General features: G+C 42.0%; 1 protein-coding gene across 1 annotated transcript; it reads right to left on the reverse strand.

The window, feature by feature from the left end:
* Window positions 1-29,485: 29,485 nt before the first annotated feature.
* Window positions 29,486-60,739, reverse strand: LOC117186645 (diphosphomevalonate decarboxylase-like). The gene is made up of 4 exons (XM_033387681.1): window positions 60,584-60,739; window positions 60,454-60,524; window positions 30,582-30,699; window positions 29,486-30,526 (listed from the first exon to the last, which is right to left on the reverse strand). Exons 1-4 carry the CDS (start codon window positions 60,633-60,635, stop codon window positions 29,547-29,549), a joined length of 1,221 nt encoding a protein of 406 aa, XP_033243572.1. The 5' UTR covers window positions 60,636-60,739; the 3' UTR covers window positions 29,486-29,546.
* Window positions 60,740-60,948: the final 209 nt, after the last annotated feature.

Raw genomic sequence — 60,948 nt, forward strand, 5'->3', positions numbered from 1 at the left:
CGACTGGAGCGAGGTGCCCAGCAGACCGAGGGCCAGAATTTGTGTGCCGGCTTCCTTCAAGGAGCCATAGAGCATCCTTAAGATGTTGCAGAGGTGCAATCCAAACCTGCCGACCTCTGACTGGAAGGTAGCCAGAGTAGAAGCGACGCAAGGGCCGAAAAACCAGGCAGTGCTCGTTCTAAACAAGGAGTCGCTGGAACCGATAGAGGCAGCTAAAAGTGAGCTGAATTTTGGCTTCAGCTCGGTCATCAAGGTGTACAAGTCGGATACGGCGGCCGCGGCGCGCCGTGTCGACAACCCAGTCAAGCAGGACGTCGCTGCGGAGATCGAAGCGCCTGACGACGAGCTGGAGCCAGACAAAGAAGTCTTCCCTTCGGAGACGGAGCTGGTGCCCGACTTCGAGTTTATGTGCCGAGAGAGGGTCTCAGACGACTCGGACGCAGATATAACAGTGGTGGAGAACCTTGAAGATGGTCCTAAGGATCCTTGAAAAAAAACCACTGAAAAGCAGCATCAGCTGCCCTCATACTCCGCTTGGACGCGAGCGGAGCCGACGTGTCCTAATCCAGGAGCCTTGGGTGGTAGGAAACAAGGTTTGTGGATTAGGGACGAAGGAATACAAGATCATTGCATTCCAAAATGAAGGTGAAACCCGGACCTGCATACTTGCGAGAAAGTACCTAAATATCTTTCTGCTCCATAATTATAGCGATGGTGACAACACGGTGGCAAGCCTACAGATAAAAGGGACTCATATCAGGCTGGTGTCGTCCTATATGGCCCATGAGGAAAATTATCCTCCAAACAACCTTGTTCGCAAACTAGCCAGCGACAGCCAAAGGTCGGATAGAGACCTGCTAATAGGTTGCGATGCTAGCGCTCGCAACACCCAATGGGGGAGCACGGACACAAACGTAAGGGTTAAATCACTTTTCAGCTTCATCCTAGACTAGAACTGATTCACTTGTAATCGGGGCGACACCACTTTTATAATTTAAAATCGGCAGGAGGTTATCGACCTCACGCTAGTGTCAAACAAACTGCTAGACACAGTCAAGAGTTGGAAAATCCTAGAGGACCATTCCTTCTCGGACCACAGGTACATCGAGACGATATTATCCCTCGAGATCCCTAAACCCACTGATTATATCAACCACAGAAAAGCCAACTGGGAAAAATATAGCACAACCCTGGAGAAACTACTCCCTCCTAACGCTCCTAAATGCACGAACACGAAAAACCTCCTAAACCGTCTTGTGAAAGGGATCATGGAAGCATGCAATAAAGCCTTCAAGGCAGCATGTCCTCCTAACAGACCAAGGGGGAAGAAGAAGCCCCCTTGGTGGTCAAAACAATTAGTGAGGATTCCCTACACATTCTACTCGACACGCATTTTCCCGGATGTGCAACCACCACACCGACACAGACCTCAGGGGAGGGACCGGTAAAATCGATGGGCCACATTCTAACAAAACGGAACATAAGCTGGGCAGTAAATAGCTTCAACACGTTTAAAGCACCAGGCCCGGACCAGGTAATCCCGGCCCAACCTCAGAAGGCCGGGGACACGGCCATCAACTGGCTAAAAAGTATCTTCAGGAAGATACTGGCGGTATGTACAATACCACAAGCTTGGCTTAAGGCTAGGATAGTTTTCAGCTGTTTTCAGGATAGCTGCTAAAGCAGCTAAAACCTCACACTCAACCCCGAAAGACTTAAGACCAATCAGTTTATCGTCTTTCCTACTCAAAACCTTTGAGAGAGTAGTGGCATACGCGGACGACGTTGCAATTATCTTCGCGGGAAAATACCACCAAACGACTTAATGACGACTTAATGACTTAATGACCAAACGACTTAATGACTTAATGCGACTTAATGACCGCAAAGCTTGCTCGATTGCGAGTAAATCCCTCGAAAACGGAACTTTTGTTATTCACAAACAAATACAAGGTCTCGGCCTTCAACCCCCCAATACTAAATGGATACAGGCTCTTCTTCAGCGATAGTGCCAGTTACTTAGGGTTGGTAATTGACAAAAAGCTTAATTGGAACCTGAATGTCAAGGATAAAGTGAAGAAGGCAACGACAGCACTCTTCACTTCCAAGCATAGTCCAATGGATGTATATAGTCAGAAATATACTACTCTACGGAGTTACCGTGTGGTGGCCTGCCCTATCAAAAAAGACAATCACCAATCTGCTGAGCAAAGTTCAGCGAACTGCCGCCGTTTGCATCAGTGGAGCTCTTTGAACCACTCCAAATGATGCGCTAAATGCCATGTTATGCCTCCAGATCCTTGACCTTGCAGGAAAAGAGCGGGCAGAAATGGTCACTCATCCAAACTAAACAACAGCAATATTTTCCCTGCTAAAACGGACTATCGAGTTCCAGGGGAGTACACAGAGACTCCCTTCAACACAATCATCCCCCACAGAGACGAATGGCTCGAGGGACTCCCAGGCCCAAATTGGGCGATAAGCATCTTCACAGATGGCTCGAAGCTGGACGGTGAGGTCGGAGGAGGAATCTACTCTGAACAGCTAAACATAAGGCACTCTTTCAGGCTTCCAGATCACTGTAACGTCTTCCAAGCGGAAGTTACAGCAATCAGGGAGGCTCTGTACTGCCTTCAAACGGTCACAGCCACGGCAACCCAGCTAAACATCTATAGCGACAGCCAAGCTGCGATCAAATCAGTTAATGCGATTTCGTAGAGCTCGGCTACCGTGGCAAACTGCCGCAAATCTCTTCACGAGATGGCTCAGCAATTTGCTATCAACCTTATATGAGTTTCGGGCCACCGGGACATTGAGGGAAACTGTATAGCGGATGAGCTGGCCAGAACTGGTATTACAGCCCCCCTTTCACAAGATAAGGAGGATATTTGTGTGCCTATGGCAACCTGTAACCTTATCATAAAGGAGCAATACAAGCGAATGGCAGACGTTAAGTGGCGAATGGGGCCACGCTGTCGCACAGCTCGGTTAACATGGCCGACCATAAATAAGAAGCAATAGGCATCCACGCCAACAGGCTGGGTGCCCCACCGATAATATCTGGACTGTCAGTAATCGTTTTTATACTTCCTACTTCCTTCTCTTTGCCTCATCGAAACTCTACCAAAGTGCTCTCAGAAACAGACGCCAACGTGACCTCCAAGAGCTAATTGACGGCTTCAAGAAATCCGAGGACGTCGTCCACATAAGTAAAGGAGGAGTTAACACAATCGATCGGCAAGATGGATTTCTAGTTATCTTTGTTCCAGGTCTCAAAGAGTCCTCTTCAGAAACTCCTTCTCTTTACCAGTAAAGGTTTCTTCGGGAGTACCACAGGGCAGCCATCTAGGCCCCTTACTCTTCACACCCTGTATTAATGACTTGCCTTCGGTATTAACATACTCTCGAGTACTTATGTATGCGGATGATGTTAAACTCTGTGTCCAGTATAAGGACATTTCATTCTCGCTTGCAATCCGATCTCAATAGCAAACTGTTGCGCAAACTTGTTCTAGCCCCTCTTTGGCTCCCTATACCCTATTTGGTGGTTCTCTTGAGAGAATTACCCTGATGGATGATCTTGGTGTTATGTTGGACCCCAAGTTAAAGTTTTCCGAACACATTTCTACCATGGTAAATAAGGCCATGGGCTTGCTTGGGTTTATAAAGAGGTGGTCAAAGGAATTTGACGTCCCCTATATACGTAGCAAAGACTCTCTATACCTCGCTTGTTCTTCAGATCTTAGAATACGGCTCTTGCGTATGGTGCCCTCAGTACAAAGTACACCAGGACCGTATAGAATCAGTACAGAAAAACTTTTTACTCTTTGCTCTGCGGGGCCTCAACTGGGATGCAGGTGTGAGACTCCCATCTTACTCTAGTAGACTGCTATTAGTGAACCTCCCATCTTTAGTTAACCGTAGAAAAATTTTTGGTGTGATTTTTATGCACAACTTGATCAGGGGTGACATAGACAGCGCTGATCTGTTGGGCCGCATAAGCTTCACGATTCCTATTAGACTCACTAGAAATTTTATACCGTTGTTTCTTCCACTTTGTAGGTCGAATTATTCCTAGCATGAACCGTTTAGGGTCTTATGCTCGGATTATAATTCCCTCTACCATATTATATCCACCACTAATTCTCTTCCTCTTAATTAATTACTAATCCTTACACACCTCTCTAGTAATTAGTAATTGTAGTGGTATTTGTATTTTGAATGCATGCCTAGCTCTCTTAGTAGTACTAATTTTCCTCGAATATTAGTCTAACAGCTATCTTTCCTGCATGCTCGCGTAAATGTCTCTGCTGGTTTCAGACGGGCCACTTGACGGTGCAGTAATTGCATCACCTTTTGCAACATGCAGTCATTGAATGTCAATGTCCAATAAAATTGAAGCAGCCGAGTGGATAGGGCATCGCAATGAAATAACTAACGCAAGATCAGCTGTTATGCAGCGGATATTGCCCAGCGACACCGGAGGCTTAGGTGCGCAACAATGTTGCAGAATGTGTAGCGTCAGTGTCTGGAGTGCTTAGGGCTAGCTTACTTGTAAGAATAAAATGTCTAGAAGCAATTCTTTTCGAGAAGTCAACCGCGTCGGCCGTCGCCACGCCACTCTTAATAACTCAGTGCGAAACACTGTGCTCTTAAATATCTAATTATAGACACACAAATACCTAAGCTCATAGCGCTCTCTCTCTCTTTCTCTCATTTTCGTGCTAGTTGTTGCCTCGCTCAATACGAGTGTACCCGCTTCCAGGGCAAGCAGTGCAAGAACAACTGTAAAGGCCACAAACGACCAAAGATTGATAAATATATAGAGAGCAATTGAGGGATTGCAAAGAGCGCAAAAGTAATATAGAATCGAATGAAAGACGTAAAAATATAATTTACATACATATGTAGGCAACATAAATTTCCAAATTGACCGCGTCGTGTATGTAAAAGAACACTACAAAAAATAAAAACTACAAATCACCGCGTCTGTCGTGCCATACCCTGTCTTCAGCTACATATACCGCCAAGGGAGAGCCAATTAGTGGGAGAATCCAGCGCCAGAAGCGGAGAGTTGAACACCTGGAATTCCGATCTAATAAAGAAGTATTTGTGCAACAAATTAAAGCTCCAAAGAAAACGAAAATATTAAAAAACTCGCAATTATTGACTTGCGCTGAAACAATTGCACCTAGCTTTCAATTCTTGGCACATACGTATGACATAGTAGAGCTAGATTGCATGCTGTAGTTAGAGTTGAGCATATATGTATATATTAATACATATATACATATGTACATCTAACCCTCTTGGACGCAATAACTACACATATAACTCATTTTAACTGCAATCGCTGTCACCCCTTTCCCCTTTCTCGTTTTCGTTGTGTCAAATATATGTATAGTTGGGTCGTTGGCCAAGCACGCATACAAATACGCAGCTGCAGCGGTGAATTTTTTCGTCTCGCTTTCGCTCTTCACCGTTGCTTATCGTTGTTATTTTGTTGGGCGCGCTTGATCCAAACCAAACACCAAGTGACGCGCTACCCTGTTTTCGTCGGGTATATTCGTTTGGTGTCAGTAGGATCCAACTATCAATTAAGACAAAGTCGTGCCTCGCAAATCAATTTAGCGTCGATCGTTGTCGGTGCATACGTACATATACACAACATCCATTCTTCAGAACTGCAGCGGTGAAATTTTTCGTTTTCGCTTGTCACCAGTGCAGTTCGTTGCTATTCTTGTGTGGTTTTCGTGTACGCGCCAGCCAAGCGACGCTCTACCCTAAATTTGTCGGGTATATTGGTTTTTCACCTCGTTTGGGTACAATTACCCATTATTATTAGCCAACAATATTGCCCTTGAAGAGCTGAAGAAAAAGCGCAGTTGCCGTGTCAAAGGCATTCGTTTATTAGCGGACCGTTTAGAAGCGGGGGATATTCCGCTGGTATTGACGGAGCTCGAGTGCAGACTCGAAACGCTGATGCGTAGCATTGACACGGCACGCGAACTTCAAGAGAAGATTGAAGATATAGACATTGACGATGAATTTGGAGTCGAGTTGGAAGAACTCTCAATTGTCACAAAGGCAAAATTAATGTATCTCATTTGCGCATTAAAGACAGCTGATGAGACAATACCGGCAGTACCAGCTTATGGTGGCCCAACTCGTGCTCGCCTTCCGAAGTTAGCTCTGCCGCAGTTCAGCGGCAACTTTTCGAACTTTAAAAACTTCATAGGTTTATTTGAGACTCTAGTTCACAATGACCAAAGCATTCCAATTATCGAAAAGTTCAACCATTTGCTTTCGTGTCTCTCCGGTGAAGCGTTGGGAACAGTTAGGGCTTTCCAAGTAACCGAGACCAACTACGAGAAAGCAATGGCTAGCTTAAAACGGGTCTACGATAATGATTGTCTGATCTTTAAAAATCACATTGATGCCCTATTTAGTCTTCCCAAAATGACCCAGCAATCAGCATCGTCCTTAAGAAACCTTATCGATACCGCCTCATCCATATATGGTTCGTTGTTGTCGATAGGCGATGATAAAAAGATCTCGAATGCGATGATTATTCATCTCGTCTTGAGCAGAGTCGATCCGGTGACCAAAGAGAAATGGGAAGAACAGCTCGATTATGACAAACTGCCACTTTGGACGGACTGTGAAAAGTTGCTTAATCGCAGACATCAGCATCTTTCGGCCGAAAATTCGGACAAACCAAAGCAGGAGCAGAAAGCTGTGCCAAGCAAGCCGCATAATCGGAGCTCATTCGCGTGTTCCACCGCGAATACCAAAAACCAACAATGCAGCTACTGCAATGCAAAAGGCAATTTGTTGACAGATTGCAGTCCATTTGGTCGGTTGGCAGTAATGCAAAGGTTCGAATTCGCAAAAACTGCATCCTTGTGCATGAATTGTCTGCAGCCAGGCCACTCTGTAGTACGATGCAAAGCTAAGAAGTGTCGAGTGTGTGGCTGCTCACACCATACCTTATTGCATACATACACAGTGGCGAATAAAAGTCTAGCGTTACCATCACCCCCAGAGAATTCTTCTCCTCCTCCCAATCAGAATCAACCTTCCACTTCGCATGCTCTCTATGCGACAGCTATGGATAGAGTTATTCTGGCTACGTCGATCGTAAGCGTCCGAACAAATAATGGTGAACATGTTTTGGCCCGAGCTCTGCTTGACTCGGGGTCTCAAACCAATTTTATAACTGAGGACTTAGCACAGCGCTTACAGATCCGTAGGGAGGAGTCGTGTATCAACTTGCTTGGTATTGGTGAATCCGATTCACAATACAAGAAAAGGATACACACGGTGGTGAAGTCGCGAATTACTGGTAGTGAGTTTTCGGTTGATTTTTGGATTCTAAAGTCCATTTCGGGGTATCACCCTGATCAGACACTTAACGTGAGTGACTGGAAAATCCCGCAGAACTTACCACTTGCAGACCCATATTTCTTCAAGCCACAGAAGATAGATATGTTGATAGGTGCAGAAACATTTTTCGAACTTTTATCTGTTGGTCAGATTCGACAAGATCCTGACTATCCAACTCTGCAGAAAACGCTTCTCGGCTGGATTGTGTCGGGCAGATACACTCCAAAGGTGACTGCCACCCAAGAAGCTAGGAATTGTTTGAGTTGTCGAGAAGAGTCAGTGACCCACATCGACAATACATTACAAAAGTTTTGGTCACTGGAAGAATTGCCGTCTTCTAAAAAGTCTTTATCTCCTGAACACAAGTTATGTGAAAAGCATTATAGAAGGACTACTCAGGTCGTGCCTTCAGGTCGGTTTGAAGTAAGACTGCCGTTCAAATCAGATCCCAGTATCTTAGGCAACTCCTTTGAAGTGGCTAAACGGCGGTTTTTATCGCTTGAAAAAAGATTGTCTCGTGACCCCGAGTTGAAGAAAATGTACTTGGAGTTCATGGAAGAGTACCTCTCCTTGGGTCACATGTCTACCACAGACAACACAATCCCCAAAACTCCACATTATTTCATTCCACATCAGTGTGTGTTGAGGCCTCAAAGCACGTCGACCAAGCTCCGCGTCGTTTTCGATGCGTCTTGTAAAACGTCCTCTCAGGTGGCCTTGAACGACATATTGATGGTCGGTCCTACGATACAGGATGAGCTGTATTCGACATTGCTCCGATTCAGACTACACAGGTACACCTTGACAGCCGATGTCAAAAAGATGTATCGCCAAGTCTGGGTCGCTGATGCGGATAGACAATTCCAGCTCATAGTGTGGAGAAGAGACCCGTCTGAGTCCTTGAGAATATACCAGCTCAACACCGTAACATATGGGACTGGACCAGCCCCATTTTTGGCTATTCGGTATTTGAAGAGGTTGAGTGAGTGTGCAAAACTCTCATTCCCTAAAGCTGCTGAAGTTATTGACTCCGACTTCTATGTCGATGACATGTTGACTGGTGCTGGTTGCGTAGAGGAGCTAAAGACAATTAAGTCTGATGTGGCTCAGGTTTTTCAAACTGCTGGGTTTGAATTGAATAAATGGTTTTCGAACTCACCTGAGGTCACTGCATCCGAGAGCACAGTTAAACCGATAACGATCTCTTACTCAGAGTCAACTAAGGCGTTAGGAATATCGCGACTGCCACACGAAGACGTCTTTAAGTTCCGAATTGACACGTCAGTTATGGGTCTCCGAGCGACAAAACGGAACATATTATCGGTGACATCCAAGCTGTTTGGCCCCCTTGGCTTGTTAAGTCCTTTAGTAATTAAGGGAAAGATCCTACTGCAGGAGCTTTGGCTTAACAAGCTAGATTGGGATGAGTCAATTCCAATGAACTTGGAAACACCATGGAACTTATTAAAAGAATCCTTGGGTCAGTTGGAGAAGATTACCATACCTCGATTTTTGCATACTGATCCCATGTCACCGATTCAAGTACATGCCTTTGCCGACGCATCCATGAGAGCTTATGGAGCCTGCGTCTATATCCGTAGAAAGACTGCAGAAGGTTTCAAGGTCTCCTTGTTGACTGCAAAGTCGAAAGTAGCGCCACTCAAGACGAAAACGCTTCCAAGGCTTGAGTTATGTGCCGCTCACCTTCTAGCAGACCTTTGTCACCGAATCAAATCACTGCTCAAGGTTCCAATTGATAAAATGATATTCTGGTCAGATTCAGAAGTTACTCTTCATTGGATCAGATCCCACCCTTCGTCGTTGTCAACATTCGTTGCGAACCGAGTAGCGGAGATTCAAGAGTGGTCAAGTGAAGCTACGTGGCGGCATGTGCCAACAAAACAGAACCCAGCAGACATAGTTTCGAGAGGTTGTGACGTAGAGGAAATCGTGCAGTCGATCTGGTGGACCAGAGTTCTTAAAGTTTGAAGAAGAGAGCTGGCCCAGAAATCCACACTTCGAGCTTTCCGAAGAAGAGATACAGATGGAAAGTCGGAAGAAATCGGTCGGACTGACCGTCGCGGCCAAGCCAAATTACTTAGTGGATGTAATCGAGGGATACTCGTCACACCTCAAACTGCTAAGAGTGTTCGTTTTCGTGTTCCGCTTCATCCGAAAATGCAAAGACAAAAGTCTCAACTTTGGAAAAATTCCGTCATCCGTAGAATACGACGAGGCGTTTCTAAAAATAGTCGAAATAACACAGAAAAATGAGTCTCAAGAAGATAATGAAAGGGTTCGTAAAGGCACCAAGTTAGGCCCCAGTCTTCAGCGCTTGAATCCCTTCATCCATGAAGAGGCTGGGACATGGTGCTCTTTTTCGTTGTTGCGAGTTGGGGGGCGACTAGTCAACGCTCCTATGTCATATAATTCCAAGTTTCCCTTGTTATTGACAAAACGCTCGCAGTTTGTGCAGACATACGTTCGCTATCTGCATCAAACGAATTTTCATGCCGGCCCACGAGCACTCGTGAGTATCCTTAGACAGCGCATTTGGATAGTGAATGCTCAGGCGGTCTGCAGGGCGACAGTTAGGTCGTGTATTCGTTGCTTTAAATGCAAGCCGCTACTCCAGACCCAAATGATGGGCAACTTACCCGCAGACCGGCTCCGTGCTCTCCGCCCATTTTCAGTATGTGGCGTTGATTTTTGTGGCCCAGTCTATACGACTCTGAAAATTCGTGGAAGGCCCCCTTATAAGTCCTACATAGCGTTATTTGTCTTTTTTGCGTCCAAGGCGGTTCATTTAGAAATTTTCTCCGATTTGACGACTAATTCCTTCTTGTTGGCATTCCAAAGGTTCGTCGGTCGTCGACGATGTCCGCAACGCGTGAACTGCGACAACGCGACAAATTTCGTCGGAGCAAGTCGCCACTTCAGCGAACTGCGGAGGAAGATAGAGGCGGAAGCGGACGCGATACGCGAATTTGCGTCAAGAAGCGGGTGCGAGTTTGCCTTCATACCGCCTCGAGCACCGCACATGGGCGGACTTTGGGAGGCCGGTGTGAGGTCTGCCAAGGGCCTACTCCTACGGGCAGTCGGAAGCGCTCTCCTCACCGCAGAGGAGCTGGAGACCGTGCTGGTCGGGATCGAGGCGGTACTCGAGCCCGCTAGGACCCCTAAGCCCAGACCCAAGCGACGGAGACGCGCTGACTCCCGGGCACCTGCTGACATGCGGGCCGCTCATCGCACCCCCAGCACCCAGGACACCGGACCAGGAGGGTCTGAGCTGCTTAAAGCGATGGCGGCTTGTCTCGTCAGCCAGGCAAATGTTCTGGCAGCGATGGTCCCGGGAGTATGTGCTGGGATTGCAAATAAGATGCAAGTGGCACCAGGAGGAGCCAAACATAAAGGAAGGCGACCTCGTAATCGTCGCCGAGGACAACCTGCCCCCTCAACAGTGGCTCCTCGGAAGGGTGGTCGAAACAACCGCCGGGCAGGACGGAAGGGTCAGAGTGGTCGACCTAAGGACGAGCAGCGGAGCCACGTTCAGGAGGCCAATCCACAAATTGGCGCTTCTGCCAATAGTTTGAAGCCTTCCAGGCCCTCAACGGGGCCGGTGTAGCGCCATTTGGATAATAATAATTGTTATTAGGATAGTATTTCATGAAGTCTAGTGTAAGTTAGGCTAGGGCAAAGCGGGAGCGCAATAAAAGCTCGCTCTCTCGCTCTTGGCGAATTCGCCCCGCTTTGCCACCGTAGGTAAGGTAGGCACAGAAGAAATTTTTTTAATATATGAAAAAAGTCGAGAAAAATCCATGAAATCGAACGCACGCACTCCTTTTTTTTCGTCGTATTAAAATACAAAATTGCAGTCACCCAAGTTGTTTCGGTATCGTTATTTAGAAAAACTATTCTAAAATTTCATGGCGCCCCCGGGTGGACTTGCAATTTAAACGTATTAATTCAAGTGGAAGGCAAAAGTGACAGTGACACAGTGGAGAAAAGATAAATAGCCAAAATCTATTATACCTACATGTACATGCATATGTGCTGCAGCTAAACTGCCGAATTGACGCGACGTGTGTGCAAATAATTCAACAAACAAAATTAAAAATCACCGCGTCGGTCGTGCAATACCCTGTCTGCATCTATATACAAAAGGAGATACACATATACCATCTACCCAAGAAGATCCAAGTGGAGCATCCAGTATAAGAAGAGGAGAGTACAGCACCTGGAATTTCCAATCTTCTCAAGAGGTATTTGTGCAAAAAATTGAAAGCTCGAGTGAAGACGAAAAGATTAAAAAACTCGCAATTCTTGTCTTGTGCTGAAACAATTGCACCTCGCTTTCAATTCTTGGCACATACGTATGACATAGTAGAGCTAGATTGCATGCTGTAGTTAGAGTTGAGCATATGTATATATATAGTTAAATATGCGACACTTCAGTTTAAGTTTTAAAAAAGGTTTTATTCTTTCACTTAAACTTAGCGTACATTGGTTAGTTATTTCCCGACGATGACTGAGGTCTGATGTCTTGAACGGAATTAACTTTGGTTGAATTCTCCGACGGTGTCGCGATTGACGTTTGTCTTGAACAGAACCGAGTTGGCTTCTTAGATGTAGACTATTTATATTATGATGCTCGGTTTGGGATTCGGATTTGGATTCGGAGGCGTTGGCGTTGGCTTCGACTTCGGCTTCGGAGATGGAGTACGTGACTCGATCGATATGTGGGAAAGGCGGCTTTTGATGAAAGGCTTCCGCTGCGTATGATCGGTGTTGCATTACTTGGGGGTGGCTGAGAATAGGGCCTCTGATTGGTCAGCTAGGATGGTGTGATTCTTGAGAATCGATTAGTAATTGATCTCTGAAGAGTGGCGTGATTCTGGTGCGGCTGGATTCTAGTGCGGCTGGATTCTAGTGCGGCATCTATTGTTTTATGTTCAACTTCCAGTTTAGGGTGTTTGTTTACATTGCCTGCAATCGGCTACACGTGGTCCATTTCGAGCGTGAGATTGTTTATGAGGGTTCGAAGCTGAGGGTGTCGTATTGTTTATAGTATTGTGGGTGCAGGGTAATAGACATAGACAAGGGTATGCGGAGCATGGACTATAGATATGTCACTCCCCCATTGTTAGATTTAAGCCTGTCCTCAGGCGATTATCCTTGGATATAGTTCAGGTGCGTCTAAAACTGTGCCTGCTGGGGATTCCTCGTCTTCGTCTAAGGTTGTTTCTATGTGCGGGTCGGTTTTAGGCTTATTGCTTTTACTTAGATTAAACAATTTGTAGCTTAATCCTATTATGATTATGACAAATAGTAGTATTAAGCTTACATGTAATACATTATTTAATCGCGTATTTTCTATTACGATTTCTTTGGTTTGCAAATAAGACAATGGTTTAATTTTTGTTACGTTATTGTTGATGTAGATGCTTTGTGCAAATTCTGGTATGGAGTTGGATATTAAGAATTCATTTAACTGTATACTGCAATTATGTATTTTTATTAATGCGTTACCTTCTACTTTTATTTCTTGGTTTAGGCAATCTTGGTTTAATATGGTTTTTGGTAATTTCCAAGTTAACAATATATTGGGTTCTATGAAACTTATTTGAAAGTTTTGGTGTGCTTTGGTGTATGGACATTTTGTTTCTACTTGTTTGACTATTCCTGAAATACATTCGTCATTTATTTTTCGTTTTGATTCTTTTTCATATACCTCGTTTTCTAGAACGTAATAATTGTTTTGCGTTAGGTCAGTGAGGATGTTATTATCTTCATCTGGATATGGGACAATTTTAAGTATAGGAATATTTCTGATCTCTCGTGGGATGTTGGAAATTATTAGTATTTCGTTAGTGTCTGATTTCAACCAGGTAGATGTTTTGATATTTAATAATTTCTCTGAATCGATGTGTTTCAGGTAATCCTGCCTCAATAATTTTGGATTAAAGATCCCTAATCTTGTTAGCTGCATTCCTTATTCAATATCCTCTATGTACTCTGTAAAATGTTGAAGGTTAAATATTAATATCTCTAGTTGCTTATTTCTATCATTATCCTTGTTTAATTTATTGACAACTTCTATGCCAGAATTTACTGCTTGAATTACTAAGTTTAATTCGTTAGCTTGAACACTGTGGCTAGCCAGATTGTTTATTTTCCCTTCTAATTCGACTTTATCATCTTGATCTAATGTTCCAAATAGATATTTATATACTGTGCCTACTGCATTTATAAGGCCTCTTTTGTTTCTTTTGGCTATTTTGATGCCGTTGAATTCACGTTGCAATTTCTCGATTAAATATTGAACTTGGATTACGTTATTAAATTGGGTTGCCTGTTCTAGTAAACTCTGATATGTTTCATCTGTTCTTGTTATATTAATTGTTAGATAATGGTATTCATAATTAATGGGTATGTTAATGGTATTTGTTTTGAATATGAGATATCCATTCCTTGAGTTGATGGGATCTATTTCTATATTCTGTCCGGAAGACTGTAGGACGGTGAACATTAGTAAGATTATAATCTTAATCATGTTGTAGCTCCGGATTCCCAGTACTCTCTTCGGGTACTCTGCAATTATCGTATTTACTTTTATTAGATTTTTTTTTTCTTTTGAATTTCGTTTTATAGTGGGTGATTTTCCTCCCTCTATTTTTCTCTTCAAAGTGCTTTTCGTCTACCTGCCTAATTTCCCCTGTTCTTTTGAACGGGTTGGTTGTTTTTGTTTTAACTAGGGTTGCATTCTTGTAGCGTGTGTCTACTTCAAAGTCGATTCTATCGTTATTCAAATGATTGATCTTCCTAACTTTATTCAGTTGGGTGTTATAATCTGGTAGTCCGGCGTACAGGAAGATATCGGCTGGGGATCTTTTTGTAGTATTATGAACCGTTTTATGGTTATAAGTGTATAGAATTAACTCGAATTTGGTGAGCTTGTTTTCTATGTTATCCTCACTTGAAATGATTCTTAATTTTTCATTGATCGTTTTATGTAGTCGTTCTACATCAGAAACTCCGTTTTTACTGGTAGTGATTTCGATTTTCACATTTTCCGCATTCAACCCTGCTTGCAATGCTGCGCACATAAAGGCAGAATCTTTGTCGGCTTTAATTCCCTGTGGCTTGCCCATTTCGTTAAAGACTTTTATGATGGCTCTCTTGGTTTCTAACCAGTCACGACTCTTAACTTCTACAAGGGTAGCGAATTTAGAATATACATCAATGCATGATAGGAATTGTTGATTGCCTACCAAATAGAAATCCATGACATACTTTTCTCTGATATTTTGTATTTCAGGGGTGATTTCGAAGGTTAGATTGGTGTTACGATGCTCAGTTTTAGCAACGTTGCACGTAGGACATTCATTGATAATATTTTGGATTAACTTTTGATAATCGGGGTAGTAGAATTTTCCTTTAAACCAATTAGTGGTCTTTTCGATACCTGGGTGAAGTAGCTCTTTATGATTCTTCAATATTTGTTCTTTGAATTCGGAGTAGTTCGGAATATTTATGAGTTTGGTACTGGATTTAATCAGTTTAGTGAAGTGATTTGGACTGATTATCTCCAAGAATGCCCTTTGGAACAGTGGGAAGTCTACTTCGTTATATAAATATAGTGCACTCGTTTTGGTACACACATATTCCTTTATTATATCTTTTGCTAATGATTCTGTCATTTCGGTATATGTGATTTTTATCAGTATCTTGTGGAAATAGTGGGATGTTTCTACCTTATCCTCATTACCTTTAATCAGTTCTATTTGCCTATTATAGTAATTGATTGGTCGCTCTGTAAGTGGAATATAATTTGTATTATCTTCTTGCGCGCTATGGACCGTTGCACAATCACTATTAATGGTTTCTCCTAATAGGTTTTCGTTAATCTTTACTCTTGATAGCGCATCGGCTACATGGTTCTCCTTTCCGGGTAAATATTTTATTTTGAAGTCAAATTCATTTAATTTGATCTTCCATCGTTGTAGCTTCATATTTGGTTCCTTGAGGTTATTCAACCAAATCAAGGGTTTGTGATCACTTAATATCTCAAACGTTCTACCAAACAGGTATGATCTGAAATACTTAGTTGCCCAAACTATAGCTAGTAATTCCTTTTCTATTGCTGAATAATTGATTTCGTGTTCGTTTAAGGTTCTACTTGCATAGCAGATTGGTTTGTGGTCTTGCGACAACACTGCTCCTAATGCAATGTTACTTGCATCGGTTGTTACCGTGAACATTCTGTTGAAATCTGGGAATGCGAGGATGGGGTCTGAGGTGATAAGTACTTTCAATTTTTCGAAGGCCTCGACGTATTTTTCCTCTGTTGGGTCTATGACTGCTCGTTTCTTTAATTTGAGTGTCATAGGTTTTGCTATATTAGCGAAGTTGGGAATGAATTTCCTATAGAATCCACATAAACCTATGAATGATTTTATTTTTGTGGTTGTATTGGGTATTGGGAAGTTTATTATGGCAGATATTTTCTTTTTTTCGTTGGACGTTGACATGCAATGACTGCATCTTTCAAGAGGCGATGCAGTTACAGCACCGTCAAGTGGCCCGTGTGACACCAGCAGAAGGCTGTTACGCGCGGATCCCAGGCAAAACGCAGCCCTCCTCCTGCCCAACCGACCGAGGGGCGCTGCCGCATGACGCGCGGTGCGTAGCCGAACCAAACGCGAACATGCAAGAAAGATAGCTATTAGACTAACATTCGAGGAAAATTAGTACTAAACTTACTAAGAAACTAAGCATGCAATCAAAGTACAAATACCACTACAGTTACTAATTAATAGAAAGGTGTGTAAGGATTAATAATTTAATAAGAGGAAGAGATTTAGTGGTGGATATAATATGGTAGAGGGAATTATAATCCGAGCATAAGACCCTAAACGGTTCATGCAAGGAATAATTCGATCTACAAAGTGGAAGGAACAACGGTATAAAATTTCTAGTCAGTCTAATAGGAATCGTGAAGTTTATGCGGCTCAACAGATCAGGGCTGTCTATGTCACCCCTGATCAAGTTGTGCATAAATATCACACCAAGCATTTTTCTACGGTTAACTAAGGATGGGAGGTTTACTAATAGTAGTCTACTAGAGTAAGATGGGAGTCTTACACCCGCATCCCAGTTAAGGCCCCGCAGAGCAAAGAGTAAAAAGTTTTTCTGTACTGATTCTATACGGTCCTGGTGTACTTTGTACTGAGGGCACCATACACAGGAGCCGTATTCTAGGATCGGACGAACAAGCGAGGTATAGAGAGTCTTTGTTATATAGGGGTCGTCAAATTCCTTTGACCACCTCTTTATAAACCCAAGCACGCTCATGGCCTTATTTACCATGGTAGAAATGTGTTCGGAAAACTTTAACTTGGGGTCTAACATAGCACCCAGATCATCCACCAGGGTAATTCTCTCAAGAGAACCACCAAATAGGGTGTAAGGAGCCAACAAAGGGCTAGAACGATGAAATGTCATAACTTTGCATTTCGAGGCATTAAGGTGTAACAAGTTTGCACAACACCATGACTGAAAGTTATTGAGATCGGATTGCAAGCGAGAATGAAATGAAATGTCCTTGTACTGGACACAGAGTTTAACATCATCCGCATACATAAGTACTCGAGAGTATGTTAATACTGAAGGTAAGTCATTAATAAAGAGTGTGAAGAGTAAGGGGCCTAGATGGCTGCCTTGTGGTACTCCCGAAGAAACCTTTACTGGGAAAGAGAGGGAGTTTTTGAAGAGGACTCTTTGAGACCTAGAACAAAGATAGCTAGAAATCCATCTCAGGAGGTTGGGCGGAAACCCTAAAAGGTCAAGTTTATGCGCTAAAAGGGAATGGTTTACAGAGTCGAATGCTTTACTAAAGTCGGTGTAAATAACATCCGTCTGTAAGTTACCTTGAAAGCCTTTAATAATGAAAGAGGTAAACTCTAACAAGTTCGTGGTGGTTGATCGCCGCCTTATAAATCCATGCTGAGTTGGAGATATAAGTGACTTGCAGAGATGTTGCAAGTGCGGAGTTAAAACCCTCTCAAACATTTTAGGAATAGCGGATAACTTTGCTATACCTCTATAATTTTTTGCATCAGACTTGCTACCTTTTTTATGGAGAGGAATTATAAACGATTCCTTCCAGATCGGGGGGAAGCAAGAAGAATCAATGGATAGGGTGAATAGTTTAAGCAAAGGTCCACACAGAGCCTCGGCGCAGTACCTGAGTACACAACCTGGAACCCCGTCTGGACCCGGTGAAAACACCGGCTTAACTAGTCGAAGATCATGAAGTAAAGAACATTCATTTAACAAGGGACTGAAAATGCCGTTCGACCTCGGTAAACCGTATGGGTACGGATGACCAGAGTAGCTTTCCTCAGAATAGGTGGTTTGGAAGAATTGGGCAAAAAGATCGGCAATTGCCTGATCATTATTTGTCGACGTATTACAAAATGATAGCGAGGATGGGTGTGCGGACGTTCTACGCTTACTGTTTACGAAGCTGTAAAACTGTTTAGGGTCCTGAGAAAAACGTATCCTGCATCGAGATAGGTAGTTCTTATAGCATTGAGCATTAAGAACTGAAAAGTTTGACCGAGCTATTACATAGCGAGAGTGAGAAGTAGGAGAACCCACTTCTTGAAATTTTTTATAAAGTCTTGATTTTAAGTTTTTTAGCCTGGATAACTCTTTGGTAAACCAAGGGGGTTTTCCAGATCTAGTCGGACAAGAAAGCGGGACACAAGAATCGAAAAATGTGCCAAGAGCATTGTAAAAAATGTTTGTGCCTTTTATGATATCAGTGCACAAGTACAAAGCGGACCAATCAAAATCCCTAATGAGGTTATTAAGCTTCGCAAACTCGGCTTTACGAAAGCAGCGGACACGTTCGGGCAGCCTACTCGACCGATCCAATACAGTTGGTCCTATATCTAGCGACACCTCGAAAGTAGGGTGGTAGGCGTCTTCAGGTATAGTGAGCGGAAGGGCTCGGGTTAACAACACTATGGTCGGATCCGATACAAAGCACAGATCAAGCAATCGACCCAAGGAATTATTCACATGGTTGACTTGAGACAGGGATAGGTCAAGCAAGCCGTCAACAAAGTCATGTCGTGACATGGGCACTAGGATACTAGACTCGTTTACCGAAGACCAAACAGTTCCTGGCAAGTTGAAGTCACCAAGAACTATCATACGATCTTTATCAGATAGCGAGGAAGAAACAGCGGTTAAAGCGGACAAGTGCTGCTCATAAATTGAAATATCCGAAGAAGGTGGGATATACGAGCAAGTAATGAATATAGCGAAAGCGGGAAGAATCAGTTTTACACACAGGAATTCCAGTTCCTGTTGAACTTGGACTGTGAAGTGTTCCGACGTGAAGTAAGAGTCCACTGCAATTAGAACCCCCCCTGCCCGTCGAGACGAACGGTCCTTTCTAAAAGTTGTGTACCGACCTGCCAAAACCTCGGAACTAAGAATGTCCGGCTTTAACCAGGTTTCAGTAAACACAATAACGTGGGAAGCAAATGCAACACTATCCCGGAAAAGAATGCTGAGCTTACTACGCAAGCCTCTTACCTTCTGATAGGTTACTAAAAGAGAAGTTAGTTTTTTGGAAAGGTGGAAGCAAGACGGGAAGTTGAGGAAGAGGAAGTTGAGGTTGAGGTTGAGGGTGGCACACTGGAAAGGTTTGGAAGGGATATGGGGGGCCTATTCTTCTTCTTAGCCTTAAACTCCTTCACCACCAAATGCTCCGGCCAAAATTTGGCGGAGCAAATGGTGTCAAATTGAGTTGGGGAGATGCTTATCTTAAACGAGGCTATCTCCCTGGCATAAGAGAAGTTAAATTTCTCCACCTTTAAACCCACGGCTTTTATTTTGCTTTGAATAAAAGCAATTACATCATTAGATGTGAGGTCAGGGGCCAGCCGTGAAACAAAAACTTGTCGTTTTGGTGGGACTCCCACCAGTGGTTTAGTCACCACAGGCCTAGTACCTGTGGTGGCAATATCCGGAGGTCCGGAACGTCTATTTACTGGTGGGATCGGTATAGACGGGACAACTAGCGAACTTGCGGACACCACGGACACGGACGCTGCAGACGTACTTGGCTGCACATTCTCCGAGGCGATGAATTCGGCTACCGAATCTGCGTCGCCAGCAGCTGTCGTTGCCCTTGGAGTGGCAAACGAGATCAACTGCTGCACACTTGGAGTGGTCGGAGTCAGTTTTTCGGCGGCGCACGGCTGAGTGACGGTTGGCAATTGCAGATCACGCGGAGTGACCTTTTTGCGCCTCGGAGACTCATTCAGCAGTTTTAAACCGCTAAACTGAGCCTCCATGGCTAGGAGCCGATCGTATTGGTTTTTAAAACCAACGGTCAGCTCCTTAAAGCCACTCCGCGTCTGCCTCATGAAAGCCACCATGCCTTTCTCCACCGCACGGCATGCCTCGCAACTGTAATGCAAGCCATTACGTTTGGCTATAGCATCACTCACGAGGCCAGAAAATCCAGCGCATTTTGCGTGCACTACGCTGTCGCAGAGCCAGCAGGGGACATTCGGCTGATCGTGGGTGATCTGCTTCTTACAGCTTTTTTTGGCACAGACCACAGCGTATTCCATTTTATTTTATTATTTATTTATATATATAAATATATTAGGAACTATGCCGTTAGTTGTTACTACATGGCCTAGGAATTCCGTTTCTTTCTTCAGGAATTCACACTTATCCATTTGTAGCTTTAAGTTGGCGTCTCTCAACTTTCCAAATACTCTCCTTAGTGACAACAGGTGTTCTTCCAATGAAGTGGAAAATATAATGATGTCGTCTAAGTATACGAGGCAATCTTTGAAGATTAACTCTTCTAGCAGATTGTTCATACATCTTTGGAAGGTAGCGGGGGCAGTGGTTAGCCCAAAGGGCATACGAGTGAACTCGTAATGACCATGCTTCGTGGAGAAAGCTGTTTTTGGGATTGAGCTAGGTTCCATAGGAATTTGATGGAATCCCTTAGCTAAATCGATTGTTGTGAAATATTGGCACCTACCTAGTTTATCTAGTATTTCGTCCATTCTGGGTGTAGGAAATTTATCCTTGATTGTCACCTCGTTTAGACTTCTATAATCTACTACCATACGATATTTCTGCTTTCCTGAAGCATCTATTTTCTTTGGTATCATAGCGATGGGTGCACAATAGGGAGAGTTCGACTTACGAATGATTCCCTGTCTAATCATATCTTTGATTTGTTGAGTCACTTCTTGATCGTGTATTTGAGCATATTTATATGGTCGACGATATACAGGATCTTCGTGATGGTTTTTAATTTCGTGCTTTATAGTACTAGTGAAGGTCAAAATGTCACCTTCTTTATACTGCACGTCCTTAAATTCATAGAGAACTTTCTTTAGTTTCTCCTTTTCTTCGTCATTTAAATGTTCCAACCTTAGCTGGTTGCATTCCCTTAATTCATTCTCTAATGCGGAGGCGAAGTATTGCTCTCCTTCAGGAGATGGGTCAAGGCACTTAGGTGTAGTTATATCTTCCTTTGAAGATGGCTTAACACCTTTGTGTGCGGTCTTGCCGACGGCAATTGCTTCTCCACTTTGGATGATTGGGTATGACCTTTCTCCTAACGTTACCGTTTCATTTCGGTAATCGATGACGGCTTTGCTGGCCATCAAATATTCTCTGCCTAAGAGTATGTCATAATTTTCAGAAAAATTATGAATTTTAAATTTTTGTTTTGTCGGACAGTTTTTGGTTGCATTACGTGTAATGCTCTGAGTCAGACGGACGGGTCCATTGATGGTATGGACGGTGAGGTTGTCGCTATCGACTTTGGAATCTGTATAGTTTTCTTTTATTATATTTATTGACGATCCCGAGTCCGCGATACCTCTTAATTTTTTATTATTTACGATTATTTCTATATATGGTCTTCCTCGATTTCTTCCGAGGCACTCTGCTGAAAATTTACATCCAATTTCATTTGTCCGCTTTGGCTTTCCCTAAATCGTTTGACTGGCTGATTTGGTGCACTGCTACCTGCCTGAGTCTGATTGATTTGATAGTTTGTGGGATTCTGTACTCTGCCCTGGTTTAAGGAATTTCTAAATTCGTTAAATAATCCTTTATTATTTACGGCATTATTTCCTGAATTATTTCGATTCGATCCATGATTATTTCTGGAAGTACTTGGGTTTTGATTGTTATAATCGTTACTACTGTAGCGAGGGTAATAAGTTCCAACATTCCTACGATTGTTATTTCCGTTTCTTGAGTGTTCGTGATTCTTGTTATCAGTTACGAAATTTTCGTAGATTCCTAACTCTTGAGCTGATTTTTCTAGATTAGCCATAGTAGAAATGTCTTTCTTTGCTAAAATGATGAACAGTTTATTGGGTAGAGCATCTTCTATGGTATGTCTGGTGGCATTTGCCAGAGCGTTTTTAAAGATTATCTTATTTTCTGGGCTAGTCTCCAGATTTAGTTTACTTACTATAACATTTGACTTAATTTCTAGTTCCTCTACGAACTTACGAATATTCCCATTGAATTTGGTGTCGTGTAATTGTTGTAGCAGCGTTTCGTATGGAGTGTGGTTGTTGAATTTGCTGATTAGGGCTGCTTTTAGATCGGTCCAGGTGTTGGGTTGAAGGCTTTGTGATAAAAGTTGTGCTCGTCCGCACAGTTGACCTCAGTGGCTCCGTACATGATGCTTTGTTGCCGGATGTCTTCTGTTGGGTACAATTCGGAGATGTACTCAATCCTGCTTATGAACGAGCTTAGGCGTTCTTGGCATCCGTCGTATGGTGGAATTTGCCTGATTGACTTCAAGGCTTGGTTCAGGTGTATTTCTGTTAGCGGCATGTTGATTTCTTTTTATTTATTTATTTTTTTCTAATATTAATTGCGTTTCAATCGTGTGTAGATTCTTTGGCGGATCTCTTTAGTATTAGCGTTACTTTTTCTCTGATCACTGTAGGTTATTACGCACTGTAACTGTCACTACGCCAATTGATCGTCTTAAAAAAGGATTCACTTTTAACTGAGATCCTACCGACTGCGCCAGTTAAATATGCGACACTTCAGTTTAAGTTTTAAAAAAGGTTTTATTCTTTCACTTAAACTTAGCGTACATTGGTTAGTTATTTCCCCGACGATGACTGAGGTCTGATGTCTTGAACGGAATTAACTTTGGTTGAATTCTCCGACGGTGTCGCGATTGACGTTTGTCTTGAACAGAACCGAGTTGGCTTCTTAGATGTAGACTATTTATATTATGATGCTCGGTTTGGGATTCGGATTTGGATTCGGAGGCGTTGGCGTTGGCTTCGACTTCGGCTTCGGAGATGGAGTACGTGACTCGATCGATATGTGGGAAAGGCGGCTTTTGATGAAAGGCTTCCGCTGCGTATGATCGGTGTTGCATTACTTGGGGGTGGCTGAGAATAGGGCCTCTGATTGGTCAGCTAGGATGGTGTGATTCTTGAGAATCGATTAGTAATTGATCTCTGAAGAGTGGCGTGATTCTGGTGCGGCTGGATTCTAGTGCGGCTGGATTCTAGTGCGGCATCTATTGTTTTATGTTCAACTTCCAGTTTAGGGTGTTTGTTTACATTGCCTGCAATCGGCTACGCGTGGTCCATTTCGAGCGTGAGATTGTTTATGAGGGTTCGAAGCTGAGGGTGTCGTATTGTTTATAGTATTGTGGGTGCAGGGTAATAGACATAGACAAGGGTATGCGGAGCATGGACTATAGATATGTCACTATATTAATACATATGTATATACATATGTACATCTAACCCTCTTGGACGCAATAACTACACATAACTCATTTTAACTGCAATCGCTGTCACCCCTTTCCCCTTTCTCGTTTTCGTTGTGTCAAATATATGTATAGTTGGGTCGTTGGCCAAGCACGCATACAAATACGCAGCTGCAGCGGTGAATTTTTTCGTCTCGCTTTCGCTCTTCACCGTTGCTTATCGTTGTTATTTTGTTGGGCGCGCTTGATCCAAACCAAACACCAAGTGACGCGCTACCCTGTTTTCGTCGGGTATATTCGTTTGGTGTCAGTAGGATCCAACTATCAATTAAGACAAAGTCGTGCCTCGCAAATCAATTTAGCGTCGATCGTTGTCGGTGCATACGTACATATACACAACATCCATTCTTCAGAACTGCAGCGGTGAAATTTTTCGTTTTCGCTTGTCACCAGTGCAGTTCGTTGCTATTCTTGTGTGGTTTTCGTGTACGCGCCAGCCAAGCGACGCTCTACCCTAAATTTGTCGGGTATATTGGTTTTTCACCTCGTTTGGGTACAATTACCCATTATTATTAGCCAACAATATTGCCCTTGAAGAGCTGAAGAAAAAGCGCAGTTGCCGTGTCAAAGGCATTCGTTTATTAGCGGACCGTTTAGAAGCGGGGGATATTCCGCTGGTATTGACGGAGCTCGAGTGCAGACTCGAAACGCTGATGCGTAGCATTGACACGGCACGCGAACTTCAAGAGAAGATTGAAGATATAGACATTGACGATGAATTTGGAGTCGAGTTGGAAGAACTCTCAATTGTCACAAAGGCAAAATTAATGTATCTCATTTGCGCATTAAAGACAGCTGATGAGACAATACCGGCAGTACCAGCTTATGGTGGCCCAACTCGTGCTCGCCTTCCGAAGTTAGCTCTGCCGCAGTTCAGCGGCAACTTTTCGAACTTTAAAAACTTCATAGGTTTATTTGAGACTCTAGTTCACAATGACCAAAGCATTCCAATTATCGAAAAGTTCAACCATTTGCTTTCGTGTCTCTCCGGTGAAGCGTTGGGAACAGTTAGGGCTTTCCAAGTAACCGAGACCAACTACGAGAAAGCAATGGCTAGCTTAAAACGGGTCTACGATAATGATTGTCTGATCTTTAAAAATCACATTGATGCCCTATTTAGTCTTCCCAAAATGACCCAGCAATCAGCATCGTCCTTAAGAAACCTTATCGATACCGCCTCATCCATATATGGTTCGTTGTTGTCGATAGGCGATGATAAAAAGATCTCGAATGCGATGATTATTCATCTCGTCTTGAGCAGAGTCGATCCGGTGACCAAAGAGAAATGGGAAGAACAGCTCGATTATGACAAACTGCCACTTTGGACGGACTGTGAAAAGTTGCTTAATCGCAGACATCAGCATCTTTCGGCCGAAAATTCGGACAAACCAAAGCAGGAGCAGAAAGCTGTGCCAAGCAAGCCGCATAATCGGAGCTCATTCGCGTGTTCCACCGCGAATACCAAAAACCAACAATGCAGCTACTGCAATGCAAAAGGCAATTTGTTGACAGATTGCAGTCCATTTGGTCGGTTGGCAGTAATGCAAAGGTTCGAATTCGCAAAAACTGCATCCTTGTGCATGAATTGTCTGCAGCCAGGCCACTCTGTAGTACGATGCAAAGCTAAGAAGTGTCGAGTGTGTGGCTGCTCACACCATACCTTATTGCATACATACACAGTGGCGAATAAAAGTCTAGCGTTACCATCACCCCCAGAGAATTCTTCTCCTCCTCCCAATCAGAATCAACCTTCCACTTCGCATGCTCTCTATGCGACAGCTATGGATAGAGTTATTCTGGCTACGTCGATCGTAAGCGTCCGAACAAATAATGGTGAACATGTTTTGGCCCGAGCTCTGCTTGACTCGGGGTCTCAAACCAATTTTATAACTGAGGACTTAGCACAGCGCTTACAGATCCGTAGGGAGGAGTCGTGTATCAACTTGCTTGGTATTGGTGAATCCGATTCACAATACAAGAAAAAGATACACACGGTGGTGAAGTCGCGAATTACTGGTAGTGAGTTTTCGGTTGATTTTTGGATTCTAAAGTCCATTTCGGGGTATCACCCTGATCAGACACTTAACGTGAGTGACTGGAAAATCCCGCAGAACTTACCACTTGCAGACCCATATTTCTTCAAGCCACAGAAGATAGATATGTTGATAGGTGCAGAAACATTTTTCGAACTTTTATCTGCTGGTCAGATTCGAGAAGGTCCTGACTATCCAACTCTGCAGAAAACGCTTCTCGGCTGGATTGTGTCGGGCAGATACACTCCAAAGGTGACTGCCACCCAAGAAGCTAGGAATTGTTTGAGTTGTCGAGAAGTCAGTGACCCACATCGACAATACATTACAAAAGTTTTGGTCACTGGAAGAATTGCCGTCTTCTAAAAAGTCTTTATCTCCTGAACACAAGTTATGTGAAAAGCATTATAGAAGGACTACTCAGGTCGTGCCTTCAGGTCGGTTTGAAGTAAGACTGCCGTTCAAATCAGATCCCAGTATCTTAGGCAACTCCTTTGAAGTGGCTAAACGGCGGTTTTTATCGCTTGAAAAAAGATTGTCTCGTGACCCCGAGTTGAAGAAAATGTACTTGGAGTTCATGGAAGAGTACCTCTCCTTGGGTCACATGTCTACCACAGACAACACAATCCCCAAAACTCCACATTATTTCATTCCACATCAGTGTGTGTTGAGGCCTCAAAGCACGTCGACCAAGCTCCGCGTCGTTTTCGATGCGTCTTGTAAAACGTCCTCTCAGGTGGCCTTGAACGACATATTGATGGTCGGTCCTACGATACAGGATGAGCTGTATTCGACATTGCTCCGATTCAGACTACACAGGTACACCTTGACAGCCGATGTCAAGAAGATGTATCGCCAAGTCTGGGTCGCTGATGCGGATAGACAATTCCAGCTCATAGTGTGGAGAAGAGACCCGTCTGAGTCCTTGAGAATATACCAGCTCAACACCGTAACATATGGGACTGGACCAGCCCCATTTTTGGCTATTCGGTGTTTGAAGAGGTTGAGTGAGTCTGCAAAACTCTCATTCCCTAAAGCTGCTGAAGTTATTGACTCCGACTTCTATGTCGATGACATGTTGACTGGTGCTGGTTGCGTAGAGGAGTTAAAGACAATTAAGTCTGATGTGGCTCAGGTTCTTCAAACCGCTGGGTTTGAATTGACTAAATGGTTTTCGAACTCACCTGAGGTCACCGCATCCGAGAGCACAGTTAAACCGATAACGATCTCGGACTCAGAGTCAACTAAGGCGTTAGGAATATCGTGGCTGCCACACGAAGACGTCTTTAAGTTCCAAATTGACACGTCAGTTATGGGTCTCCGAGCGACAAAACGGAACATATTATCGGTGACTAGCGGATAACTTTGCTATACCTCTATAATTTTTTGCATCAGACTTGTTACCTTTTTTATGGAGAGGAATTATAAACGATTCCTTCCAGATCGGGGGGAAGCAAGAAGAATCGATGGACAGGGTGAAAAGTTTAAGCAAAGGTCCACACAAAGCCTCGGCGCAGTACCTGAGTACAAAACCTGGAAGCCCGTCTGGACCCGGTGAAAACACCGGCTTAACTAGTCGAAGATCATGAACTAAAGAACATTCATTTAACAAGGGACTGAAAGTGCCGTTCGACCTCGGTAAACCGTGTGAGTACGGATATCCAGAGTAGCTTTCCTCAGAATAGGTGGTTTGAAAAAATTGGGCAAAGAGATCGGCAATTGCCTGATCATTATTTGCCGACGCCTGCATCGAGATAAGTAGTTCTTATAGCATTGTGCATTAAGAACTGAAAAGTTTGACCGAGCTGTTACATAGCGAGAGTTAGAAGTAGGAGAACCAACTTCTTGAAATTTTTTATAAAGTCTTGATTTTAAGTTTTTTAGGCTGGATAACTCTTTGGTAAATCAAGGGGGTTTTCCAGATCTAATCGGACAAGAAAGCGGGACACAAGAATCAAAAATTGTAAAATTTGTGCATTGTAAAAAATGTTTGTGCTTTTAATGACATCAGTGCACAAGTACAAAGCGGACCAATCAAAATCCCTAATGAGGTTATTAAGCTTTACAAACTCGTCTTTACGAAAGCAGTGGACACGTTCAGGTAGCTTACTAGACAGATCAAATACAGTTGGTCAAATATCTAGCGACACTTCGAAAGTAGGATGGTAGTCGTCTTCAGGTATAGTGAGCGGAAGGGCTCGGGTTAGCAACACTATGGTCGGATTTTTTTTCTGAATTTTTCACTGATTGAGTTGAGACAGGGACAGGTCAAGCAAGCCGTCAACAAAGTCATGTCGTGCCATGGGCATTAGGATACTAGACTCGTTTACCGAGGACCAAACAGTTCCTGGCAAGTTGAAGTCACCAAGAACTATCATACGATCTTTATCTGATAGCGAGGAAGAAAGCGGTTAAAGCGGACAAGTGCTTCTCATAAAAAGAGATATCCGAAGAAGGATAAGTAATGAGCAAGTAATGAATATAGGAATTCCAGTTCGTGTTGAACCTGGACTGTGAAGTGTTCCGACGTGAAGTTAGAGTCCACTGAAATCAGAACCCCTCCTGCACGTCGAGACGAACGGTCCTTTCTAAAAGTTGTGTACCGTCCTGCAAAAACCTAGGAACTAAGAATCCGGCTTTAACCAGGTTTTTGTAAACACACTAACGTGGGAAGCAAGTGCAAGACTATCCCGAAAAAGAATGCTGAGCTTACTACGTAAGCCTCTAACATTCTGATACGTTACTAAAAGAGAAGTTGAGGTGATAGGGAAAGAGTGATAAAACAACAAAAGCTACAAGACGAGAGCTGTAATGCAATGCGTACTCACGGCAACAACACAAACACGACAAGCCGACGCCGAAAAATTAGAAGTTAAATAAATAATGTTTTAACACAAATCAAAAGGCATGCACCCGCGGAATAGAATAGATTTCCAGATTGTAGGCTGGTTAGGAAGTTAATTAAAGTTTATTTATGCAAAACAAAATGAAAATATGCGAAGCGCAAAACAAAAACGCGTCTGATCTACGAAGGAGAGCGAACGAAAGTTAAAAAAAAGGCTCGCGTCGATTGGAGTTTTCTTAATCCTTAAAAAGTTCGACCGTGGTGCTTCAAAAGTCGTTTATAAAATCGTGATAGGTGATGAATCATGGATATATGCGTATGAGCCGGAAACTAAACTTCTTGTTATTTTCTTTTTCTCACATCAAAAAAAAACTGCATGGTCAACGATTTACGAGCGCCGAAGTATTTCAAGAGTTCAAAACCATGTTTTGAAGATATTGATCATTAGAAAGAATATATTGAAAAAAAATAATGCCATTTTCATTTAAAAGTTTTGGTTCTTATTTGCTGTTCCCGAAATATAAATAGCAGCCCTCGTACATATATATATCTATAACTTCTCTCTCTATTCTTTAGTGATTAAGCCACATATTTTTCAATTCCATTAATTTTTTTCTTTTATTGATTTTCATACTGGTCGAATTTAAATACTTGTGTTTTTTTTTGGTAGGGAAACTTGTGTTTGCTAGTTTTTTCCTGATTATGTGGCAAAATGTCTAGTTTTAAGAACCGAAAAATATACTGAAGTTATGCTAGCAATGCTTGACTGTTCCGTTTAGTTTTCGTATATGCTCGGAATAGGCATATTGTTGTTTTCGGAGTTAGCTCCCGTTAATCCTGTCGGATTGTATTTTTTTTTAAGTTTTTGTGTAGTAGGAGTCGAGACGCGGTGAGACGCAAATAAAGGCTGAAAATTTAGAAAATGCATTTTAAGTTTCGAAGTAAATAATCTAAAAATTTGAATAAATGAACTATGAATAAAATATGCCTTCGATAGACCCAATTTTACTAATTTTTATCTAATTAAAGTCCATAACTATTCTAGCAGCTGTAGTAATCAAACAGAGTGAAGTAATCAAACTTGAATGACGTTTTATTATGCATTCGAGCTCTTGTGCGGTATGTACACAACTGACGAACTAGCACACACCCAGCATATTTAAAGCACTTAGCTTAGTATATTACACTTAGACGTATGATAAAAAAAACAACATAGAAAGAAAGACTTTGGAGCAAATGCTTTTTTTATTTGATATTTAAATACATATGTTTCAAATATTTGTTTAAAAAAAATCCAAAAAAAGTATCCAAAACCGACATATATAAAATGGTGTATTTGATGAAAACTATTAGACATAAGTTTTGATAAAATTCTGTATTTATAGAAGCACTTTGCCTTAAACACCGCAATTAACAATTAGTGGGACAATGGTAGTCCATTTATCAATAAACTATTATCGTCACTCAATTGACATGGTCCATCCCCAACCTTTGTGTGGATTATATACTTAAGTAGGTTTTTTGGTTGAACGTTTAACATTCCGTTAACTTTTCTGTGTTCTGCAGTTGTATGGATTGAATTGTCGGTTGCACCATCTGAATTTTGTTCTATATTCGATTCTGGTGAAACGGCAAGACCCCGTAAGTACTCAACAGTATCTATTGAATCATGGGGGAAAACTTTTTGAATTTCTGCTAGTAACTTTGCAACATTTTCCTTTAATACATAAATGCATGCGTTTGGACCAGCATCAAATGTGTACGCTGCATGCACTGTACCCGTAGTTTTATTGTATGTATGTACAAAATTAACTATAGCATGAGACACATCGTTCATATAAACGCATGGTGGATATGTGTCCAAGGCGATTGCATGAAACTGATTTGAGTCTTTCATCGTTATCTCAGCAAAGGATTGAAAATCACGAGCTTTTATGGCCTTTTTTAAATTCGCGATCCTTTCCGGAACTAGTTTATCAACTCGATGCTGAATTAACTGCGATGTAGTCACAGAACGTTGCATACCTTTAGTGGAGCTTGTTTTTTTTCGTTCATCGTTTACGACTAAAATGAGTACATGCATATTCGGCCAATGTTGGGCTGATGCAACTGGTTCAGCGACAGAGTCGCTGCCATCATCAAGAACTCCACGGTGCCATTGAACAAAACCACCAAATAAACTACGACATGCAGAACCACTACCTTGTCGAGCTATAGTCGTCAATTCTTCAGTAAGGGGGATACCATATAAACGTGCCAGGGAATATACCAGGCAAGCGTAACCAGCTGCGCTTGATGCAAGACCAGCAGCAGTAGGAAAATTGTTACGCGATGCAATATGTACTTTCCAAGAGAGTGAAGCTTCTTGAGAACCATTAATATGTGCTAGACGTTGAACTAAAAATAAAAAGAGATGTACAAAATAAATTAAAATTTCATTTTAAAAACTCACCTCCTTTTAAACAGCGCATAAGACGAGAGTCCTCCTCGAAAAGCAATTCCTCATCATTGAGCCACATTCGATTGTGTTGAAATTTTTCTGAAGCAGTTATTGTTGTCTTCGCGCAAAGCTGTAAAAACACACAAATATACAGGTCACAATACAGACAATATTATCATAGACAAGTAAGGTATCTAACTTCGCCCGCCGAAAATTATATTCCCTTGAAAGGCCGCGATTGCAACTACTACTTTATATAAATTATAGGAGAGGTGCTATTTATATTTCTGGGCTAGTTAACTTTTAGCTTTATTAGAACCTAATTGTCATTTACATTAAAAAGTTTGGAATTTTAACGATAAACGTAAAAATCATCTCAAGAAAAAACTTTAACTTTAAAAAAACGTAGGTTAGGTTAGGTAGAGGCGGTTGCCAAGCTCGCTCGGAGCCCGACACACTTAGGCCGGTTTCGGCCCGTTGTGATACCGCTTGGGATCATTCCCTCCCTGCAAGTGAGATTTCATGTCAACAGTTGTCCCATCCAGATGCTCTTATAATGTTTGCGACCTTTCTGGGACATAATGTAGACATCTCCGAGATGTCGTTCAGAAAGGCAGTGCCTAAGTATTGTAGCCTCCTTCTGCTGAGAGCTGGACAGGAGCAGAACAGGTGTTCCACTGTCTCCTCTTCGTCCTCGTCTCTGCAGCTGCGGCAGAAATCATTGTGTGGGGCACCCATTTGTTTGCGTGGATGCCTACTAGCCAATGTCCTGTGAGGGAACGTATGACTGCGCTGCACCTTTCCCTGCCTAGTTGGCAGAGCTCTGAGGTGCGCTTGTTATCTATGGTCGGCCATGTTTGCCGAGCTGTGCGACAACATGGCCCTATTTGCCACTTTTCGTCTGCCAGTCGCTTGTACTGCTCTTTTATAATGAGCTTGCAGGTGGCCATAGGCATACAAGTATCCTCCTTATCTTGGAGAAGGGGGGTCGTAGTACCATATCTGGCCAGCTCGTCCGCTATGCAGTTGCCCTCGATGTCCCGGTGGCCCGGGACCCATATAAGGCTGATAGCAAATTGCTGAGCCATCTCGTGAAGACATCTGCGGCAGTTCGCCACAGTAGCCGAGTTCGAGTAGATTGCGTTGAGTGATCTGATCGCAGCTTGGCTATAGCTGTAGATGTTTAGATTGGTTGCCGTGGCGGTAACCGTGTGAAGGCAGGACAGAGCCTCCCTGATTGCTGTAACTTCCGCTTGGAAGACGCCATTCGTCTCTGTGAGGGATGATGGTGCTGAATGGAGTATCAGTGTGCTCCCTTGGAACTTGATAGTCCGTTCTTACTGGGACAATGTTGTTTTTATTTAGTATCGATGAGTGACCTTAGTGCTGAGGTACCCATTGTTCAGAGTCTCTAAGACGTATTGCTGCCATTTCTGCCCGCTCCTTTGCTGTAAGGTCAAGGCTCTGGGGGCATAGCATGGTGGAGGTTCGAAGTGCTCCACTGATGCAGAGGGTGGCCGTTCGCTGAACTTTGCCCAGCTGATTGGTGATTGTCCTTTTTGTTAGGGCAGGCCACCACACAGTAACTCCGTAGAGTAATATAGGTCTGACTATTGCCAGATATATCCATAGGACTAAGCTTGGGTTAAAAAAAACGTAACACATGAAAATTTCTGTGTCATGATTTTCTACCATATTTTATGTCGATTTTTAAGCCAAGATCAGATTAGTTCAACCTTGCATTGCCAATGTGAAAAACCTTTCAACGAATTCAACCGTAAAGTCCTTCCTTGCAGGCCCAAAATCTCGATGATGTTCGCAAAATGATTGAGGCGGATCGTTATGTCACGGTCATGTACCGTGAGATTGAGACATCTTTGAGCATTAGAATGAAATCCATCAATAAGATTTTCCATGATGACCTCCGGGTAAATCAGTTCTGTTCGCTTTGAATCCCACACAATGTAAAAATTGGCCAACATAAGACTCATGTCGATTGGTGTAAGAGAATTATCAAAAAAAACATTATCATTGTGCATAACATCTACACAGCTTACGAATGTAACGAAGTGTAGATATACGAATTTGAGCCTTGTTTCAGAGATACTTCCTTCTGAGTTCCAAAGTGCTGAGTTCCAATGTATTCGTCTTCATAAACACTATTCAGTTAGCAAAGTTTGTTTTTTCATTGTTGGGCCAGAAATATAAATATAAATAGCAACTTTGTGAAATATGAAGGCCGTCGGAATCTGCCGATTATATAGCCATATCATATAGCCATAACCATAAGGTCAATCGGTCAAAAGTCGTTCTTTCCATATACTTTTTTCCTGATATATATATCATGTTCTAAATTTATTCAAACTTAGCTAACTTAAACAATATATACAGTATGTCTATTAATTGTTTGCAAAATGTAAAAAGGCACATAAGTTTGACTTCAACATGGAAAATATGAGTAAAGGCATAAGTTGGGGGAATTTTTTTTATTAACTGTTATCAAAATGTGTTTAAGCTGTAGGTATGACGAAAAAAAAGGGCAAAATTCCAAGACAAACGGTAAAGAAATTAAAAAAAACAAAAAAGCGGCATGTATGACTCTGTCTATTAATTCTTTGCAATATGTAAACACTGATTGAAAGAAGACGAAGGAAAAACAAACGGGACATCAAAATCAAAAACGATCAGACGCGTGCTTTTCTTAAGTCTTCTTTGCAGTCATTCGTTTACAAATTTTCTTGCATTCAGTTCAGTTTCTTGTGTTATTTGAAGTTTTAGCAATGCCCGGTAAACGAACCGAAGATAATCTGATACAATTGGTTTATTTTAATTATGGCAAAGGAAAGACAGCTAAAGAGTTGGCCAAGATGTTCAATATTAAGTTGAGAACAGTCTATAATATTATTAATCGTGCGGAAAAAGAAAATAGGCTGGAATTGCAGACCTCTACCGGCAGACCAAAGAAGCTTTCTCGGCGGGATTGCTCGAAAATATTGAAAACCGTGGAAAATAAGCCTCAAACAAGCCTCAGAGAGTTGGTCAATGATATAAAAATTAATCTAAACAAGACCGTTTGCCCTGAGACTGTGCGAAAAGTTTTAAATGTCCACAGATATTCCTCACACGTGGCAAGGAAGAAGCCGTTGCTATCCACAGCTTGCCAAATTTCACAGTGGGCACAATGTTCTTTGACTGGAGGGCTGTATTCGGCTTACGCCAAACTTTTCCAGGCCCATCATTATAATACAGCATGATCTTGGTTTCGTCACAAAAAATCACGTCGTTCCAGTACTCGAGAGACTTGTCAACATTAAATATCGCAAAGTTTAAGCGTTTCTCAATATTAGCTGTGGATAGCAACGGCTTCTTCCTTGCCACGTGTGAGGAATATCTGTGGACATTTAAAACTTTTCGCACAGTCTCAGGGCAAACGGTCTTGTTTAGATTAATTTTTATATCATTGACCAACTCTCTGAGGCTTGTTTGAGGCTTATTTTCCACGGTTTTCAATATTTTCGAGCAATCCCGCCGAGAAAGCTTCTTTGGTCTGCCGGTAGAGGTCTGCAATTCCAGCCTATTTTCTTTTTCCGCACGATTAATAATATTATAGACTGTTCTCAACTTAATATTGAACATCTTGGCCAACTCTTTAGCTGTCTTTCCTTTGCCATAATTAAAATAAACCAATTGTATCAGATTATCTTCGGTTCGTTTACCGGGCATTGCTAAAACTTCAAATAACACAAGAAACTGAACTGAATGCAAGAAAATTTGTAAACGAATGACTGCAAAGAAGACTTAAGAAAAGCACGCGTCTGATCGTTTTTGATTTTGATGTCCCGTTTGTTTTTCCTTCGTCTTCTTTCAATCAGTGTTTACATATTGCAAAGAATTAATAGACAGAGTCATACATGCCGCTTTTTTGTTTTTTTAAATTTCTTTACCGTTTGTCTTGGAATTTTGCCCTTTTTTTTCGTCATACCTACAGCTTAAACACATTTTGATAACAGTTAATAAAAAAAATTCCCCCAACTTATGCCTTTACTCATATTTTCCATGTTGAAGTCAAACTTATGTGCCTTTTTACATTTTGCAAACAATTAATAGACATACTGTATATCATTTTGTTAAATTTGATGTAACAACTATTATTGCCGCGCTGGGCAACGCCTCAAAATCTGGGGCCGTACGTTTGTTAAGCCTCCCGCGTTTAATAGGCCTCCCGTTGTTTGTTCTTCAAGTTTTGGTTTTATTCAGGTGTTTTCAGTTACAAAGCTCGGGGCAGAGTATTAAATTAGGGGGAGAAGCGAGCTAAAAAACTTGTACCGCTTCAGTTTAACTTTTCGCCGCTGCCTTTCTTTTCGTTCTTGTTCTTCCTTGCCTTGTCTATGGCTACCATTCGCCATGGTTAACCCTTTGCTGAGTGCTGTTAATGTCTGTGCTGTTAGGCGCAGTGATATTTAGAGCTGCCACTGCGATTTCTGCCGTAACATTCCCCCCTTCGAAAACTTCGTCGCTTGTCATGATGTTTGCCAAACTTTTGGTTAAGCGTTGGATCATGGGTGGATTCGTTGTCTTTACGTCTAACTTGGTCAGTTTAACTATTGGCCGAGTTAGCAGTCCAGATGCAGTGCGGATCACCACGCTGCGGGCGATCCCGTCCTTGGCTACTCGAAGGTCCATGATGATGCCTTTTCTCCACTGCACTTTGGGGCTTGTTTCGTCCGCTAGAACCACGACATCTCCGAGTTGGCTAGGGTTGATTGGAGGTCCATGCCATTTGGTTCGTGGCGTCAGGCACGGTAGGTATTCCTTCAGCCATGGTTTTCTGAAGCTGTCCACGATCTGCCTTGCAATGCGAAAACTCTTACCAAGCATAACTCCTATTACGCTGCTGTCACCCTTTGTTGCCATCGAGCTAGTTTCTGCTCTCAGAAAGTGATTCGGTGTAAGTACGTCGGCTTCCGGACACTCCACAGCACATAAGTCAGGGGTGGGGAATTCAGCATATTTTCTATCCTTGCTAGTGCTGTTCTCAGAACTGGTTTTTGTACGTGTGTCTCTAATATTTCGGCTAGTATGGATTTCACCGATCTGATCATCCTCTCCCACGCACCTCCCATATGGGGTGCTCCTGGGGTTATGAAGGACCATTCTATTTGCGGCAACTTGGTTTCCAGTTCGTTCGGTTCGTTCTTTCAATTTAGTCTCGTAGAAAGCGGCTGGCTCCCCGGAAGTTCGTCCCATTGTCCAACACGATTCTCTTGGGGACTCTTCGACGGGCTACGAATATTTCCAATGCTAGCATGAAGGCGTCTGTTGACAGGAAGTTTGCCACTTCGATTTGTACTGCTCGCACGGTGAGGCACGTGAATAGTACTCCCCATCGTTTCTCGCGTCGTCTTCCTACGTTAACCTCCAGTGGTCCAAAGTAGTCGATACCTGTGTTTGTGAATGGCAATTCGCTGATTGCTAGCCTCTCTGGTGATAAGCTTCCCATTTTCCCGACGAACACGTCGCTTGATCTCGACGGAGAGCTCCTGTGTTATGAGTTTAGTCAGTCGTAGGCCGAGGATTGCTGCCATAAGCTCCATCCTGGGAATCGAAAATGGTTTCAATAGTGCCACTCTTGTCTTGGATGCGAGTAGTGTGCATCGTACTTCTTCTCTTTGTTCGATCCTTATGTAGGCGACGGCTGCAAAGGCGTTTATGCTCGCGTCTGTAAAGATGTGTAATTGAATATTAGATGTTTGTATCGTTAGACCGAGATATCGTGAAACCCTTAATTCTTCGATGTTTTTAGGTTGCCGTGCCCGTATTGTCCAATTGCTGACCTCCATACGTCCTGCAGTTTTATCTCTGCCTGTATTATATAGAAGCCCAATAGTCCTAAGGGATCGAAGATGGTCATGACTATACGTAGAATTGACCGCTTCATCATAGTTTTCGTTTCGTAGTATATGTCATCTCGAAACTTATTGACGAAGGTGAAGTAATCATGCCACCACACACCAAGCACTCGTTCTCGTCTTCTTGAGTCCGTCATCTCGATGGGGCGTTCTTGATGATATCCATCTCTTGAGAGCGCTCTCATCACGGTGTTTGAGTTAGATATCCAACCTCTCATCTCGAAGCCTCCTTCTTTGTGTATGTTATGCGCTAGGCGGACCATTTCGTCTTCCGAGTCCCAGCTTTGGAGCCAGTAATCTACAAAGGTGTTGCGAAGTATAGCCTGTACTGCCTTTCTTTGTTCCTTGATGAACCTTTCTTCGTTTCTATCTCTCACGTAGGTCGCTGCTGCTGGGAACAAGAAACACCAAAGGTCATTACGCTCATTACGTGCCTATCCGGTTCTCGACTGGTGTCACCATATCTCCAGAGAACCTGCTGTGAGCTTTGATCATCCGCACATATCCTGACCTGGTGAAACATTTCTCTAATATCTCCGCAGATTCCAATAGACATCTGTCAAAATCGCGATATTACTCCTAGAAGCGATGGCAATTGGTCCGGGCCTTTTAGTAGCATTGAATTCCACTTTGGCTGCTGCGTCCCATACGAGTCTTAATTGGCCTTTGTTCGGGTCGGATCGCGAATGAAGGGGTTTTGCCCATGCAGGTTGGTAGCCGGCGCCGGTGCGGCCATTGGATACCACATAGCGCCAGCTGGTATTGTCTCGTTCGGATTCAGCCCATTAGACATTCCAATCCGCGTTGCTTCCATGGGTCCTTACATGTGAACTCATTAGGCCTCCTGCTTGAGGTAGTCTGGAATGCGTCGGGATGGGGCGCCTTCCCTCGCTAGATTCCGACTAACGCCGTTTATTTTACTCCGGTGTCTTTTTTCGCACAGTCCTGGTTTGTGGTTATACACGAACCTCGTGTCGCTTGAATGAAAGAGATTAGCCTTTCCGTCCAACTGTATGAGGATATCTCACCTGCAAAGTCGAATCTGTCGTGATGCAGCTGATGTTACAACTATTATTGCCACGCCGGGCAACGCCTATTCGCTTCTAGCTCTTGCTTAAGCCGGTTGTGTTTTTTTCTTGCTCCTGCGTTCTCCGCCCTTTGCTTCAATATCATTCAACATTGTTGTAACTTTGTTTTGATATATCATCGAATCTCTTTAATTTGATTATACTTTGTGTTAATCACCAGTGTTTCGTTTGTAAAAAAGTGTTTAATATAAATACAATATCGCAACGTAACGCATCGGACTCGTGCAGGCAATTTGTTATTGTTTTTTACCCAGCCTGCTTTTCGTTGTCGTTTCTTCGGTATGCACTGTTCTCGCGCATCAGCGTTTGCATCGCCCACACTCTCTCGAAAGCATAAGCGGGCCTGCTGCTCGCATTGTTGCTCTCACTCGCTCTGGATTGCCTATGCTCTCCCTCTTTGTGTTTCTGCTTTGGTGAGTTTACTGCTCGTTTTCTGCACTTCGTTGGATCATCTGCTGAATTGGATCTGAATTATTGCCTCTGCTGCTGATTGTCGGGCTCGCTCTGGTGTCTGCTGTCCCATTTTGCCTGCGCTCTCACTCTGTTCTTTTATTATTCGTGCACAGTGATTGTACTACTGTCAATAATGGCAATTGTTTGCAGTGCAAAGAAATGTGAATTCGGTGGTGTAATCATTTGTGATTCATTCCTTAGCTGCTGGCTGTGCGAAAATTTTGCCCACATAAAATGTGCTGGTGGCGGAAATTTTGGCCGGCTAAACGATCTGAACTCGAAACCTTCATCCCTGCCTCCCACCTTCATCTATCGAAAGCATTTGTTACTCCATGAGGTCATGCCTCGCCATTATCTGTAAATCCGCCAACGGCGGCTCCGGCTGTTGCTGCCAATTCTTCTGCCCCAGGACGGAGATCTCTTTTAGGAGTGGCAACACCATCACGATCTCGCTCGGGACTTCAACTTAGAGCAGTGGTCCCTCGGAAAGCAATATTTATTTCCCGTCTTATTGCTAAGGCTACAACGGAGGACGTTAAACAACATATTTCCTCTAAACTTAACGCTTCGCCTGATGATATAGGTGTGACTAAATTTACATTTAAACATAAGAGCAACATATCATCCTTTAAAATTCTTCTCCATGATTCTTTACTATCCAAATCTCTTGAACCGTCAATATGGCCTGAGCATACAATTATGCATGAGTTCCTTCACAAAGATTCGAGCCCGAGTCCCAGAATTACCGAACCTGCTGCTCCAAAATACTGATGTACGATTTTTCTATTCACTATCAGAACGTTCGCAGTTTTTTTGGCAAATTGCGTCAAATTCATACAAATAGTGCGTCTTTTGATTTCGATGCCATCGCTTTTACCGAAACCTGGCTTAACTCTTCTATCAATGATCATGAAATTTTCATTGAAAAATTCACTATTTGTAGAATGGACCGCCCATCTTTAGCAGGTGGGGTTCTCCAAGTATTTGTCATACTTAAAAAATAATAAATCTAGGCTCTATAAAAAGTACCAGAAGGCGGGCTCCACGTCGGCCTTAGCTTTATACTCCTTCGCTCGCTCTCTGTTCCTTGCCGTTAATAGTCAGTGTTATAATCATTACTTTTCACAATGTAGTAGAAACTTTCAAAGTGATTCTAAACGAGGGGGAACGTTGTGAGTTGCTGCGTACACCGCAACTCTACAGTTATACCCGATACTAAGTCAGTATAACTCTCCTCCGGCAGACGCCGCTAATATTAAACGACACGACAAAGAGTGCGTGCGAGAGAGACAGAAAATCAGTCTGAGCGTGACGTCGGGCGCTGCGTAGCCACTGAAAATTGATTTCTTGCTTTTGGCTACAAAAATGATCCGATCTGATCCAGTTTCAGCAATCTGATAGATATGGTCATTATCTATGATTCTGCGTTTTTAGTTTTCTCGAATGTTCAATATTGTGGATGCAACAGATTTTCGTCTTTTGTGGGGGCGGAAGGGGGTGAGGCGAAATTCTGAGATATACGTTTTATAGTGAGATCTAACAGAAGTGCGGATACCAAATTTGGTTATTCTAGCCTTAATAGTCTCTGAGATTTGTGGATGCCCCAGATTTTCGTCCTTTGCGGGGGCGGAAGGGGGTGTGGCGAAATTTTGACACGAAACGGTCAAGGTCCGATATCACAGGAGTGTGGATACCAAATTTGGTTGCTCTGGCTCTTATAGGTTCTGAGATCCTTGAACTCATATTTTGCAATTGACAAAACCGACCATGAAACCTGTGTGTTAGAGAGAGACAGAGCGAGAAAGAATGAAATTGTTTTCTTGATTCTGGCTATAATCATTATACGATCTGGTTCAGATTTTGCACTGTAGAAGATATGGTCATCCTCACCGATTCTGCGTTTTTGGTTTTATCGTATCTTTAAAAATGTGGATGCCACAGATTTTCGTCCTTTGTGGGGGCGGAAGTGGGCGGGGCGAAGTTTTGAAATATTTTTGTAGCAGTGACATATCACAGAAGTCTGGATCCAAAACATCGTTGCTCTAGCTCTTATAGTCTTTGAGCACTAGGCGCTGAAGGGGACGGACGGACGGACGGACGGACAGACGGACAGACAGACAGGGCTCAATCGACTCGGCTATTGATGCTGATCAAGAATATATATACTTTATGGGGTCGGAAACGATTCCTTCTGGACGTTACACACATCCACTTTTACCACAAATCTAATATACCCCAATACTCATTTTGAGTATCGGGTATAAAAACAGAAGCATCTGCGGTTGGCATTGCAAATTTATTCTAACCTAATCCACCGTGGTTTTCAAATTGGTTTGCAGACGGATGTAGTTTTTACGGACTTCAGCAAGGCATTCGATTCTGTGAACCATGCTCTGCTTATTCACAAGCTCTCTTTATTAGGGTTCCCAACGAATCTTCTAGATTGGATTTTGTCCTATCTCTCTAACCGTACTCAACGTGTTTTGTTTTCTAACGTGTTGTTAAATACTGTTAATGTTACTTCAGGTGTGCCACAGGGAAGTCATCTGAGCCCGCCTCTGTTTATTTTATTTTTGAATGACCTTCCTCAAGTTATAACATACTCTACTACACTAATGTATGCTGATGATGTTAAAATCTGTCTGCCTTAATCTGATTGGTATTTGCACACACGCCTTCAACTTGATCTAAGTGAACTACTACTGTGGTGTTCAACTAATCTTCCTTTTCTGGACCTTTATAAATGCAAAATTATGAGATTTTACCGTCGCGCTCCACATTTTGTCTTATACGTTCTAGGCAATCATGTCCTGGAGCGAATTTTGAGTTCAAATGACCTCGGAGTCTTATTTGACCATAAGATGTGTTTTAACTGCCATATAGCAGTAAATAAAGCAAAGGGTGTTTTAGCGTTCATCAAGCGTTGGTACAAGGAGTTTGAAGACACGTACGTGACGAAACAACTGTATATCTCGTTAGTATGTCCGATTTTTTATTTTTTCCCTGCCTAACTTAAAATGGGACTCGGGTTGAATCTTGCCACCCTACCGATCTAGACTAAATCTTATTGGCCTGCCGTCGTTGCAATATCGCAGAATATGTAATGAGGTAATGTTCGTGCACATGCTTCTTCTCTCCTTCTCAGATTGACTTTTATAATGTAGTGGCACGGGTGTCTATGTCTATTTGCATTGCAGCCTCGGCAGGGAATGGAATCGGGCTTAGTGCACTATCGGTAGTCGGGGTCTTTCCTATCCCTATACTTCCTTGTGCTCGCCATATTATAAACAAATTAAGTGCACTTACACAGACTCTACTTTAATCAAAACAAAACAAAAAAAAGACAACAAATGTAATCAATCCCCGATCGGCATAGATGGCTAGAAGGAATCCGGTAGTCTCGTAATTAATTTAGTGATCATATGTGTAGGAGATCACTAGTTCCTCTATACCCACCCTACCTTCGGCAATGCGTGGAACGATGTTGGCATGGCCCTTATCATAACTACCGCGTCATTATTACACTCGATGTATCATTGGCATTATGCACTTAGACAGAATCGTGGTTATATATTCAAAATTCATGTTAATTCAAAATGGTTCTATTAATCAAGATTCAAGAGATGCACATAACAAAAGGTTCATTAACCTTAGAATATAAGATACAATTCATAGCAAAAACCGAGCCTTTTTACTCACGAAGGTCAACATTTCAATTCAATACGAAATAATGGAATATTACCCAATTCAAACACTTTCCTTGACGAGCTCGCTGGGCCCAATGAACCGCTTTGGTAGCTGTGGAACAATATTAATAATATAAAACGAGGGGGAACGTTGTGAGTTGCTGCGGACACCGCAACTCTACGGTTATACCCGATACTAAGTCAGTATGGCTCTTCTCCGGCAGACGCCGCTAATATTAAACGACACGACAAAGAGTGCGTGCGAGAGAGACAGAAAATCAGTCTGAGCGTGACGTCGGGCGCTGCGTAGCCACTGCAAATTGATTTGTTCCTATTGGCTATTAAAATGATCTGATCTGATCCAGATTCAGCAATCTGATAGATATGGTCAATATCTATGATTCTGCGTTTTTAGTTTTCTCGAATGTGCAATATTGTGGATGCAACAGATTTTCGTCTTTTGCGTGGGCGGAAGGGGGTGGGGCGAAACTTTGAGATACACGTTTTATAGTAAGATCTAACAGGAGTGCGGATACTAAATTTGGTTACTCTAGCCTTAATAGTCTCTGAGATTTTTGAATATCCCTAGATTTTCGTCCTTTGCGGGGGTGGAAGGGGGTGTGGGGAAATTTGGACACGAAACGGTCAAGGTCCGATATCACAGGAGTGTGGATACCAAATTTGGTTGCTCTGGCTCTTATAGGTTCTGAGATCCTTGAACTCATATTTTGCAATTGGCAAAGCCGACCATGAAACCTGTGTGTTAGAGAGAGACAGAGCGAGAAAGAATGAAATTGTTTTCTTGATTCTGGCTATAATAATTATACGATCTGGTTCAGATTTTACACTCTAGAACATATAGTAATCCTCTACGATTCTGCGTTTTTGGTTTTATCGTATCTTTAAAAATGTGGATGCCACAGATTTTCGTCCTTTGTGTGGGCGGAAGTGGGCGGGGCGAAGTTTTGAAATATTTTTGTAGCAGTGACATATCACAGAAGTCTGGATCCAAAACATCGTTGCTCTAGCTCTTATAGTCTTTGAGCACTAGGCGCTGAAGGGGACGGACAGACGGACGGACGGACAGACGGACATGGCTCAATCGACTCGGCTATTGATGCTGATCAAGAATATATATACTTTATGGGGTCGGAAACGATTCCTTCTGGACGTTACACATATCCACTTTTACCACAAATCTAATATACCCCAATACTCATTTTGAGTATCGGGTATAAAAAAACAGTTGAAATAGCGCTTCAGCAGGTATGTAAAAAAATCAAAAAAAATTTACTTGCTTAACTTAACTTACGTAAACCCAAGCAACACCATATTTACGAACAAACCAGACTTCTTGGACGTTGACATGCAATGACTGCATCTTGCAAGAGGCGATGCAATTACTGCACCGTCAAGTGGCCTGTCTGAAACCAGCAGAAGGCTGTTACGCGCGGATCCCAGGCAACAGGCAGCCCTCCTCCCGCCCAACCGACCGAGGGGCGCTGCCGCATGACGCACGGTGCGTAGTCGAACCGAACGCGAACATGCAAGAAAGATAGCTATTAGACTAACATTCGAGGAAAATTAAGACTAAATTTACTAAGAAACTAAGCATGCAATCAAAATACAAATACCACTACAATTACTAATTACTAGAAAGGTGTGTAAGGATGAGTAATTTAATAAGAGGAGGAGAATTAGTGGTGGATATAATATGGTAGAAGGAATTATAATCCGAGCATAAGACCCTAAACGGTTCATGCAAGGAATAATTCGATCTACAAAGTGGAAGGAACAACGGTATAAAATTTCTAGTGAGTCTAATAGGAATCGTGAAGTTTATGCGGCCCAACAGATCAGCGCTGTCTATGTCACCCCTGATCAAGTTGTGCATAAAAATCACACCAAAAATTTTTCTACGGTTAACTAAAGATGGGAGGTTCACTAATAGCAGTCTACTAGAGTAAGATGGGAGTCTCACACCTGCATCCCAGTTAAGGCCCCGCAGAGCAAAGAGTAAAAAGTTTTTCTGTACTGATTCTATACGGTCCTGGTGTACTTTGTACTGAGGGCACCATACGCAAGAGCCGTATTCTAAGATCTGAAGAACAAGCGAGGTATAGAGAGTCTTTGCTACGTATATAGGGGACGTCAAATTCCTTTGACCACCTCTTTATAAACCCAAGCAAGCCCATGGCCTTATTTACCATGGTAGAAATGTGTTCGGAAAACTTTAACTTGGGGTCCAACATAACACCAAGATCATCCACCAGGGTAATTCTCCCAAGAGAACCACCAAATAGGGTATAGGGAGCCAAAGAGGGGCTAGAACAAGTTTGCGCAACAGTTTGCTATTGAGATCGGATTGCAAGCGAGAATGAAATGTCCTTATACTGGACACAGAGTTTAACATCATCCGCATACATAAGTACTCGAGAGTATGTTAATACCGAAGGCAAGTCATTAATACAGGGTGTGAAGAGTAAGGGGCCTAGATGGCTGCCCTGTGGTACTCCCGAAGAAACCTTTACTGGTAAAGAGAAGGAGTTTCTGAAGAGGACTCTTTGAGACCTGGAACAAAGATAACTAGAAATCCATCTTGCCGATCGATTGTGTTAACTCCTCCTTTACTTATGTGGACGACGTCCTCGGATTTCTTGAAGCCGTCAATTAGCTCTTGGAGGTCACGTTGGCGTCTGTTTCTGAGAGCACTTTGGTAGAGTTTCGATGAGGCAAAGAGAAGGAAGTAGGAAGTATAAAAACGATTACTGACAGTCCAGATATTATCGGTGGGGCACCCAGCCTGTTGGCGTGGATGCCTATTGCTTCTTATTTATGGTCGGCCATGTTAACCGAGTTGTGCGACAGCGTGGCCCCATTCGCCACTTAACGTCTGCCATTCGCTTGTATTGCTCCTTTATGATAAGGTTACAGGTTGACATTTCATGTCAAAATTTCGCCACACCCCCTTCCGCCCCCGCAAAGGACGAAATCTGGGGCATCCACAAATTTCAGAGACTATTAACGCTAGAGTAACCAAATTTAGTATCCGCACTCCTGTTAGATCTCACTATAAAACGTATATCTCAAAATTTCGCACCACCCCCTTCCGCCCACACAAAGGACGAAAATCTGTTGCATCCACAATATTGCAGATTCGAGAAAACTAAAAACGCAGAATCATAGATAACGACCATATCTATCAGATTCCTGAATCTGGATCAGATCAGATAATTTTTATAGCCAAAAGGAACAAATTAATTTTCAGTGGCTACGCAGCGCCCGACGTCACGCTCAGACTGATTTTCTGTCTCTCTCGCACGCACTCTTTGTCGTGTCGTTTAATATTAACGGCGTCTGCCGGAGGAGAGCCATACTGACTTAGTATCGGGTATAACCGTAGAGTTGCGGTGTCCGCAGCAACTCACAACGTTCCCCCTCGTTTTTTTTTTATACCCGATACTCAAAATGAGTATTGGGGTATATTAGATTTGTGGTAAAAGTGGATGTGTGTAACGTCCAGAAGGAATCGTTTCCGACCCCATAAAGTATATATATTCTTGATCAGCATCAATAGCCGAGTCGATTGAGCCCTGTCTGTCTGTCCGTCTGTCCGTCCGTCCGTCTGTCCGTCCCCTTCAGCGCCTAGTGCTCAAAGACTATAAGAGCTAGAGCAACGATGTTTTGGACCCAGACTTCTGTGATATGTCACTGCTACAAAAATATTTCAAAACTTCGCCCCGCCCACTTCCGACCCCACAGTGGACGAAAATCTGTGGCATCCACAATTTTAAAGATATGAGAAAACCAAAAACGTAGAATTGTAGAGAATGACCATATCTTTAAGACTGCGGAATCTGAACTGGATCGTATTATTATTATAGCCAGCATCAAGAAAACAATTTCATTTTTTCTCGCCCTGTCTCTCTCTAACACACACATAGGCGGCTTTGCTTAGAGTAAAACATTAGCACCTAGATCTCAGAGACTATAAAAGCTAGAGCAACCAAATTTGGTATCCACACTCCTTATATATCGGACCGAGACGAGTTTGTTTCAAAATTTCGCCACACCCCCTTCCGCCCCCGCAAAGGACGAAAACCTGGGGATATTCAAAAATCTCAGAGACTATTAAGGCCAGAGTAACCAAATTTGGTATCCGCACTCCTGTTAGATCTTACTATAAAACGTGTATCTCAAAATTTCACCACACCCCCTTCCGCCACAACAAAGGACGAAAATCTGTTGCATCCACAATATTGCACATTCGAGAAAACTAAAAACGCAGAATCATAGATAATGACCATATCTATCAGATTGCTGAATCTGGATCAGATCAGATCATTTTTATAGCCAATAGGAACAAATCAATTTGCAGTGGCTACGCAGCGCCCGACGTCACGCTCAGACTGATTTTCTGTCTCTCTCGCACGCACTCTTTGTCGTGTCGTTTAATATTAGCGGCGTCTGCCGGAGGAGAGCCATACTGACTTAGTATCGGGTATAACTGTAGAGTTGCGGTGTCCGCAGCAACTCACAACGTTCCCCCTCGTTTTTTTTTAATCTTAGAGAAAAACATTAACTTTAAATTTTGTTAATAAATTAAAAAAAATGTCTAGCCTCTTATTTTTAATCGAATTTTTTGCTTAACACCGCTCATTAAGTTCTGCACACACTCGTTGGTAATCCTACGGGTTGCACGCATCCAGTTTTTTTTCATATCTTGCATGTTTTCGGAGGCCCAATATCGCTCAATTGGCCGGAGCTCTGGGCAATTTGGTGGGTTCTCCTCTTTTGACACGAAATTGATGCGTTTTGAATCAAGTAGCGCTAAAGTTGAGCGGGCATAGTGCGCGGACGCCAGATCTGGCCAAAATATTCTGGACACATTGTGTTTTTCATAAAAAGGTATAAGATGCTTTTTCAAACACTCCTTCATGAACACATCGGCGTTGATTGTCCCTTTTGTGAAAAAAGCACTGGTTCTTAGGCCACAGGTGCAAATGGCCTGCAATATTAGCACTTTCTCCCCAAATTTATCGACTTGAATTGTTGACACCGACTCGTCAACAGTTCCACCTTTAACTTTTGTATAAAACTGAGGGCCGGGTAAAGTTTTCGAGTCCAATTTGACATAAGTTTTTTCCCGTCCATCCCGGTCCCACCAGTAAATAGACGTTCCGGACCTCCGGATATTGCCACCACAGGTACTAGGCCTGTGGTGCCCAAACCACTGGTGGGAGTCCCACCAAAACGACAAGTTTTTGTCTCACGGCTGGCCCCTGACCTCACATCTAATGATGTAATTGCTTTCATTCAAAGCAAAATAAAAGCCGTGGGTTTAAAGGTGGAGAAATTCAACTTCTCTTATGCCAGGGAGATAGCCTCGTTTAAGATAAGCATCTCCCCAACTCAATTTGACACCATTTGCTTCGCCAAATTTTGGCCGGAGCATTTGGTGGTGAAGGAGTTTAAGGCTAAGAAGAAGAATAGGCCCCGCATATCCCTTAAAAATCTTTCCAGTGTGCCACCCTCAACCTCAACTTCCTCTTCCTCAACTTCCCGTCTTGCTTCCACTTTTCCAAAAAACTAACTTCTCTTTTAGTAACCTATCAGAATGTAAGAGGCTTGCGTAGTAAGCTCAGCATTCTTTTCCGGGATAGTGTTGCATTTGCTTCCCACGTTATTGTGTTTAATGAAACCTGGTTAAAGCCGGACATTCTTAGTTCCGAGGTTTTGGCAGGTCGGTACACAACTTTTAGAAAGGACCGTTCGTCTCGACGTGCAGGGGGGGTTCTAATTGCAGTGGACTCTTACTTCACGTCGGAACACTTCACAGTCCAAGTTCAACAGGAACTGGAATTCCTGTGTGTAAAACTGATTCTTAACGCTTTCGCTATATTCATTACTTGCTCGTATATCCCACCTTCTTCGGATATTTCAATTTATGAGAAGCACTTGTCCGCTTTACCCGCTGTTTCTTCCTCGCTATCTGATAAAGATCGTATGATAGTTCTTGGTGACTTCAACTTGCCAGGAACTGTTTGGTCTCCGGTAAACGAGTCTAGTATCCTAGTGCCCATGTCACGACATGACTTTGTTGACGGCTTGCTTGACCTGTCCCTGTCTCAAGTCAATCATGTGAAAAATTCCTTGGGTCGATTGCTTGATCTGTGCTTTGTATCGGATCCGACCATAGTGTTGTTAACCCGAGCCCTTCCGCTCACTATACCTGAAGACGCCTACCACCCTACTTTCGAGGTGTCGCTAGATATAGGACCAACTGTATTGGATCGGTCGAGTAGGCTACCTGAGCGTGTCCGCTGCTTTCGTAAAGCCGAGTTTGCGAAGCTTAATAGCCTGATTAGGGATTTTGATTGGTCCGCTTTGTACTTGTGCACTGATGTCATAAAAGGCACAAACATTTTTTACAATGCTCTTGGTACATTTTTTGATTCTTGTGTCCCGCTTTCTTGTCCGACTAGATCTGGAAAACCCCCTTGGTTTACCAAAGAGTTATCCAGGCTAAATAACTTAAAATCAAGGCTTTATAAAAATTTTCAAGAAGTGGGTTCTCCTACTTCTCACTCTCGCTATGTAATAGCTCGATCAAACTTTTCAGTTCTTAATGCTCAATGCTATAAGAACTACCTATCTCGATGCAGGATACGTTTTTCTCAGGACCCTAAACAGTTTTACTGCTTCGTAAACAGTAAGCGTAGAACGTCCGCACACCCATCCTCGCTATCATTTTGTAATACGTCGACAAATAATGATCAGGCAATTGCCGATCTTTTTGCCCAATTTTTCCAAACCACCTATTCTGAGGAGATTTATAAGGGGGCGATCAACCACCACGAACTTGTTAGAGCTTACCTCTTTCATTATTAAAGGCTTTCAAGGTAACTTACAGACGGATGTTATTTACACCGACTTTAGTAAAGCATTCGACTCTGTAAACCATTCCCTTTTAGCGCATAAACTTGACCTTTTAGGGTTTCCGCCCAACCTCCTGAGATGGATTTCTAGCTATCTTTGTTCCAGGTCTCAAAGAGTCCTCTTCAAAAACTCCCTCTCTTTACCAGTAAAGGTTTCTTCGGGAGTACCACAGGGCAGCCATCTAGACCCCTTACTCTTCACACTCTTTATTAATGACTTGCCTTCGGTATTAACATACTATCGAGTACTACATATGTATGCGGATGATGTTAAACTCTGTGTCCAGTACAAGAACATTTCATTTCATTATCGCTTGCAATCCGATCTCAATAACTTTCAGTCATGGTGCTGTGCAAACTTGTTACACCTTAATGCCTCGAAATGCAAAGTTATGACATTTCATCGTTCTAGCCCTTTGTTGGCTCCCTATGCCCTATTTGGTGGTTCTCTTGAGAGAATTACCCTGGTGGATGATCTGGGTGTTATGTTATACCCCAAGTTAAAGTTTTCTGAACACATTTCTACCATGGTAAATAGGGCCATGGGCGTGCTTGGGTTTATAAAGAGGTGGTCAAAGGAATTTGACGACCCTTATACAACAAAGACTCTCTATACCTCTCTTGTTCGTCCGATCTTAGAATACGGCTCCTGCGTATGGTGGCCTCAGTACAAAGTACACCGTATAGGACCGTATAGAATCAGTACAGAAAAACTTTTTACTCTTTGCTCTGCGGGGCCTTAACTGGGATGCGGGTGTATTACTCCCATCTTACTCTAGTAGACTACTATTAGTAAAACTCCCATCCTTAGTTAACCGTAGAACCGTCAGGGGTGACATAGACAGCCCTGATCTGTTGAGCCGCATAAACTTCACGATTCCTATTAGACTCACTAGAAATTTTATACCGTTGTTCCTTCCACTTTGTAGATCGAATTATTCCTTGCATGAACCGTTTAGGGTCTTATGCTCGGATTATAATTCCTTCTACCATATTATATCCACCACTAATTCTCCTCCTCTTATTAAATTACTCATCCTTACACACCTTTCTAGTAATTAGTAATTGTAGTGGTATTTGTATTTTGATTGCATGCTTAGTTTCTTAGTAAATTTAGTCTTAATTTTCCTCGAATGTTAGTCTAATAGCTATCTTTCTTGCATGTTCGCGTTCGGTTCGACTACGCACCGTGCGTCATGCGGCAGCGCCCCTCGGTCGGTTGGGCGGGAGGAGGGCTGCCTTTTGCCTGGGATCCGCGCGTAACAGCCTATTGCTGGTTTCACACGGGCCACTTGACGGTGCAGTAACTGCATCGCCTCTTGAAAGATACAATCATTGCACGTCAACGTCCAAGTAAATGTAGAGTTGCGGTGTCCGCAGCAACTCACAACGTTCCCCCTCGTTTTTGTCTGAGGTTGTGACACAGATCGCTCTAAGATGAAGCGTGTTGTAGAACTTTCGACACTTCATCCTCATCATACCTTCATATATGGAAGGCGAACCATTTCTAAGAGAACCAAAAATAATTTTATCTACTGAAGTGTAAATATTAAACACAACTTTGAACTTGTTGGGGAAGTGGAAAGAATGAGAAATTTTTGATAAAATCAAAGCATTCTGTTTGATACAGCTGCATCCAATTCTATAGAATTTAACAGCGCTGTTTTCCTCCTAGACAAAAATATGAAACCGAAACCTCTTATACCTCCCGTGCAGAAATAACATCAGTGAAATATATTTGCGGGCAGCTTTTGAGCCATGTGCCTAGCTAAATCAGGAACAAACGTTCAGCTTTTTGCCAGATTTTAAAATTCCTGGAACACTATTGAACAAACAAACTGTACGTTGGCACGCATTCAAATGGAAGAAGAAATATAATAACTTATATCTCGCAATTTGAATTGACATGACATCATGCGCGTACACACTCGTTCGTTTACACTTATTCAGTATCTCATTCTAGTTCATGGATGAGAGAACTAAGACCAAGAGGAGAGGGGAGACCCAGACTGGCAAGAGTAGACCGTGATAAAACACCAAGTTTTGGCAAGATTATTTTTGAGGTGTTATATTTCTTTCAGACTTCTTAAGAGTATGAATGGGGAGAAATTGCAAAAATAAATTTTGTCGATAATGATGTGAAAACGACAACGACAGGCGAACATACAATATACAGTGGTGAGCACGTGTGGATACATGTTTATCACTTTTCACTTTAAGCGCCTGTAAAATCTTTAAAAATGAATCAATCCTTGTGATTTTTTTTTTTTAAAGATTCATTAATTTATTGAGATTGAAAAAAGACAACAATTTCAATTCAAAGAGATCCTTTTCCTTAAGAGATTTTAATTTTTTCAAAAAAAGAGCATGTATCCACTTTTGCACGTTTCAAATTTTTTTACTTTAATAATTTTTTAAAAATATTTGTTCCAAAGGGCCTTAGCTTCTATCATATTCCGAATAAGTATTGGCATGCTCTCGACTAAATTTAGTAGGTGCTGGCAAGGTATCATGCGCCACTCCGACCTCTCGCGCTCCCAAAGACTCACCCAATCCCTTTGGTGCAGACTCGTACTTTTCCAATGTTTTTTAAACAGAGCCCATCGATTTGCAATGGGATTTAGATCTGGACTATTCAGCAGGCCACTGGATTAAGTGAAAACTCGAATTATTGGGACGATTTTTCACGAATTTAGCCGTGAGATCTGAGATCTAGGCGCTAATGTTTTACTCTAAGCAAAGCCGGCTATGCTACGTGTGTGTTAGAGACAGGGCGAGAAAAAATGAAATTGTTTTCTTGACGCTGGCTATAATAATAAGACGATCTTATTCAAATTCTGCAGTCTAAAAAATATGGTCATTCTCTACGATTCTGCGTTTTTGGTTTTCTCGTATCTTTAAAATTGTGGATGCCACAGATTTTCGTCCTTTGTGGGGGCGGAAGTGGGCGGGGCGGAATTTTGAAATATTTTTGTAGCAGTGACATATCACAGAAGTCTGGATCCAAAACATCGTTGCTCTAGCTCTTATAATCTTTGAGCACTAGGCGCTAATAGGGACGGACAGACGGACGGACGGACAGACGGACAGAAAGACATGGCTCAATCGACTCGGCTATTGATGCTGATCAAGAATATATATACTTTATGGGGTCGGAAACGATTCCTTCTGGACGTTACACACATCCACTTTTACCACAAATCTAATATACCCCAATACTCATTTTGAGTATCGGGTATAAAAATCACAAGGATTCTTCGTTTTTAAAAATTTTACAGGCGCTTAAAGTGAAAAGTGATAAACATGTATCCACATGTGCTCGCCACTGTATACAGTATGGCTACATTAAACGACAAAGAGTGCGTTCGAGAGAGACAGAAAATCAGTCAGAGCGTGTCGACGTTTTCGTCTTTTGTGGGGGCGGATGGAGGTGGGACTCGAATTATTGGGACGATTTTTCACGAATTTAGCCGTGAGATCTGAGATCTAGGCGCTAATGTTTTACTCTAAGCAAAGCCGGCTATGCTACGTGTGTGTTAGAGACAGGGCGAGAAAAAATGAAATTGTTTTCTTGACGCTGGCTATAATAATAAGACGATCTTATTCAAATTCTGCAGTCTAAAAAATATGGTCATTCTCTACGATTCTGCGTTTTTGGTTTTCTCGTATCTTTAAAATTGTGGATGCCACAGATTTTCGTCCTTTGTGGGGGCGGAAGTGGGCGGGGCGAAGTTTTGAAATATTTTTGTAGCAGTGTCATATCACAGAAGTCTGGATCCAAAACATCGTTGCTCTAGCTCTTATAATCTTTGAGCACTAGGCGCTAATAGGGACGGACAGACGGACGGACGGACAGACGGACAGAAAGACATGGCTCAATCGACTCGGCTATTGATGCTGATCAAGAATATATATACTTTATGGGGTCGGAAACGATTCCTTCTGGACGTTACACTCATCCACTTTTACCACAAATCTAATATACCCCAATACTCATTTTGAGTATCGGGTATAAAAATCACAAGGATTCTTCGTTTTTAAAAATTTTACAGGCGCTTAAAGTGAAAAGTGATAAACATGTATCCACATGTGCTCGCCACTGTATACAGTATGGCTACATTAAACGACAAAGAGTGCGTTCGAGAGAGACAGAAAATCAGTCAGAGCGTGTCGACGTTTTCGTCTTTTGTGGGGGCGGATGGAGGTGGGGCGAGATTTTGAAACACACTTGTAGCAGTGAGCTCTCTACAGTGAGCAAAAAGAAATACACTTGTAACAGTGAGTTCTGCAGTGAAAATTTACAAATAGTTTTTTAACAGTGAGAGCTCTACAGTCAGGTCTAATAGTCTCTAAGATCTGTGGATGCCACAGATTTTTTTCCTTTGCGGGGGCGGAAGGGGGTGGGGCGAAGTTTTGAAATGTACTTGTGCAGGTTCGAGACAGGGCGAGAAAAAATGAAACTGTTTTCTTGATTCTGGCTAAAATAATAATACGATCCAATTCAGTTTCTGCAGTCTAGAAGATATGGTCATTCGCTACGATTCTGCGTTTTTGGTTTTCTAGTATCTTTTAAATTGTGAATGCCAAAGATTTTCGTCCTTTGTGGGGGCGGAAGTAGGCGGGGCGGAGTTTTGAAATATACTTGTAACAGTGACATATCACAGAAGTCTGGATACAAAATTTAGTTGCTCTAGATTTTATAGTCCTTGAGCACTAGGCGTTCTTAGGGAGGGAGGGACGGACGGACGGACAGACAGACATGGCTCAATCGACTCGGCTATAGATGCTGATCAAGAATACATACTTTATGGGGTCGGAAACGCTTCCTTCTGGACGTTACACACATCCACTTTTACCACAAATCTAATATACCCCTATACTCATTTTGAGTATCGGGTATAACGAAGGGTAACGTTGTAACCTTGCTGCTACGGCCGCAACTCTACATTTATACCCGATACTCATTTAGTATGGCTCCCCTCCGGTAGAGGGCGCTTACATTGACAAATAGTGTGTTCGATAGAGACAGAAAATAAATCAGAACGTGTAGGGCACTGCAAATTGATTTGTTCCTTTTGGCTTTAATAATGATTCCATCTGATCCAGCTTCGGCAATCTAGTAGATAAGGTAATTGTCTATGATTGTGCGTTTTTAATTTACTCGTTTTTTCAAAATTGTGGATGCCACCGATTTTCGTCCTTTGTGGTGTCGAAAGTGGGTGGGGCGAAATTTTGAACTACACTTGTAACAGTGAGATCTAACAGGAGTGTGGACATTAAATTTGATTTCTCTAGCCTTAATAGTCTGTGAGATCTGTATATGCCACAGATTTTCGGCCTTTGCGGGGGCGGGAGGGGGTGAGCGAAATTTTGAAATACACTTCTGAAACTTCGATATCACAGAAGCGTGGATACCAAATTTGGTTGCTCTAACTCTTCTAGTCTCTGAGATCTAGGCGCTCACTTTTTGCGATAGGCAAAGCCGACTATGAAACGTGTGTGTAGAGTGTGTAGAGAGAGACAGAGCGAGAGAAAATGAAATTGTTTTCTTCAAACAATTCGTCTTCACAGATTTTCGCCCTTTGTGGGGGCGTGGCGAAGTTTTGAAATACACTTGTAACAGTGACATATCATATCACACAAGTCTGGATACAAAATGTCGTTGCTCTAGCTCTCATAGTCTTTGAGCACTAGGCCGTCATACGGACGAACAGACGGACAGACATGGCTTAATCGACTCGGCGATTGATGCTGATCAAGAATACATATATATAACTTGTCAGGTTTGAAACGCTTCCTTCTGGACGTTACACACATCCATTTTCACCACAAATCTAATATACCCCTATACTCATTTTAAGTATCGGGTAGAACAACATAGATTGACCGCTTGAGATACTAGTCAAAAATCAACCACCACCTACAGACCAAGCCGGTTGGGGGCGGCTTTAAACGAGTTTATTAACATACATTCTTTAATATACCCGATAGTCAAAGAGTACATACATAGGTATTTTAAATTCTTATCATGTGCTCGCTCTTTCTCTCACACTCTCTCTTTCTCGTCTAGTGTGGTGGCCCCTAGCGGAGTGAGCGAGAATTAACGGACTGTGCAGTATGGAAACAGAAAGAATATTAGCCTGCATAAGTGCAGATAAAAATCTGAAAAATCGTTCAGAAAACTTCGAAAGCCTTTGCAGCACATACAATGCACATAAATTGAGCGGCACCTGTTCATATCATTTACGTGTACATGACAAAATTGGAATCCGCACTGTTATACATCAATTGCAAGAATAGAAAATAGGCCCTCAAATTCTACAATGCGTCAAAAACTCTACCAAAAACCTTGGCATTTAGCAATAGGATTCCCCAAGGAGCTCCCATATCTCCGTTATCCTATTTTTGTATAGCTTATAGCTCTCACTGAAATCATCTTTTTGCACCACTAGGCATTGTTAAACATCTCTCTTCGTTAAAATACAATAGTTACCCCACAATACTGATCCGAATTATTAGATCCACAATCATAACCAGAATAGATTTATGTTTACCTGTATATGGATATGCACCGAAATTACAACTCAAATCACAAATGCAGCATTGATAGCCGGCCTAGGCGCATTTCAAGCGACACCTACTAATAACCTGCTAACCGAAGCTTAAATTAAGACATTTAAATTATCGATATTAATTTCGGAGAGCAATTAGGTGGACGATATTTTGTTCAGTCCGTCCTTACCCAACTGAAATAAGCTCGAGGTTTGCCCACGCAAGAACATGTGTAAAAATCAAGGCCTTGTGATTTGTTGATTGTCATTGCGAATGCCAATCTAATAAGAAATTCAATTAAACTGAATTTTACTTCTCTAAATTTCCATGCCATCAATTATATTTCTTGAGATCTTTAATCTTTTGTGATTTATACTTGTTGGATTCGATGGGCTTAGAAAAGAAGAAAAGGAAGAAAATCAAGCACTGGAACGACTTTGTAGTTCAAAGGCACGACAAGAAATTTCTCATCCCGGAAAAGAAGCGCTGGATGCGACTTCTCAAGTTATATAAGGACGACACACGGAAGTTAAAGGGATATTTTATATGTAGTATAGACACCTGTAGATTCTTTGAAATTAGGCAGGAAACATCGAAACAAATTATGTGTAAATTCCCTGCACTCTATAGAAGATCTATAGAACATTTTAAGGGAGCACCGATCCAGAAATTAAATAACCATACTACTAGAGTTTTTAAAACCTACTGTGCATGCTGTAGCATCTAGAAATGATATCGCATTCGAGTCAAATGCGAGACTTAGCCCGGCAAAACGCTCGCATTGGACCCGCCATGAAAGCTCACAAACGGATCGTTTATGAGCATTTTGCGGGACTCTTGTACGTGGACGTGAGCAGAATACTCTCATATTTACTGTGAGAAAAGTGTGGCTTTCATTGAATTTTTAGATAAAACTTTGTTTGCTAAAATTACATTCTTAAAGCTGGTTGTAAAGGATGCATCAGGAGCATGTGGAGCTTTTTTGACTCTAAGGATGCAGGTTTTGTCCGCACGCTGCAGCATTCAGTTGCGCTATTCTACATATTTTCGTTTGTATATTCCGCAAGTTAAGCAAATAAACACTCACTCACTCAAGAAATACGTATATGTATACCCGATACTCAGTTAGTATGGCTCTTCTCCGGCAGAGAGAAAGAGAGAGAGTGCGCGGCTGGGTTTTCACAGAAACTGCAAATTGATTTGTTCTTTCTAGATATAATAACAATCTGATCTGATCCAGTCAAAAGGATATGGTCATTCTCTACGATTCTACGTTTTTGATTTTCTCGTATCTTCAAAATTGTGGATGCCACAGATTTTCGTCCTGTGCGAGGGCGGAAGGGAGTGGGACATTTTGAAATACACTTGTGCAGGTGCGATATCACAAGAGTGTGGATGCCAAATTTGGTTGCTCTAGCTCTTAATTTCCGAGATATAGGCGCTCATCTGGAGCCGACGAGGAAACGTGGCGTAACTAGAGGGCGACAGAGCGAGAGAGAATGAAATTTTTGTACTTCATTCTTGCTATAATAATGATATGATCTGGTTCATATTCTGCAGTCTAGAAGATATAGTAATTCAGTATAATTTGTTTTTAATTTTCTTTTGACTTCAAACATGTGGATGCCACAGATTTTCGTCCTTCGTGGGGGCGGGGCGAAGTTTTGAAATACACTTGTAACAGTGACATATCTCATTGGCGCTCATTGGGACGGACATACAGACATGGCTTAATCTACTCTGCTATTGATGCTGATCAAGAATATATATACTTTATGGGGTCGGAAACGATTCCTTCTGGACGTTACACACATCCATTTTCACCACAAATCTAATATACCCCAATACTCATTTTGAGTATCGGGTATAAAAACGACCTTTGCAGTATTCCTCTGCTGAAAGGTGTTGGTGTATGTACATATGTACATATGTACATACATATTAGAGCCCTGCACGAGTACACACTAATTCGTATTAACAGTTAGGAGCCACACTGTGCACAGTATCAAAACATGATTCATGTATCCTTTTCACACTATCTTTCAATTCATTTTCTTTCCTTCATTTGCTGACTCATTGACTCAAGGCATAATTGTCGAGTGACTCCTGTCAAATCGTATGACTCGCACTCACACTGTTACGAAAAACGTTGTGACAGAGAGAGAGTGTATGAGGTGTCTCTCTCGCTCAATTTGTTGTGCATTGTTTTGCTCACTGCAGTGTGGAATGTGTGAGTCAAACGAATCGAAAGAAAAGAAAACGTCAAAAAGCTAACGAGAAGGACATTTTCATTTAATTTTCTGTCGGTGCTTGTAATGTTTGCTAATTACTGAAAATGGAAAATTCGATTGTTGGTTCTTTTGATTATGTAAGTTTAGTAGAAAAATGTATGCGTGTGTTTCTATTCGAATATTATGTGCACATTTAATTCGCAGTCCTTGTCACCATCTGGCTTCAAATTACCAGCCGATATAAAAGCAAAATTAATGGCTGGCCAATACAAAATTAGCCAAAAACGTGGCAAAAGCAAGGTGTGGGAAGTTTTTGGTCCTGCCGTTGGAGAGGACAGCAATGTTATTCCAAACATTGTGGCATGTCGAAATTGTTTTCAAGTTTACTGGTGCCACGTCCAATTTGGTCCGGCATAAGTGCTATAAGGTTACCAAATCTGGTTTTAACACAGTGTTCACAGTGCACAGTTCAACAATATCGACTGTTGCTTGTGGAATGACAGTAGCAGCGTAGCCTTTCTGCTTTTGCTGTGATGTGTATCTAAATCATTTGCTGGGAATCGCACTCACACTGGCTTTTTTTGACAGTTCAACTGAATCATGACTCTAGCTCATACATGAGAATGTTGTCAATGTGTTTTTGTAGACAGTGTGAAATATTGATAGTGTTCGAGTGCACACGATTCAGTTAAGCCAGATGGGATAATTTTTGTAATACTGTGCACTCATGCAGGGCTCTAATACATGTATACTTTATATACATACACTTGTTCGCATATCTCTGCGTACACTTAGAAAACGAACTACATACAGTATGTCTATTAATTGTTTGCAAAATGAAAAAAGTCACGCAAGTTCAACTTAAACATAATTATTTATTAGAAAAGGCACTTGTTTTCATGTTCAGTCCTATACAATGGTTTTCTTTAGTGTATTCTTAACAAAATAGGTAACAAAAGAAAATGAAAAAGAAACAAAAACATAAACAATTCATAAAAACAAAACAAATACAGCAAATATCGTGTGTCTATTAAATCTTTGCAAAATGCAAACAGTAATTTTAAAAAAGGTATATCTTTAAATTATGCAGCTCTATTTGGCTAATATTTTGTGTGTCCTCCATTAGCATCCAATACTCCTCTGAGACGTCGCGACATCGATGATATTAGGACATTTATGTCGTAATATTCGGGTATTTTTAGCCACTCCTCGTTTATACACAGAATCAAATTTCCTTTTGAGGTGGGGCGTCGTTTGGCCACCCTTTTCTTTAACAAGGCCCACAAATTCTCGATAGGATTAAGATCCGGACTCTGGGGGGGCGTGTCAATCACTTTGTTGCAATTGTAAAGTAGCCAAGTGCGGCAAATGAATGATTTGTGCTTTGGATCATTGTCCTGGTACAGCTTGTATTTAAGTTTGCTGGTGTTCTGTGGATCAACGAAGCCAAAATTCTGCGCACTTTTTGTCAATTCATTCTTTAAAATGTCCAAATAAAATTCTTTTGTCATAATGTCATTGAAAATGCGCAGCTCTCCAACACCTTTGGAAGAAATGCAGCCCCAAACCATCACTGAAAGCTTGCCAAATTTCACAGTGGGCACAATGTTCTTTGACTGGAGGGCTGTATTTGGCTTACGCCAAACTTTTCCAGGCCCATCATTATAATACAGCATGATCTTGGTTTCGTCACAAAAAATCACGTCGTTCCAGTACTCGAGAGACTTGTCAACATTAAATATCGCAAAGTTTAAGCGTTTCTCAATATTAGCTGTGGATAGCAACGGCTTCTTCCTTGCCACGTGTGAGGAATATCTGTGGACATTTAAAACTTTTCGCACAGTCTCAGGGCAAACGGTCTTGTTTAGATTAATTTTTATATCATTGACCAACTCTCTGAGGCTTGTTTGAGGCTTATTTTCCACGGTTTTCAATATTTTCGAGCAATCCCGCCGATAAAGCTTCTTTGGTCTGCCGGTAGAGGTCTGCAATTCCAGCCTATTTTCTTTTTCCGCACGATTAATAATATTATAGACTGTTCTCAACTTAATATTGAACATCTTGGCCAACTCTTTAGCTGTCTTTCCTTTGCCATAATTAAAATAAACCAATTGTATCAGATTATCTTCGGTTCGTTTACCGGGCATTGCTAAAACTTCAAATAACACAAGAAACTGAACTGAATGCAAGAAAATTTGTAAACGAATGACTGCAAAGAAGACTTAAGAAAAGCACGCGTCTGATCGTTTTTGATTTTGATGTCCCGTTTGTTTTTCCTTCGTCTTCTTTCAATCAGTGTTTACATATTGCAAAGAATTAATAGACAGAGTCATACATGCCGCTTTTTTGTTTTTTTTAATTTCTTTACCGTTTGTCTTGGAATTTTGCCCTTTTTTTTCGTCATACCTACAGCTTAAACACATTTTGATAACAGTTAATAAAAAAAATTCCCCCAACTTATGCCTTTACTCATATTTTCCATGTTGAAGTCAAACTTATGTGCCTTTTTACATTTTGCAAACAATTAATAGACATACTGTATGTACATTTTCATGTTTAGTTGCGGATAACTTCTAATATAAGGCACTTTGGGCAACGATTTTTTTAAAATAATATTCCTTGCTTATTTCTAAACCTATCTACATTTGTTTTTTATTCAATAAAACAAACTTAATAGGAACAAAAAATGTATGAGCCGAGCTTTTGTCAGAGAGTGCACAGAGAGAGAGCAGAAGCTCTAACGTCATGACTGAGCGAGAATATTTAAATGGATTTGATATTCTCTGCAGCATGGGAATATATGAATTATATTATTATTATTATATTATTATATATGAATTGAAATTGGGTTTTATGCGTCTCATTTAGACATGCTGCTGATGAATCGTTTATAACAAGCTTAAATCATCAAAAAATACATGTTTAATAATAATACTAATATAATAAAGTATTGGTGCAACGTAATCTTTTGTATTGCCTATTGTTGATTCGCTCAAATGCTTTGTCTCCACTGTAGTCAATATTTACCTCGTTTGTGCCAAGTGTCATACTAATTGAATCATTAATGGGTAGAATTAATTCTTCATGACGTTTTCCCCCTGGGAAATAGACGTAATTTTTTTAACTTGTACTCAAAAACTTAATGTGGTTTACTCACAATATTTAATAATTGCAATATTGACCGGAGCCTTACAAGTTACCGAAAGCATTGTTTTTTTCTTTATTTAAGAAACTCCTCTTTAAAACCATGGAATATACGAATGAACATTTCAAAAACTCGTCAAGTTAGCGGAGATGAGTTAGCTCGGAACAATAGAATGAAGCAATTAGCCAATTAATGTATACAAACGTTCTACTGAATATCTCATTAAGACCCAGTCTCAAATGTATACCAAGCAAATAGCTGTGAACAAATTTTTCTTCTGCGAATCTGTTGACTGAGAAAGCAGAAAAACACCACGCATACTCGCTCTCTCAATGAACAGAACCACTATCATTTGGTATAGTATAGACGTGCCAAAT

Source organism: Drosophila miranda, chromosome XR, assembly GCF_003369915.1.
Source record: "Drosophila miranda strain MSH22 chromosome XR, D.miranda_PacBio2.1, whole genome shotgun sequence".
In the NCBI taxonomy this organism is placed as follows: domain Eukaryota; kingdom Metazoa; phylum Arthropoda; class Insecta; order Diptera; family Drosophilidae; genus Drosophila; species Drosophila miranda.

Bases quoted from the DNA above. Each gene is read 5' to 3' on its own strand.
- LOC117186645 (XM_033387681.1), bottom strand. From the start codon at position 60,635: ATGCTTTCGGTAACTTGTAAGGCTCCGGTCAATATTGCAATTATTAAA. The intron at 60,525-60,583 runs GTGAGTAAACCA...TCTATTTCCCAG, and splicing joins TATTGCAATTATTAAATATT to GGGGAAAACGTCATGAAGAA. The intron at 30,527-30,581 runs GTGAGTTTTTAA...TTTTATTTTTAG, and splicing joins TATGCGCTGTTTAAAAGGAG to TTCAACGTCTAGCACATATT.